Here is a 72089-nt window from a genome sequence, read left to right as displayed (position 1 = left end):
CATGCACTTGTTTTATCTGCAGATGAAGTACCTATTTCACCCTGTACCTTCTGGAGATTTATAAACTGAACCTCTGTTTAGACTTGGATGCCCTTATTTGGTTTTCACTTATGGATGGCCAAGATGCACACATACACATTGGAAAACTGTAAAAAACAACAACAACCCCCATTACAGCTCTCACAGATCCTGAAATTCATATCAAATTTCTATCATGTTTAATTATTTTATTGTTGTTTTGAAGGTTTAGCATTGCCTTTTGTAAGGATTGGACATCCCCATCTGCCAACTTGTCCCTAGCCTATTCACACGTCACATTTTATTTATTTATTTATCATTCATATTTCTAAATTGTCGTTCTCCTTCAAAGAAAGGTTCTGGGCAGTGTACAATATATCAAAAAGGGGGGGAATCCTAAGATGGCCATTTAACATCGTATTATTACAAGCAGGGGCAGCTCTCAACAGACTAGCCAACCCCATGGTTGTGTGGTCCTAGGTGCCCCCTCCACGCAAAACCGTAGAGCCACGTTTTGACCCATTTGTGGAAGCCAAAAGATTGGGGTTTTCCTTCACCTCTGAGGGTAAGGTGTTCCATAAAGTGGAGGCAGAGGGCTCTCTTCCTAGACCCCACCAGTTGAAATTGACTGACAGTGTCAGTAGCTTACCTTCCCTGCCTTATCAAGTGATGGGTTTATGAGATGGGATAAAGTCAGTTCTGCAGGTAATCTGGTCCTATACCATGTAGGACTTTAGAAGTGATAACCAATGCCTTGAATTGGACCCAGATGCAAAGTGGTACCTAGTGCAATCTGCAGAGCAAGAGTGTTATGTGTGCCCTTCTTCGGGCACCCAGTATAGCTCATGCAGCCGTACTCTGCACCAGCTGAAGCTTCCAGATATTTTCAGAATTATTAAATAGCTCCATGTAGAGCCTGCTGCAGTAGTATAGAGGGGGTTACCCACAGCCATATAACATACATAACATACTATCTAAACTGTGTATGTATATTAGAACATGAGCTTTTAGTTTCTAATAATCAGATATCTCATATTGGTTCTTATCTAGTGGAAAATATGTTTTAATAAATGGAAACCTTTCCAAATACCCTGAAATATTCCTAAGGTTATAAGAATCATATCGGGTTTTTGTGAATTACCCAGTCTGTTGCGTCATTATATTATTAATGCTGTAGTTATGTATTATACTTAATTTAGTGGGGGGAAAGGGTATTTCCTTTTTGTGAGGGAATAAATATTAGTAGGAAGAAATTGTAAGTATGAAAAAAGTCATGTTTACATTCCATAAATGAATTTTGTCTTATTATTCATACAACATAAAGCGTGGTGGTCACCTAGTAGCTAATCCCTGCCCAATACCAAAACCCACCATTGCAGATCCCTGATAGATGGCCACCCAGCATCTTTTAAACACCTCCAGCAAAAGTGTGTCCACTTCTAAGACATTCTAAGACCTTGGTTACCAGCAGACATATTTCACTTTGTCTGTGGCCTTCCTAAAGCTTTATGCCCAGGGCTGAATACACTGATTGATGAAGTGACTTTAGTGAGTACTGGCAACTAAGAATTTCATCCTTAAGAGCACACAGGTTAATATTCATTTCAAGCCTGTGCATTAAGAGGAAGGAAAACTCAATAGCTAAGGAAGATCTATTTACACAGTCTTCTTTAAGAAAATATATTTGTGCAGTGTATTCTTAATCTAGCAAATAAAAGGATAAGATCATCATAATTAGGCTAATATTTTGGGAGGATCAATCCTCCTTTCCACTAGAATCTATTTACAGATTACAAACCAATATCCATTGAAAAGTAGAATAGACCTATAAAAAGATAAATGTACACGATATCTGATGATCCATCAGGCTACCAGTAGACCCAACACATCCTGTAATGAAGTCCTAGGGGCTACTCCTCTATCCATGCACAAAAATAAAGGCTGTCACATGATTCACTTGAAGGGATTTTTAGTTGCACTTCCTTTCCAGCATCACTTCTCTGTGTGGAAGTACATTCAATCTGACCATGAATGAGCAGATTTCCTAATCAAATTTGGGGCAGTGAAATAATTTACAGTATAATTGAAATCCTTTAAGTGTTTTCCAGTAAGGACTGACTAGAAGTTAACAAGGATTTTTTTTTCTTTTTCAAGTAAGTTACTATGACCTAAAGTTTATGTCTGTGCTATATTAATTACAGAAGGTGTATGTGACTATTTCAGCCAACTGCTACTATTAACTTTAAAGATATGCTAGTATCTCTCTCTCTCTCTCTCTCTCTCTCTCTCTCTCTCTCTCTCTCTCTGTGTGTGTGTGTTTGTGTGTGTGTGTGTGTGTGTTTTACTTAACACATTCTGACTAAATAAGTTCCAAATAACACTCATATTCTCTCACATACACTTTCTCCTCTTTGATGTCTTGTACAACATCACAAGACGTTTCCCCTCTCAGCGAATTGCTTGTATGTCTCAAATTTACCATATTGGAAAACAAGACATTTGGAGGGCAGCCTCTTAAAGAAGAGTCCAAAGCTGGCCAACCCAAAAAGATGCTTATCCTTTTCTAGCCATTTTGAAAAATGCATTAATATGATTATGAAAACAGAGAAGAATAAGTTATACAAGAACAGAATATATTCTGTGACCATGGAAATGATGATCTAGCAGTCTAAGTTTTCAGTTTAAAGGTCTGAATATTGGATAGGACATTTGTAATAGTGTAGTATCATCGGTACTGAAATAGAATATTTAAATAGAAGAGAGGTTTAAATATTTAAAGGGATTCATGGTGACGCAGCTCTTACACTCTTACACTCATTATTTATTGTTTATTTAAACAATTTAGAAGCTGCCCAATTTCTGAAAATTCTGAGCATCCTGTAGTTAAAAAAAATAGGAACAATACAAATATAGTAATCGTGGAAAGGTAGAAAAAGGTAGAAAAAGGTAGAAAAATAGAAATGATTCTAATAGAAAGAAAGCTTGAAATGATAGTATACTGGAGCTGCTTCATAAAAATGGCTGATGTAGGTTATATTCATGGTGAAATAACTTAAAAATTATCTATTCAAAAGTTGCTGTTGTTTCAAAGTTGCCCCATGTTGTGTTTTTGGTAGATGAGGTAGAAATCTAAGTACTAGCAATGACACTAAGCACTAAGCAGCCTAAGATTCACTGAAACTTACTCTCAAATCAACATGCTGAAATGTCTATTAAACTAATAAGAACAAATTTGGAAAAGCCATTTCGCAAACTTTTTTTCCTCTCTTGTTACTAGTTCACTTTCAAGTACATTGGATTAAACTGCAAACATTTCCCAGGTCTGTTTCTGAAAAGAAGATGACTATGAGTAGCCTTTGGCAGCAGAACTATTGTTTTTTAAAATCAGTGTATAATTCCACCTGCAAAAATACTAGAGTTTTGTATCTTGAGAATTCACTGTGCTTAAGTGAGTGACATGTGACTGCCATCCAGTGCATGTCCAAACATGATTAAATTTGATTGATTTTAAACTACTTGAATACCACAGTCCTGTACAGATATATATACTCAGAGAATTCTGAAGTTCACATATCAGAAAGGAATTAAAGTTGGCAAAGAATAATTTATACCAGTGAAAATCACTGAGTAAACTTTGCATATCAGTCTAAAGCATCTTAAAAATGTTTACATACCTAAAATAGTAAAATAACCCCATGAATAATACTCACAGTTTCCTGGAAGAAAGTGGAAGTTTCTGTTTGTGTGTTGTGTGTGGTTGTTTAACAAGAATATAAAAGTGAGCTTAAATGAAAAAAATCATTTATTTTCAGATCTGTATTTAAGTGTGTTCCTCTAGCCAAAAAAGAGCTTTCATTTAGTACTGTCTTGCACTTTCTTCTACTACATTTTTAATTCAGAAAATTGCTTTTACATGGTAATTTAACTCAAAATCAAATTTATAATTTTTTACATTGTTTTCTATTAAAGCATTTATATATATGTAACAACCTTGGCTGGAAGCAGATTTCCATGTTTACTGTAAAGAATGGAGGAAAAAGGATGTATTTCAAAAGTAAAGAAGTGTTTTGGCTTTGGAGGAAGTACCTGTTAGAACTTGAATGGCCTGAATGACAAACGTCTGTCGTTGTATTATGTAAATTTTTGGCCAAGTTTTCCACTTTTTTCTTTAAGGGACTGTGAGCTTGCTTTAAAACCGGAAAACAAGATGCTGTCATCTGAATGGCATGCACTTAATTTGGGGGTATTTCAGTGTGGAGTTTTTTTAGTGCAAAGCAAATGCTCTGGCCTTGAGATAGGATCCTTTTTCCTGTCTCTAAACAGAGGTCTTCTCAGTACTAACTGCTGGTAATCAGTTAAACTAAAGACCTCCCAAGGCCTTCCAGAGCTCTTGTAGATTCAGAGTTTTTATACAAATTGGAAACAATTGCTTACAGTCCAAGCAATCCTATCACAGTTATGAGATAATGGTAATGTAAAATTGCTAGGAAGTGGGTCAAAAAGTACTAACAGAAAATAATATTTGGTTAAAAAAAATAATACAAAGTCCAGATTATATTTTGATAATGGGAAGTCTGTGAATCTAGATTTACACAATGTAGTAGAATTTTATGGCTGTTTATTAATGCAAGCCATGTTAATCGGTGATTTTACTTGATGGGAGTCTACAAAGCAATAATCAAATGAGTGGTGTTTCCTAAATAGTATTATATTTAGGAGGAAAAGTACTCCAAAAACTATTGTAAAATGCTACCATTTCATTTTTACCTGCCCTTTGAACTTCAGTAAACTTATGACTAAAAATACACACATCTCCTTTTCCTATGTAATTGAAGCATCAGGTGAGCTTTGTGTAATGCTATGCTCCCTCTGCTGATTTTACAGTACCATAAAAGAATAGCTGTGAAAGGGAATTGTCTCACCGAAATGAATGCCCAGAAGAAGATGCTATGTGTTGTGAGAAAGTATACAACCTAAGATGCTGGGACTACCTGCAGCACTTGGGTTTGATTCCCAAAGACCTCCAGAGTTTGTTATCAAATTTCTAATAAGACAAAAGATGAAAATGATGAGTGTAGGCATCCATACAGGAGGACAAGAGGCAAAATATTTGTCACAATACAACAATTATAACATATTTGCCTCAGATGTTTGGATGAAAATACCTGTGGACATGGTGTCAGGTGCTTTTGTCATCTTTGCTGAAGATACCTGTCTTGAAATGTTACTATATTAACTATCATAGCTGTGCAACAGTTTGGAATTGAAGAGGACAAGGTGCTTGGGGGCAATTATAAATGGAGCAAGTGTAAGAATACTGTTTTTCTCTTCAAATTGAAAGCACTGTACAGCAATCTTAACAATCTAACTTAAATTGCATTTTTAAAAGGTGATTAAAACTTGACTTTAGCCTGGCACCACTAACTATTGTGTGATGTGATGTCCATGCACATCATTCAAATTCACACATGGCCCTTGAAAAGGCCAAAGAATTGATCAATCAACCCTCTATCCCTTCTGACAGAATCTTCCGTATTCTACCATACTTTCTTTCAATGTCATAGATTTTGTACAACCAGTGTAAAATTAGGGATATGGCTGCCCATGTTCACAGGTCTAGTGATAATGTTCTGTTTGGTGAAAAGAAGTTATGTCTAGAATGCAGTGCAACAGGACAATCAGGTTAACCGAAGGAAGCTTCTTCATTGTATGGGGTAAACACTGAACAAAATGTTGTTAGCCTATTTATTATTTATTGCCGTAGCATAATACCCAGCAGATATATTGAATGACAGTTTCTTTGATTGATTCCTAGCTGGGTTTTTTTTAATTTAGCCACACAATTAAGGTGTGGTAGAACCACACATCTGGAGGAGACAAATTTCTAGAAGACAAAATATGGGAGTCTAAGGGATTGTGGGAAGTTTTCTTCCTATGTAAGCTTGTGGCACTTTGGCCGAAGCATTTTAAATTACTGTTGTTTAAAGATATTCCAGAGTTCTGTGATTCCATGAACTAATTTATTTCCCAATTGGCTGTGGAGCAGTTGAAACCATTGCAAAGTTAGGTGGTGGCTATTTCTTCTGATACACCACGGCTCCATTTCCCATTGGAAGGAGCTATTGTCTCCACCGCCTCTCTCTTCCTTAGTCTCTCTTCCTTGTAAAGGAAATGCTAGCCCAATGACTTTACTGTTTCCCTCAGAAACTCAACTAAAAGGAGCATTGGTGAAATTGACTAAAGTTCCTCGTTAACATGGAATGAAAATATTTTTTTGTTGTTGTGGCAATCCTGTGGCTCTGCATCATCTTTGGCAATAGAGAGAGTACCGTAATTTTTATTCTTTGCCCTCAGCATTTTGTGGAGCAGCTAATAATCTACTGATTTTTTCTGAGGGCTGCAGAAATGAAAACAAGACAATGTGGAAGTATGTGTGGCCAATAGGATAGGCTTACCTTACCCAGTCCCATGCGCACTTTCTCAGAAGGGCACTGGAGACCCATCTCCTATTTTTTGTCATATGTATTCCCCTTATGGAGTTAGTAATGCACAGTGCTGTCCTGTTCATTGCCCTTTTTCTATTCCTTGAAAGTAAAATAGAAAGAAATGAAACTTGTTGCCTCCCATGGCTACCAATTCATTTGCGCTAAGTATACTTTAATTAATGGTGAAAGAATAAATGGTACTGCAATTGAGTTAAAGACTCCTGGATGATCTTTGGAAACTACTTGCCCATTTCCTTTTCACTTGAGTTTGTGTGACTGGGAAAGAATAAGCTGTAAGCTTAGGAACCCAAAGGTGATGTGAATGTACTCACCAGGATGCTGTCATTTGCCTATTCCAGGGGTGTCAAACTCAATTTCATTGAGGGCCGCATCAGCATTGCAATTGCCTTCAGGGGGCCGGGTGGGTGTGGCCTGGGTGGGATTGGCCTACTGGGTGGGCATGGCTAAAGTGTGTATGGCCTACTGAGTGGGCATGGCCAGCTCTACATCATTTGCATCAAGGGTGCCTATGGGGGCCTGGGCAGGAGTGGGACAGATCTGAGGGTCTCTGGCAGGAGGAGGGTCTCTGGGCCAGGGCCAAGGCAGTGGGGGCCGTTCCCTCACTGTTTCCAGGATGGCTTCGCGGGCCGCATGAAACCACTTCGCGGGCCGGATCTGGCCCCCGGGCCTTGTGTTTGACATGTCTGGCCTATTCCATATATCACTGTAAATTCTGATCCTTCCTATGAATGGCGAGATGTATGTTTTGAATTAGAAATGCCTTATTTTCAGTTAGAAACAGTCGTTTTGTGCTACTTCGGTCCTTTTAAAGTGTTTTAAGTTCAAAAAATCTTCTTTCGAGATTGAGACACTTTGTAAGTGATTGAAACAGCTCAGTTTGAAACATCTGTTTCAAATTAGAGAAATGGTTTCAAATTCAAAAGGGAACAATTTTCATTTGAAATGATTTGCGCACCCATACATTCATTGGGTGGCTAAATTGGGGGAGTGTGGTTATTACTTGCATCAACATTTTTAAATAGTAGTGAAGTGATTGTTAATCGTAGTAAAGCTTTCTTTTTTGTTGCCAAAGGATACTGGATCATCTAATGCCAGTCTTTTACCCGTAATATGCTGCATCGTTTCTTTACAAAGGCTCAGATATTGTAGACATAAAAAGGCATCTCTTATTCTTGTGTTTGATTATTCTACATAGCACAACAGTTTCATAACAAAATCCAACAACATTTTCCTCTTCTGGCCACAGTTAGGAGATTTTATTTCTGAAAAAAATTGATAAATGTCTACAAAGCACCTTTCATACAGACTAGACAGTATTACAGACAAAATAAACCAGAGGAATGAAAAAGATAGGAATATTGTTTCTTCTTGTTGTTTTTTAAAAAGATTATTTCTTCAGTCTGAAATACTTAGGAATTGTAAACTGAAAGAGTTTATTCGGAAGATACCAAGGAAAATTCTCTTACCAATTTCCCCAAAATGTGTCAAAGAGGGCATGGTGTTCCAATAATGCCTACTGTATTGTCATCATAGATAATTCTTAGTTTTCACATTGTAATCTGAGAAAAAAAATTAAACCTAAAGTTCTAGGTTGCACTTACTTTAAACACTAGCTCTTTTTGTTCTGATCAAGGTTTTGAGGAGCTGCAAGGTTGGAGCCATACAGCTAGTTCTCTTACTGATGCAAAACCATAGACAAATAACTACTTAATCCTACCTTCCTCTGTGTGAAAAAGAACAGTAGAGGTTTTGATGTATCATTCTAAAAAGCATTTCCCTGCCTCTTGGGTTGTATCAAGATCTGTTCTAATGCAGTTTCAGTATATTGGAAAAGAGAGGGATTAAAGAGTTCTTGGGCTGGATTCAGACATTGCGCAAACTATGGTTTGTTTTTGAATAAGGCATGGTGGCCTGGGTCGCACAATCCTATGCTGTAAAACATGGTTAATAAATCAGAACAGATAACTTTATTGATCTTGTCCAGCTAAACCTAAGCAAGACAAGTTGTGCCTTAAGATCATGAATAATGCACCACTGAATTGTTGTATGCCGCCCAGAGTCACTATCCATGAGATAACTGGCCATATAAATCGGGTACACAACCTATGGGCTGCGGCCCACTAGTGGGCCATATGGGGTTTGCAACTGGGCCGTGGAAACTGTCGGTGAGCGTGCATGTGTGCACATGCCTCATTTCTGCGAGCAGCAAGTAAGCGCATGTGCATGCTCCATTTAAGTGAGTGGCAGGCACGCATGCACACCGCTCCTGCAAGTTTGCCAGCCACTTGCCCTGAACCATGCCCTCTTCCTCTCTCTCCCACTGGTCCAGAAAGCCAGAAACGTTGGGGAACTCTGATATAAATGCAATAAATGAATAAATATATTCACCCACTATAATTGGGAGACAGTGGCTGGGGGGGGGGATAGTTTGAAAAGTTTCTGGGCCAAATAATTGCCCTTGGGTTCAGTTGGGTAATTCTGAAGCACTGAATTTGACTCTAGTTGCCTGTCTTTAATATCAGCTAACTGAAATAAAATGTAAATAAACAAATACCAAATAAATATGGTTTTTTAATATATATCACAGTCCATTGTAGATTAAATAAATATGTATCATAAGAGCAAATCTCATTAATATTTGGCTTAGCTTTTTTAACACAACAGGAAGGTTTACAGTCTCAAACAATTGCAGCAGCTGGTAAATTCACACATAAATTTTACATATTAATTGTGTTCTTTTCTGGGATAAGCAATATGATATACAGCACAGATAAGGAGTAAGAAATCGTAAGCCAAAGGAATTAAGGTATGAGAAGAGAAAAGGAAACACACCTATAACTGGTTTATATCAGCACCATTCAGCATTTTTTTCCAAGCTTAGAGTTTTCTAACATTTTCACTGCATTTCTTTTCATCTATTTTTCTTGAACACTAATATTCCCAAACATTTTTCTTTTCAACACATCACTATAATTCTTGCAAAATCTCTTAATGCACTCTGTCTACCATCCATTCAATTTAGCTTCATCCCAGATCATTTCATCACTTTTATTATTTTTAGGTCTATCCATCCTGCTGGAACTCTTTCCAAACGCATTTTTTTTCTTTCAAAATCACTCTGCATTTTATTGATCACTTTTAAATTTAGCAGTTTCGTTCTCTTAGCTACATTGCATTCTACTTTTACTCTTGTTTCTTTCACTTCTTTCCTCTCTTCTTATAGGCATTTTTTTCACCATAATCCCTCAAATCAATCATGCTTTTAAATTTATATTCATTCCATTGTGTCCATGTAGATACTGTAGACTTATCATTAAACCTTGTATTTGAAAAAGCGCTTTTTCTAATCAGGTACCTAACAGGCAGTCACCATTCTTATTAATTCTTGGATCTCTGAAAGACCAGTCACGTTTTTTTAATGATCTTTCCTAATTCATACATATCAACCTAACAATTTTACCCCATAGAGTTGTCTTCAAAATAGTGCATCTGTTTCTCATAGCTCATTTCTGGTTCTTACATTATCATTGAGTGTCACACACAATTATCATGAAACTTTGAATTTCTAGCTTTTATTTGCTCCATAACAAGCTAGATGATATTAGATCATATTTTTGACATACATTTTAGCTGTTCCTCTCATAATTAAGCCTATTCTCCCAATTTCCTGTGTTTCCAGGAGCATTAGCTACAGACCACAAGTATTGAATACCTTCATTGAGATCATTCATTAATTCATGCACTTTGCCTTTTATAGAACGTTCAAAGTCACAATTTTCCATATACCATAATTGTCACCGGATGAACTTTGACATTGACATTTACTTTTGCCTGTCAGGTCTTTGGTCACCTGAGCTTTCATAAGATAAAGTATAGATTAGGCTGCCATTTTTGGCCATAGTTATGCCACATGCAGCATTTCCTCAAACCAAAAGGAGAGTATCGGTCACTTTTAACACTTCTGACCTTTATGTAAATTCAATCATTTGTAATTAATTTCTGCAAAACCTGGATAAAACCTGATATGGAAGGAACATCAGGCTCAAAACTATAATTATTGGTCTCACATGATGGCTTCCGATGGAGATGGCTATGTGGTGACTAGGAGTCTTTATCTTTGATCAATGGCTTCCCAGGAGCAATAAAACATTAATATAGATTTGGGTGTTGGAAAAATGACAGGATAGCCCTAACCCTCCTTCCCTATTTTCTTCTATTCACAAATTAAAGTTGATACTATACTGAGGGTTTTGCTTAAACTAGGAGTTGGCAATCCTTTGTCCATTGACCATGTGCAGCCTTAAAATTTCTCCTTCAGGAATTTTAGCCCCAGGAAAGTGCACTGCTGAATGTTGACAGCAGAAGGACCAAGTGGCGCAATTTGTCAGTCATAGAATTTCTAGGGCTCCTTGGTTAAATCACTGGATCTGATGTATCATTTTGTTGAAGTATAATGTATGTATTGTAGATGCATATTTATATCACCCCCATTCCTCAAGAGCTCCAGAAGCATAGTTAATGTTCCCTCTGTACATTTTTCCCCACAACCACCCCAGAATAGGACAACTGGTCCCAGCCAACTTATGGCCAACTCGCCACAAGACAGCTCACCATGGGACAATTCAATGCTGGATAACTCAAGAGAGGGACAAGTAGAATTGCAGCTCACCCCCAGCCTTGAGGACTTCAAATCTAAAGCAAGACAACACCCACTGCAATTAATCTGTCCCTCTCTTAAGTTATCCTGTGTTGAATTGTCCCATGGCAAGTTGCCCTGTGGCACGTTGGCCAGGGTGAATCAGCTGGGACAAGTTGGCCAGACAAGTTGGCCTCAAGAACCCTATGAGTAGAAGTAGGAAGGGCGAGAGAGACTTACTGCCCATGTATTCCTCTGCTTTTCAGATATTTTTTTTATTTTTATATCTGCATCAACAGAAGTTTTAATTTTTTTTAATTGAAAATATTGAAATCACTTTTTTAAAAGGAGTTTTCCACCCTGCTGAGAAAATGATTTGTTCAGCAGAAAATACTGGTGGAGGAGGAGGGGGGAGGAGAATTTTCAAAGAAGTGTGCAACCTTAAGACATGTCCAGACTCACCCAGGTCACAGGGTACATCTTTTACCAGAGTTGGGACACCCAGGGCCAGTGATATGTTTGCATATGTCACCGAGGAAGTTAAACGTTGACAAAAGCCTCTCCTCCCGAGTCTAATGTGATTACAGTCGATAGACCGTTGCTGCTGTTTTAAAAAACATTTTTGGGAAGGAAGGCAGGGTAGTGCTGGCTGGTTCAAAGTAAACAGAGCCAAACCAGTTTTTATTACATAAAGGTGTAAAGTCCATGCATGCTAGTATTCCAAGTTTCAAATGAAATATCAAGCCAAATACAGTCAGCTTTCTATGTTTATGTAGGCATGTATATATGGCTCTGGGATGTACAGTTCTAGTCTTGCACACACCTATGTGTGTGCGTGTGCATATCATATCATATATCTCTGGTACTAATTATGCAGTTGCCTACTTCAAAGCTGGTATCATATATGCCTAAAAGTAAACGTTCACTTGTGGTCTTGGAAAACACATAGCTTTCTTGCCTCTGTCTCTCCTCTTTTCAAACCGGTATACAGTGTGTGTTTTCTTATTTTTTTTAGGATTATTAATAAGATCTAATCTTATTCTAATTTAGATATGAGTACTTTACCATTCCAGGCTTGGGGACCAGTTACTGGATTTCCAGTACTAAGCAAATACAAAAATATAGTAGTTGTTGCTGCATTATGTAGAGTCTGTTCATTTGTCTTGAAGTTGACTTCTTTTTACAGTTGTAGGCAGCATTCTGTCTGAAAAAGTAACTCTTGTATCAAAGAATAGTTGTGCTATGTTCTATGGGCACTACTTAATTCTGCTGAGCAAAATGGATTAAATACTGCAATAAGAAGCCACTTCCTAATTAGAATCTGGGACTTCTATGTAGTTTTCTTGACAACTGTATGGAATTCGTGAGCCATGGCCACCTTCTGTGGTGATGTTTCTACTTTCTAATCTAGTCTACAGGCTTAGGATTCTTAACCATTGACCATGTCTTTAACCAGATCCAATTCTCCATAGCTGTCTTGGCATAACTATCACCATCTTATATCACTCCTTTTTCTACTTTATATTTTTTTAACTGCAAAAGCATCATATTGAGGATCTCAAGCAAAGGTCAAAGGGATCATGGTTTATAGAGTGACAATGGCAATAATGCATTTGTAGAAGAATTAATGTAAGTGATATTTGAAGGTTTTGAACATATGTAAAGTATACACCCACAATCAGTCATAACTGCACCTTGTTTTAGGGGCTGATTTTTCAGCTTATAAAGTATGACTTTCAAATAAGCAATTAAATAATATCCACGTTGAGTGTAATCTACAGGAAGCTCTCCCACACAATTCCCACCAAAATTAATTTTGTCATACTAATGATAATAAACTTCCTGGTAGATTATACATTTGTTGATTATTTATTCCCTCCCTAAATTTATTGGATTCCCTTCCCCCAGGGGGAAAAAGTCCAACATACCACTCCTGATATTAATTAAAAAAACCCACTAAAAAACAGAAGTTTTGCAAACATTCATAGTCTGTTGATAAGTGTTGCTTTTAAAAATCTTTACAGAACTGTGTCACACCAGGACTTCTGAGTATTTGTGGCTCTGTTCATTATTTTTCCAGGATGTAAATGTAATTGTAGTGACGTAACTTTTTATTTTATAAATACTGAGTCTCACTTTTTTCCCTCTTTCTTTTTAATTTCAGGCTTTACAATGGTTGATACCGAAATGCCGTTTTGGCCCATGAACTTCGGTATTAGCCCAGTTGATCTTTCTACAATGGATGAACACTCCCATGCATTTGACATAAAGCCCTTCAGCACCGTTGATTTTTCCAGCCTTTCTTCTCCACATTATGAGGACCTCCCTCTTGCAAGAACTGACCAGATAGCGCTTGACTATAAATACGATGTGAAATTTCAAGATTGTCAAAGTATGTAAGCTTTTTATGATTTGATCATTGTAATTATTGGAAGAGTGTTCAGCTTTAGTTGGTATCAAACACCACAGCTTATAAATTAGAGGTTTTCAGGTTGTGAAATCTGTTAGTTAAAAAAAAAGAATCCCCAAACTGCCCAGAGCTGCCCAGAGTAGCCCCTTGGCAAAATAGGCAGAAAATACATTTAACAAACAAACCAATAAGTAAATAGTAGTTCATAAGTTGGTAATTTTAACTAAGATTGATTTATAATATTCATATCCCACCCCAATCGAAATACTGTGGATGGGACACAAATATAAAAATCAAAGACAATCAAGAGTACAAATCTTTATACCTATGGTAGCCACCATCCTTTAATCAACTGGTGCTGTAGCCTCCTGAAACTTCACCCCATTTAGTTGTTTTGGGAAAGGCTAACAAGAGACGCGGTGGCTCAGTGGGTTAGGACGCTGAGGTTGTCGATCAGAAGATCGGCAGTTTGGCGGGTCGAATCCCGAGTGCCGCGTAGCAGAGTGAGTGCCTGTTACTCGTCCCAGCTTCTGCCAACCTAGCAGTTCAAAAGCATGTAAAAATGCAAGTAGAAAAATAGGGACCACTACGTGGGAAGGTAACAGCGTTCTGTGCGCCTTTGGCATCTATTCATGCCGGCCACATGACCACAGAGACGTCCTTGGACAAACGCTAGCTCTTTGGCTTTCAAATGGAGATGAGCACCGGCCCCTAGAGTCAGAAACGACTAGCACGCATGTGCGGGGGAACCTTTACCTTTAACAAGGTAATGGCCATGTTTATCTCTGATGGGGCAATTGTTCCAAACAGTGGGTGCTGCCACAAAGCTTGTCATCCACATATTTCAAATGCTTATCATCAGCAGGCCCTCTCTAAATCTCTGAAGTGGTTTCAATTCTGGCAAGAGAAAAGATGAAATATAAAAGATCTGACATAGATCTGACAGTATAGAATTCAGAGGAAACTAATGTAGTACTGGCCTGTTGAAAGGTACACTATGAAGCAGCAGTAGATTTATAATTCTTTTTAATTTATTTTTTAGGTCTCACTAATTTCAAAATTAGTAGTGCAATAAAAATATAAAGAATACAACCAATACTTTTTATTCTTGGAATTAGTGTGCACTAAAGCAAAGCTTGTGTAACAAATCTGTGTAATACATGAAGCAGGATTGCTTTCTACTTCATGGTTGAAGAACTGTAGGGTTTTTTTTCAATCAGCACAACTTTTAGAGAAGAATAATTTAGTAGAGCACGTTAACATCTAGTCTTCCTGTTCCAAAGTATTAGATGCTGCTTAATCTTTAATATGACTTTGGAGGGATAATGGCTTAGAATTTGCCATAGGATTTTTAAATAGTATCCCAAATCAACAGTTAATGGCATGCTCCTTTTGAAAGCCCACACTTGATTTTATGAACTGAGGCACATATAAGATGCTTAATTGACACCAATATGTTTATCATGCTAGACAATTATTTCATAGCACTTTATATAGAAGTCTTGTGCCAGTTATACAGATGTAATTATTCATTTTGAAAAGTCCTATTCTTACTTTCATAGTATATAGTATATACTATGAAATATACTATGTATATTCATAGTGTACAGAAATTCTAAAGGATATTATTCCCATGCTTTAGTTTAGTATAAGGAACTAGCCTGAGAAGTATCAGCAACATATGTGGGCAAATCTTAACTTGTAGCCCCTTCCCCTGGAGACTGGCCTTTTCAGTATTAATAGTTCTTTTAAAATGAAAATATTGTGTTTACTACAATTAAAACTATGTTTTGAATAGGATTTCAAATTATGCTGTAGAAAGGTAATATAATTGGCGGCCACCAATATTTTATTTCAGCTTCTTCCACTAGAATGGCATAAAAAATGGTTCTGCATATATACATGAAGAAATATAAAATGGACTCAGAATGCATTTGGGGAAAAGAAAAGGAAGGTTGGGAGTTGGGGTGGAGGTTAAATCTCATTTATAGGCCATAGTCTGGTCAGTGAATTGTTTAAAGTCTTTTGGGAGTTCATACCTGAGATATCTATCCAACAAGGTTAGTTAATAATTCAGATTCCCCGTTGCTGATGTCAGTAACTATGTAGATCTATCTTATATATATTTTTAAATATCTGAATCTTGAAAACATTCAGATTGGTAATGAATATTAGAGATAATAGGTAATAATCAGGGGTTTGGTTAATCCTTCTTTTGAAATCTTCCTCTTATGTAGATGCAATTAAAGTGGAACCTCCGTCTCCACCATATTTCTCAGAAAAACTTCAGATGTACAGTAAACCTCATGAAGAAGCCTCTAGTTCTCTCATGGCTATTGAATGCAGAGTGTGTGGGGACAAAGCTTCTGGGTTTCATTATGGAGTGCATGCATGCGAAGGTTGCAAGGTAGGTAGTTATAATAATGCATGATTCTTTTAAAAAATATTTTTATTACTTTAAAATACTGTCAGGGATTTCTGGAAGCGGCGTTCACACACTTTTGGTGGGCCGTTCTGGGCATTGCAAAAAAGGGCTAGGGCTTCAGTGGGCGCCCTCCAGTAGTGGGATTCAGCCAGTTCGCCAAACTCAACAAAAAATTAGCTACTGCTTCTACTGAACTGGTGCCAACCAGTTGAATCCTCCCTCTGCTATCAGCCCTCACCATTATATCAATAATCAAAGATAAGAATTCTAATTCAACAAATTCAGTTTATTTCTTTTCTAAGACATGTTAGAACATGCTGCTTCTGATTGTTTTGTATTAATAGAGCCTAAAACATCATCTGAGTTAGTTTCAACTAAAAATTCCTTGTCTGTTTTAACTAATGGGCACATGAAGTAAGGGGACATACTTTTCTAAAAGTATATTTTACAAGCTAACTTTCTGTTGTTAGAAAAAAGCTAAATTGGTAATTGTACTTGTTGCTTCAGGGTATACTAAAGGGCAGAAAAAAGCTGAAGTGTAATATTCTAATTAGACAAATATATTTCAAACAGGAAGTAAGAAAGTAAAATGTGTTTCTCATGTACTCCAAGCTGTGAGATAAATACAACCCTTTGATATATGTCATTGTAGAGCCTAAAGCATGTTCAGTCTTAACATTTTGTGATATTTATTAATTTATTTATTAAAATGTATTTATTAAATAAATAAATTTATTAAAAAGCCTTCTCTATTAAACATATCACTTTCCCAGAAACTATAATTTAATACAATTTATTACATGAGTATTTAAAATGTTTTGCAGAATTATAAATAAGAAGCTAGAAAATTATTCCATGCATGTGCACACACAAGTTCTCTATTTAGTATACTTAGCTCTTGTAGATTATCTTAACTAAACTACAATGAACTTACCATAAAGTAAATTACACTGGAATTAAAAAGAGTACCTTTAATGTTAATATTTAAAACACACATACACACCATATTGATCTGCTCTGAATGAGTACTGGGAAATCAAATTTCAAAAAACACTACAGATTCTGATCAAATCCACAATAAAATAAAAATATTTCTGGCCAAAAATACATGGTTGGCTTTCAAATTAAATATGATATAGTGGGAAATTCCTTTTGGCTAATATTTTCTGTATTCCTTTATTTTATTGAAGGGTTTCTTTCGCAGAACAATCCGTTTAAAATTAATATATGATCGATGTGACCTCAACTGCCGCATTCATAAAAAAAGTAGGAATAAATGTCAATATTGCCGATTCCAAAAGTGCCTTGCAGTCGGAATGTCGCATAATGGTAAGCATTTGAATTTCTGATTAGTTAATTGGTAATGGTGTATCAAGGGGATGATTTGCATCTGTTGTCTATGTAAACTTTCCCCTCTTCTGCAGTCATGAGGCTCTGTGCATTTTGAATGTACAGAGTTTATAACAGGGTTCAGCAGCTCTCTATATGGAATGTGACATCCTCTGCAACCTGCACACATAAATACTCTTTAACAGTTGCTTGAAAATTTGTGAAATTTCAAATGTTTCACTAATCTCACTTCCATTATATCACATAGGAACATAGACGTTTCATGAAATGCTAAAAGAGTGATTAAAAATATATTTTTAAATATAATGATCGATGGATCCTTTGCCTGTATATACTGTCTTGCCAACCCCAAATTCAACCAGATTAAAAAAAAAACCTAAAATGGAATACCAGCCTGAAAATACTGAGAATGTATTGGAAGATCTAAGCGTATAGTCCTTTGGCACTTAGATGCAGTACCAGTTCAGTACCGATACAAAGATGTTTAATAATGCCAGTGGCTACAAACTGTGGCAATCCTTCCTACTCACGCAAAATATTTTGTTAAGATCTCGGGGCTTCTCTATGTGCGCAAAGGCTCTTCCAGTCCTGACAAAGGAGCATATCGAGGGAGTGCTGGTTTATATGATAGCTCAAGCAAAATGATTTGGCAGGAATGAAGAAGCATATTCACCCAGCAGAACAGCTTGAAGAGATCTGCATTTATTAGCAAGATGTTAGTTGGCACTTTGGTTGTTGTGTCTGTTGCACACAATAGTTATCTATCTTTGTATTCCCATTAACTGTCACTTAGTTTTCCATAAATTATTTTCTGTTCTCCTTTACTACACTATGCCTTTTGGTATCCTAGCCATACTTTAGAAAGAAATCATACCCTTCTAGTGCGGTGTTTCTCAACCTTGCTATCTTTAAGATATGTGGATTTCAACTCCAATGGCTGGCTGGGGAATTCTGGAAGTCCACACGTCTTAAATTTGCCAAGATTGAGAAACATTGTTCAAGTGTCATTGTAATATGTAGAATATGATACTATCGGTAACATATGAAGTGATTGATAACATACGAACTTATTTTATATCCATCTGGATACAAAATAAAATTCCATGACAATATCGTCCAGTATGGTAATGTATTTCTTGATTGTTGGGAGCTTATATTCTAGCACTTCATTCTTCCTATACTTTTTGGAAAATAAGAAAGTTCACAATAAAATATAAATATTCTCTTGAGGCATAGGCCTTATGTAGGTTTTTTCAAACAGCGAATATTTGGCTTATGTAGGTTATTCAGTAAATATTTGGCTTGAAAAGCTTTGGATTGCTTATTTTACTTCCCTGCCCCTATTAGTTCCTCTTCCATTGCTACATCTTATTATGTTATTAGCCTTGTTTCATTTGGTTGTTTACAGTTGAGATTATATAACCATAGGTTTTTCTCCCTGTGTATCTGAAAGCCCTTTTTGTTTTTGACTCATCTGTTGTTTTGCATCGTATACTAATTACATCATTCAAGTGCAATAACATTAACACTTCCAAAATCAGGTGTGCTCTTTTTCTTTCTTTCTTTCTTTCTTTCTTTCTTTCTTTCTTTCTTTCTTTCTTTCTTTCTTTCTTTCTTTCTTTCTCTTTCTTTCTTTCTTTCTTTCTTTCTTTCTTTCTTTCTTTCTTTCTTTCTCTCCTTCCTTCCTTCCTTCCTTCCTTCCTTCCTTCCTTCCTTCCTTCTTGAAACTTATTTCACTTGTATGTTAAGGCTGGATAAATATTAATCCATTTTAACTATGGTGAGATGAAAAGATTTTTCCTTTTACCTTTTTTATGCATAATTATTTTTTTAATAATATTTTTATTAATTTTCTAGTTTTACATTTATGTATTTAAAAAGCAACGTGGTGACTGGGTTAATCAATAGTTCAGTAACATACAAAAATCTTTTGTACAAATCTCAAACTACCTCAAATATTTCCTCTCTTTTTCCCTTAATATCTACTATCTCATATTTAAGCTAATACAGTTCTTATTATATCAACTAAATAAAAACATCATTATTACATTTACCAATAAATTTTTAGCTTATATATACCTTAATTACTTTTACATTCAATCTTTACATTCAATCAATGTCCTGTTATTGGTTTTTCCCAATTTTTAGTATCCCATCAATATTCAAATTTAACATTTGATATTTATAATTTCCAGGTTTTAGATAACCAAAGTTTCCTTTATCTCAATTCATAACAGAATCTAATATTCAAAATACACATCTTATCTATTTGGATATAATCTTGTTCTATTTCCTAAAAGTTATCTATTTCCCCCCACCTTACATTATCTAATTAATAATACAGTGTCCCCTTTAATAAATCAAAGCCCATTATATATATTATCTGAGTTAATCAATAAATCAAACATATTCATAATATTTTTTTCTTTTGGGTCTAATTTTTAAGTATTAAACAAATAGCATCCTTATTTTCAACTAATTTCCAAATGTTTTAAATTTGATGACCAAAATTTCCCTTATCTCAACTTCTCCCTTTGACCCTCTTATTAGTAATATGAAATCCCCTCTAATAAATCAAAACCCCAATTTTCTTCAGCCTTATTCTGGCTTTCTTTCTTTGCCAACTAGCCTTCCATGTCAACGCTTTTAAATCATCAAATAGATCTCCCTCTATTATTATATACATATTTTGGGGATAAGAGAGACCATTTAGTTTCCATTTTTTTGGAAGGGCTAGCCCATTTGTATTCCTTAAATCATCTCCCTATTATTCCAAATCCCCATAATTGTCCTGGTATGTTTATTTTCCATTCAGTCTGTTCCTCTTCTTGCTCCTCAAATTTCTTCTGATTTATATAGAAAGTCTTTTCCATTTTCAGTGTTGTTAGTCCCTTTTCTGGATACTCCATTGACTGTATTTGTTGGTCAATTGAGTCCTCTGTCATAGTATTTGATTGTTCCACTTCTTCTGTTATCTTCTGCGTTGTTAGTTCTTTAGTTGTAGTCGGAATTTGGGTTTGTATATCTAAGCTGACATCTTGTTCTTTTCTGTAACATCTTATTTCGTCACAAGCTGAAAGGATGGTTTCATGTATTGCTTTCAACATGAAAAGAATCTTTTCCTGGTCTTCATTCATCTTCTCTTAATGGTGTGTTAAGTTGAGGACTTTGAAATCAGACGATGAAAATAATTTTATAGCTGGATATGGGACCTCTATTTCAATGTTTGTAGGTAGTCTTTATAGTAAAAGTTGTTTGTCAAGTAAAATTTTATAATCCAAGATATTTCATCATCTCAAATAATGACCAATATTCCTCAAATAAAAAAGTAGGAAGGCAATTCCCCACACACAGCTCTAAAAATCAATAAAGGTTTACATTCATAGTTCAAGGAGGCCAGCCATGCCACCCAGAAGTTCTCATTATAGCTGAACATCTCACAGGTGGTGTTTATCAAAGTTAAAAGAGTCTTATCTGTAATCTGGGCTTCAAGCCAAGTCTCCTTTAGACAATAACAAGTTGTAATACCAAGCTTCACCACAAGATGTCACAGTTGCTGCTTAAGGTTTTTTAAGTCCAAAATTTTTATAGTCCTTTTTTCCAATTGTATTTCTTTTTTATAGATAAAAATAAAAGTCTTCAGTGAAAATAAGAAAACTTTTGGTCCCCAAGTTTCAGAAACATATAAATCCAATTAGATTAAAGTTATTCTTTTAGTGCTTTAACTCCCCTGGGTAGTCAGTCGCTGCTATTCTTAGAGGGTGGGATAGAAATTCCCTTCCCTCTCTTCTCACAGGGAGAAAGATACTTTGGGCAGCTTTTACAGGAAGAAAAATACTTAGGATCTTATACAGAAGATCAGATCTCACCCAGTTTCATCCGCGTTGCTTTAGAAGTGCCTGGTGGTAAGTTTGACTTCGGCTGTCTACAGCCTAGTGATGAGCCATATTGCTATGGCCGGTCTTTGCTCCGCCGGTTTGGAGGGCTGCCCTGGATCAAGCGGAAGGGCTGCCACCCTCCCACAATCAAGTGCGGGTCCCTTCCTTGCTTGTCGCCCCTACAGGGTGACTTTCAACCCTTTCCAGGGTCCCCCAGCAGAGCGAAACCAAACACAGAAGACAGAGCTCACTTTCCAGCATCCGTGGCGGTCGCGATGGCAAACCGGAAGCCTTTTTTTATGCATAATTATTAATGAAGTGCCTAGCTTTTGGCCGAATAAGATTTTTTTTTCTTCCAAGGAATTGACTGATAAAGAGATGAATACACAACCATCAGCCCCATCTTCCATAGGCTTATTTGCATTTTTGTGTGACTTCATGAATAACCTGGATAGTTGGCCAATACCTCTATCTGGCCACTGAAAGAGTGCAGAATTTATTTATTTATTTTATTAGACTTATATACCGCCCTTCTCCCGTAGGACTCAGGGCGGTTCACAAGGTTTTTTAAAAACAATACAAAAAATTACAAAAATTAAAAACAATTAAAATGATTACACTAACCTTGAACTAAAAACCCAATTACAATTAAAATACAATTAAAACCCCAGTTAATACTCTCAGTCCAGGCCAGAAAGCTCGAAGAGCCAGGTCTTCAGGTCCCGGCGGAATGAGCGAAGGTCAGGGGCAGTCCTAAGCTCTATAGGCAGCTGGTTCCAAAGGGCCGGCGCACCCACAGAGAAGGCCCTCCCCCTGGGTATTGTCCGCCAGCAATCTTTTACCAGCGGTACCCTGAGAAGACCCTCCCTGTTGGAATGCACAGGATGAAGGGAGCTTGATGCCGGCAGCAGGTGTTCCCTCAGATATCCCGGACCCAAGCCATTTAGGGCTTTATAGGTCATCACCAGCACCTTGAATCTCACCTGGAGGGCAACCGGAAGCCAATGCAGCTCGCGGAGGAGAGGTGTTACATCACAACCCGCGCGGCTGCAGTACAGTACAAATGACTACTATTGTGCAGGGGAAAGGGCAGATGGGATCTTCATTGTGGGAAGGAATATTGAAATCCATAGTGTCAGAATGCAGGTCAAGACTGGAATCCTTGCCATTGGAAAACCACTCATCCTACAGCTCCAGAAGAAATGCAGTTAAATGATCTTCACAGCATTTCTGCTTCAATTGGAGCTGAGTCCTTCGGGAAAGGGCGGTATATAAATCTAATAAAATTAAATAAATAAATAAATACTTGGCTTAGCTTTCCACCCCCAATTTAAATCCTATAGTTTCATGGGCTTACAGTTAGTGCCATTCTCAGAGGAAGAAAGTTGCACACTAACGCCATTTCATCTAGTCTGAGGAAAGAAAGAACATCTAATGGCTTTATATTAATTGGTGGCATCAGAAAAGCCCTCTGGTGTCCCCTGATTATCCAGGAGAGGAGAAAAAGTCTTTGCAATATGATTACAATGGCTCTAAGCTAGAAGTACTTGATATAGCGTTCTTTGGCAAGTAGTCTCAACATTATGTGGTCCATGTTTGAACTATCTGAATTTGACCTTGTTATGAGAGTACTTTTCATGAAGTAGTTTATTTGCTGCTACTTATTTATATTTTTATTAAACTTATATGCCGCCTATCCTCCAGTAGGACAATTCTGGTGGCTAATAGAACATAAAAGGATAAACAGAAAAGGAATTAAAAGTTTTAAAACTATGCACATTAAAATTTTAAAACTATGCAGAAAACCAGAACCAAGGGGACAGACAGGATGGGAATGATTCCATCAATCAATTTGAGTGCCTCCCTTGTGATCCCAAGCCAACTGGCAAAATCAAGTTTTAATACCCTTCTGAGAGCCCTAAAGAGTGGGAGCAGTTCTCATTTTCAGTGGTAGAGTGTTCCACAGGTCAGAGCCACAGAGGAAAAAGCTCTTTTCCCTGACCCCGCCTGCCAGAATTGCATAGCAGACAGGGTCCATAACCAACCTCTTCTGCTGGAAGCGTTGACAGTGTAGAGAAGTATTTCTGCTAAGGGAGGTTAATGTTGTTTCATGTATCCTCATTGGCAGTCCAACAAAGCCAGGTCTCATTTACCCCAAAGCATTGTGATATTAGGACACTCATTAAATGATTCTACTCAGTAGAGAGAGAAGAGGATGCCAACAAAACAGAACAACAAAATAAAACAAAGCAAAAAATAGCGTGGTCGTAAATTGCCACAAAAGACTGAAGATGTATATTTCCTTTCTTTTCCAGATTACATTTTATACTTGCAATTTTTAATGAGCAAAAAAATCAGTAAAAAACAACAACACCCTATTTCTACTTCCTTCTTGCTCATGTTTTTGACATATTCAGTGGTCAATCTTCCTCAGTTATAAAATCTTGCCTAGTTCTTCTGGGCTGCACATTTATTCTTCTATTTCCTTAAAGGAGTCCCCACTGACTTTTAAAAGAATATATTTGAGTATAACATACGGTTTGGCCCTAACACAGTTTGAAAGAATGAGGTTGATAGATTTAGGAGATGAATGTATGATATGGGACAATTTAAAGACCATTTAAGTTCATGCTGTAAATTTATGAGAAAATATTTAATGTTATAATTCTTGAGAGAATGAATTCTAGTGAAGGTTCTGTTCTCTCCCTACTGGCAAAGCCAAACGAAAACAGGAATAGAATGTCATAACAGAGTCTTATGTAATTAAAAAAACTAAAGAATTGCAAACATTACTGGGAAAATATCTTTTCTGTGGTTTTTATTTTCTCAGTATAAAATTTAGTTTCCTGACGCCAGAAGAAACTCTTAACTTGTTTTTTATTACCAACAAATAAATTGTTATGAGAAGTATTTTCTCAAATCTGATGTTATTTTAAAGGAAAAAATATTGCTGTGAAAATATTTTTATAGAACCTCATATGGACACACATACTTTGTTAGTTAAGCCCATTCTGAACAGTATATATTATCTATTATGGAAGAATAGTGAAATGTATGGGATTCCTTAAGACAGAATAGAAAGACATAGGGCTCTAATATACAACTGAATCCAGTGACCTGAACTTTTTGAGATATCAGATTCCATACCATGAATGATAAAGGATCCATCCTTAATAATTCTATGAATTAAGTTAGCATAGCTTTGCATAATCTTGTTTTCTTCAGAAATATTGGATTTGATTTCCAATTTATTTTCAACCAAGATGGCTAAAGGCACTTGGAGTGAAATTGAGTGAAATCCAGCCTTGACTAGAAAGAATTAATTCAAGGAACAAAATTCCAAGAGCAATAATTAATAATATTTGTATTAGAATTTATTGGAAAGTTATAACACTTTTGATAAGATGCCTGTAGTATATATTAACAATTCAACAGCAAGAGTCTTGTCTGTTTCTCCTGTTTTGTTGATGTAGAAAAGAAATAAGTCTTGTGAAGATGGGACAGTAGGCATTTCCTGTGCTGATAACTCCCAGTGCTTTTATCAATGTGAGAAATAGTTCTCACAAACAGATTTATTTAGCAAAAGATATATATCAGAGCTTAAAGATCAGACTACCTCCCAGTAAAACAGTTCAAGGACCTTCTAAAATTGCATAAGACTGAGATTACAGTTTACTGACAAAAATAAAGATTTTTACATGCATTTTAGAGAAAGTGTAGACCATGTAAACTGCTTAGAGAGGGCTGTGAAACACTATGAAGCAGTATATAAGTGCTAATGCTATTGCTATGTTCAATATCAGATCCAATCTGCTGTTATTTATGCATTTAGGCAGACGCGTACAAATATCCACACAGCAGCATTTGCTTAAGGAATTGTATCTGTTTTGGATTTTGCAAAGTAAGGGGTCCCCAAAGCAAAGCAGCAGGCTGAAATAGACTGTAGTATGGGTGAGCAAGGGTGCAAAAGCAAATAACCCATAATTCAACTACTTCAGGACCTTCCTTTATTGTTCCATTCTTGTGTTCTCCTCAGATTGTTGGAATTTTGGATGAGGCAACAACACCCATAGGCCTACTTAGCCACTGAGTAGAAAGGATTGACTGGATGTTTGAGGAAAATGTTCTAACCATTAGTAAATGCAGCTTTTTATTGCCCAAAGGTTATATTGGCCAATTAAGTATTCTGTTGAACAGGATTTTACTCAGTAATGATCCAGTACAATTCTTCCAGATATATATTTAGTTCAGGTGCTGTGGATATTCTATTTTGGATGCATAATTTTTATCTGCTTTAGCAAGAAACCATCTGTAATATTAACTAGGGCTGTGAGTGAGCTTCATACTTTGTATTGCACTGGACCACCAAACTCCTTAAGCTTCTCCTACACAACAATCTTACTTTACCTGTTGAAAGTAAAAAATCTAGAGTTTGGATTGTTGCAAAGTTCCATCAGTTATTTTAGGCAATTCCTTTTCCGATGTATATACTTGCTGCCTATATATACAGAAGAAAAATCACGTTTTAGAGGTTTAGCTTTTGTTGAAGTGCAGAATTTATGGTTTACAGCGCTAATCTAGAAATTCTCAGATTGTTAAAGGTACTGTGTGCTTTGCTTGAGTTTATTGTAAGTAAATATGACAGTGATACATGTTAAGGGCTATAAAGCTTGGCATCCTTGGAAACATGCTGTACAAATGAGGATTATAAATAATCCATAGGAAGCAGAGAGTCTTTGATCTTGCAGAGAATAATCCATTTCACTCTATATTACCACCAACATCTTTCAATTGGATTATCTCCACTCTACTACATTCATTTTTAAACATGGGCAACTTGGGTCCTTTGCCCCACTTTCTAAATACATGAATGTTGTTAGAATTGTTTTCATTACAAAATGTACTTATAGTTCTCACCTTATGACCACAATTGGGCCCAAAATTTCTGTGATGTCATTTGGCTGTAAGTCAAGTCAGACACAGTTTTACAACAATTTTTATGATGGGCATTAGGCAAATGTCAGTGGGAAATCATGTGGTTGTTAAGCGAATCCAGCTTCCCCAATGGCCATATTTTTTTGCCAGAAATCAGCAAAAAAAGAAGACCACAAATCATGATTGTGTGACCACAGTACACTATAACCAGCTGTAAATGCAAATGTCACGTGCCAGAATTGCAGTCACATCATTGCGAGGGAATGGGGGGGGGGGAAATGGTCTAACAGTCATAAGCTCATATATAGGTCTTAAGTCACTTTTTCCAAAGCTGATGTAACTTTAGATCATCATTAAATGAACCATCCTAAGTAAAGGACTGTTTATCTGTGTGGATTGCCTACACAATGGATCACCATGGAAGCTTTGATTCATGCCTTCTTGGAAGAACTTGTTAGATTTTTATCCTGCCTTTTTATATCTTTATTTTTTTATTATATCTGTATTTTTATCCTGCCTTTTTATCAAGGCAGCAAACATACCTAATTTTCCTGCCTCGTGTGTTCCTCACAAGAATGTTGTGAATTGGGTTGAGTTGAGAGAGTGGCCTAAAATTGCCCAGCCACCTTTCATGGCCAAGAGATGCATAGCGCTCATCATCTGCTGGTTTCTAGGCCAGCACCATAATCACTACAACCACATAAAATCATTTATTCCTCAAACATACAATTTAGTACACTTATTTGGTGCATTGAAAATTTTGAACTTTCCTTCTTTCATGCTTTTAACATTCAGCTAGTACAGGGGTAGGCAACCTTGGCTCTTTTATGACTCGTGGACTTCAACTCCTAGAATTCCTGAGCCAGCTAGTAGAAGGAATGAAGTAAAATATTCTGCTGAAACCGAATCACTTTTATCTTTTCTATGGTAGAATAATTTGAGTTCTATACAGAAAAACTGATTGCAGCATATTACACAGGGATAGACAAAAGAGGCATGTGAACACAAAACAGACATACAGATAACTTTTAGGTCCTAATATTACGTGTCAATATGTTTATTTCTGGCTTTAATCTAGAAACGTTCTTTTGAAATCAGTGAAATTCTTCAAATTATTTATGCCTTCAGCATAGAAAAGAAAAATAGCCTAATAGGTAAATTTTAGGATTTTTTAGCCCACATTAAGCAGCATCCTTCTTTAGAAGGCCAGATCCTGAAGCTAAAACTCAAATACTTTGGCCACCTAATGAGAAGGAAGGACTCACTGGAGAAGAGCCTAATGCTGGGAAAGATGGAGGGCAAGAGAAGAAGGGGACGACAGAGAATGAGGTGGCTGGATGGAGTCACTGAAGCAGTAGGCGTGAGCTTAAATGGACTCCAGAAGATGGAAGAGGACAGGAAGGCCTGGAGGAACGTTGTCCATAGGGTCGCGATGGGTCGGACACGACTTCACAACTAACAACAAAAGCAGCATCCTGAGAATGTCTAAAGCTATTCCCCCAGTAGAAAAAGATCAGTTTAGGAGGTATTCTCCTTATTCCAATTTAGAGTCTTTATACAACATGGATTGTACTCAGATGCATGGAGAGCCATTTTTCTCAAAGACAAGAAAGGAGGTGATTTAACAACGATTGGTCACTAGTGATGGTAATATAGAGCACTGCTTTTCCACTGAGAGGAAACATTATATTGCAGTTAGAATCCAAAGCAAACACAAGCAATTTTTCATGATTTCCATTGCAAGGAATAGTAGAGAGGGAAAGGGAAAGTAATTAAATTCACGCTATACACTTCTACTCTCTATGGATATGCTAGTTTTCTTTTTTCTCTCTCTCTCTCTGATAATGGGTGAAGAAATTTGACATAAGATAGAATATTTTAACTCTGCTTTATAGCAGGTTACATTGGAAACTATACTGGAAGTGCGTTCTGTCTTATAGCATAGAGCTATATTGGACTGTCAGAAAATGATGCTTCTTATGTAACACTACATTCATTCATTATATTTATATTACAGTTCGGGTCACATGGGCCATGCTACTATGACCACTGAAAATCACTGGTCTGGTTTCCGACAAAATGCCACCAACTCCTCCTGAATTAGCCAAATGTCATAAATAAGCCAACCAAACAGACTGTCAGAGTCAAAGTTTAATGCCACCAAACTGGGATGCCCTCATTCCCTCTTCACTGTTGGTACATTTTGTGAGCTGATAATTTTTCCCCATTATTTTCAATGCCCTTTTTTCATAAAAGAAATCCATCCTGTAAAGTTGTAAAAGGTGGTGGAGGGAAAATACAATTACAACACAATAGAGATCAGCTAGGTGCAGTTTATGACTGTTGTCTTTTTTCCTTTCAGCTATTAGATTTGGGAGAATGCCACAAGCTGAGAAGGAGAAACTCTTGGCAGAGATTTCAAGTGACATCGACCAGCTGAACCCTGAGTCTGCTGATCTGCGAGCCCTGGCCAAGCTGCTCTACGATTCCTACATAAAGTCTTTCCCTCTGACCAAAGCCAAGGCAAGGGCAATCTTGACAGGAAAGACAACAGACCAATCAGTAAGTGCCATCCAGTTGCTCTTCTTTGGGCAAAAGATCTACCATTCTAATCGACTGTATTGTTTTGTTTTTCTTTTAAAATGTGTTTGGTACTTAACATACTTCAAACCAAAGCTGGGACACAGGAAATGGTTGAAATGGGATAAGTAAATGTTATTTGGAAAAAATCGAATAAAATATTTGAATCCCTTACAACTATGTGAAGGTCAACTCAACTTGCCTTCCTGTATTTGTTGTTAGCTGCGAAGTCGTGTCCGACCCATCGCGACCCTATGGACAATGTTCCTCCAGGCCTTTCTGTCCTCTACCATCTTCTGGAGTCCATTTAAGCTCACGCCTACTGCTTCAGTGACTCCATCCAGCCACCTCATTCTCTGTCGTCCCCTTCTTCTATTGCCCTCAATCTTTCCCAGCATTAGGCTCTTCTCCAGTGAGTCCTTCCTTCTCATTAGGTGGCCAAAGTATTTGAGTTTTAGCTTCAGGATCTGGCCTTCTAAAGAGCAGTCAGGGTTGATCTCCTCTAGGACTGACCGGTTTGATCGCCTTGCAGTCCAAGGGACTCGCAGGAGTCTTCTCCAGCACCATAGTTCAAAGGCCTCAATTCTTTGGCGCTCAGCCTTTCTTATGGTCCAACTTTCACTGCCATACATTGCAACTGGGAAGACCATAGCCTTGACTATACGCACTTTTGTTGACAGGGTGATGTCTCTGCTTTTTAGTGTGCTGTCTAGATTTGCCATGGCTTTCCTCCCGAGGAGCAAGCGTCTTTTAATTTCTTGGCTACAGTCCCCATCTGCAGTGATCTTGGAGCCCAGGAAAATAAAATCTGTCACTACCTCCATTTCTTCCCCATCTATTTGCCAGGAATTGAGAGGGCTGGATGCCATGATCTTAGTTTCTTTAATGTTAAGTTTCAACCCAAGTTTTGCACTCTCCTACTTCACCCACAACAAGACGCTCTTTAGTTCTTCTTCACTTTCTGCCATTAGAGTGGTATCATCTGCATATCTTAGGTTGTTGATATTTCTTCCGGCAATCTTAATTCCAACTTTTGATTCATCTAGCCCTGCCTTTCTCATGATGTGCTTTGCATATAAGTTAAATAGCCAGGGTGACAGTATACAGCCTTGCTGGACTCCTTTCCCAATTTTGAACCAATCAGTGTTTTGGTGTTCAGTTCTCACTGTTGCTTCTTGGCCCACATATAGGTTTCTCAAGAGACAAATAAGATGGTCTGGTACACCCATCTCTTTAAGAACTTGCCACATTTTGTTATGATCCACACAATCAAAGGCTTTAGCATAGTCAATGAAGCAGAAGTAGATGTTTTTCTGGAACTCTCTAGCTTTCTCCATGATCCAGCGTATATTGGCAATTTGATCTCTAGTTCCTCTGCCTCTTCAAAATCCTCCCTGTACTTCTGGTAGTTCTTGATCCACATACTGCTGGAGTCTAGCTTGTAGGATTTTAAGCATAACTTTACTAGCATGAGAAATGAGTGCAATGGTGCGATAGTTTGAACATTCTTTGGCACTGCCTTTCTTTGGAATTGGAATGTAAACTGATCTTTTCCAATCCTGTGGCCACTGTTGAGTTTTCCAAATTTGCTGGCAAATTGAGTGTAGCACTTTTACTGCATCATCTTTTTAAGATATTGAATAGCTCAGCTGGAATACTGTCACCTCCACTAGCTTTGTTGTTGCTCAGCTTTTCTAATGCCAACTTCACTTCACATTCTAGGATGTCTGGCTTGAGGTCAATGACCACCTCATCGTGATTATCAGGGACGTAAAGCTCATTCTTGTATAGTTCTTCTGTGTAATTTTGCCACCTCTTCTTAATCTCTTCTGCCTCTGTTAGGTCCCTGCCATTTTGGTCCTTTATCGTGCCCATTTTTGCATGAAACGTTCCCTTCATCTCTCCAATTTTCTTGAAAAGATCTCTGGTCCTCCCTATTCTATTGTTTTCTTCTATTTCTTTGCACTGTTCATTGGCATTCTTATCTCTTCTAGCTATTCTCTGGAATTCTGCATTCAATTGGGCGTATCTTTCTTTTTCTCCCTTGCCTTTCGCTTCCCTCCTTTCCTCAGCTATTTGCAAGGCTTCCTCAGACAACCATTTTGCTTTCTTGCATTTCTTTTTCTTTGGGATGGTTTTGGTTGCTACCTGTTATACAATGTTGCAAACCTCTGTCCATAGTTCTTCAGGCACTCTGTCTATCAGATCTAATTCCTTAAATCTATTTGTCACCTCTACTGTATATTCAACCGGGATATGATTTAATTCATACCTGACTGGCCTAGTGCTTTTCCCTACTTTCTTCAGTTTAAGCCTAAACTTTGCAATGAGAAGCTCACGGTCTGAGCCACAGTCAGCTCCTGGTCTTGTTTTTACTGACTGTAGAGAGTTCTGCATCTTTGGCTGCAGAGCATATAGTCAATCTGATTTCTGTGTTGACCGTCTGGTGATGTCCATGTGTAGAGCCGTCTCTTGGGTTGTTGGAAAAGAGTGTTTGCTATCACCATCGTATTCTCTTAACAAAATTCTATCAGCCTGTGCCCTGCTTCATTTTGTACTCCAAGGCCAAACTTGCCTGTTATTCCGGTTATCTTTTGGCTTCCTATTTTAACATTCCAATCCCCCATGATGATAAGGACATCATTTTTTGGTGTTAGTTCTATAAGGTGCTGTAGGGCTTCCTAGAACCCGTCAGTTTCATCCTCTTCAGCACTGGTGGTTGGGGCATAGACTTGGACTACTGTGATATTGAATGGTTTGCTTTGGATTCGAACTGAGATCATTCTGTCATTTTGAGGATTGTATCCCAGTATTGCTTTTCCTATTCTTTTATTGACTATGAAGGCTACTCCATTTCTTCTGAGGGATTCTTGCCCGCAGTAGTATACCTGATGGTCATCTGAATTAAATTCACCCATTCCTGTCCATTTTAGCTCGCTGATACCTAAGATGTCGATGTTCAGTCTTGTCATCTCTTGTTTGACCACGTCCAGCTTTCCTTGAGCATGCCTGGCTGAGGAATTCTGGGAGTTGAAGTCCACAAGTCATAAAAGGGCCAAGTTTGAATACCCCTGACGTACATTATCCAATGGAGCTACTGTATGTCTTAAAGCATCCATGTTGGGCTACGGTTCGATTCCTTTCTTGGCATTAGACTGGATGTTTTTAGGTCTCTGGTAGAAAGGATAATTCAAGGACTAGTCACATCCTTTTGCTAAGATTTCTCAGCCTTGACAATAGACATATGGATTCAATTCCCAGAATTCTCCAGCCAGCATGCTTGTTGGAGAATTGTAGTAGTTGAAATCTATACATCTTAAGATTGTCAAGATTATGAAACTCTGTGTTAGAAGAACAGCAAATTCACATTTTTGTTGTTTTAAAACTAATCTATCTAGTCCCACTTATCTTATTATTTTCAGTTGTCAACAAATGTCTAGTGTTCAGTACTTCCAATATTTACTTCCTTATACTCTACCTGTTTAACAATTCATCATAATTTTACTAGTTGTATGCTCATGAAAATCCTTGTTTACATCCTTTATTGCCGACTTGTAATTAGATCTGAGCAAATTTACTTTTTTTATTTTATTCTCATTTGAATAAGATTTCCTTGGTCAGAAAGAACTCTTGTACTTCCTTGATGCTATGTCATGGCCTTGCATATGTCCACTTGTTTCTAATGGTATGTTCAGCCTCAGTATCTCTAGAAGGCCACCAGCTCTGTCAATCATAAGTTGCATTTTCACAGCATCTCACAGATCCCCTCCCCTCTTCTTCTTGAGCTGGTTGATGGTAGAAGGTAGGGTTTAGCAGGAAGGACAAAGAGGCCTTAACACCTAAGTGAAGGGGAAAGTTTCAAAAAACAAAACAAGGCAGGAGTTTTTGACAGTAAGACTGTCTGTTCCGCAACTCCCAAGGAAATACTGCCAAATTGTCTTTGGAGCATTTCCTCTGGAACAGGAGTTAAGTTGATATTTAATCGGCTTGGCTTCTCCAGACACTCCATAAAATTTATGGAGTTGATGCTGCTCTCCCATTGAAAGAAATGCATTGAAAGCAATCTCAGTTTGTTTTTCTGAAGGAGAAGACACAATTCTATCCACGAAACACACAAAAGAGTGGCCACCCTGCAAAATGCCCCTCTCAAATAGAACATTGGGCAGTCTTCACAAGATGTTCAGGATTTGGCTGTATATAACCAAATATACTATTTTGCAAAACTGATATATTGAGAAAAGGTTGGACTTCTACTTCCAAATATTTTTACAGGATCTGTGTGATTTATAGATACGCTGTCTGTGTATTTGGTGGACTGTGTGTAGATGTGGCCCCTGTTATTTGCAGAGGTCCATTCCAGCCTAACAACTGTGGATAATAAAACAAGGATTATTTTATTGTTTGTTAACCCCATATGGCCACCCATCTTATAAAACACAACTGTGGGCAGCTCACAGCAATGATAAAACCACAAACAATAAAAAACAAGTATACCAGGTACCTGACCCACCATCTCCAGTCCATCATGCTATACAGTCCTTGAATTCCAATCTTGGTGTATCCAATTCCAATCTTGGTGTATCCCAGTACTCAGGGGGAAAGCCAGCCCTTTACAGCTTTTTGCATGGCTAAAAGTGTGGGGTCCTGGCAGTTCCCGGTGGGAAGGGTGTTCCACAGGGCATGGGCTGCTATGGAAAAGTCACGTGTCCTCTAATGGCAACATTTAAGGGATGGAAATCTGGAGACTTAAGAAAAACCAGACTTTACACATGGGTAAAAGCAATCTGTACACATATGTAAACATTCTCTCTCTCTCTCTCTCTCTCTCTCTCTCTCTCTCTCTCTCTCTCTCTCTCTCTCTCTCTCTCTCTCTCTCTCTCTCTCTCTCTCTGTCTCTCTGTCTCTCTCTCTCTCTCTCCCTCTCCCTTTCCATCTCCATCCCTTCCCCCCCGTCTCTCTCTCTCTCTCACACACACAAGCACACTCCTTCAAACACAACCACATATCAAAGTCTGCTGATATGCAATACTTCTTACTGAGTTCTGCTGTGCCAAACTTTGGGTTATGGAATGTATGAAGAAGGTATCAAGTGGGAGGAGTAAGGATGAAAGAAGGCCCTCCAAAAACAGAATGTTGTTTATCAATTTCCTTTCCATCTGCCTAAAACCAGATATTTTAATGGTTGCCTATAAAAGATCACATTTTGGTAAGCATTAAATAATATTTTAAAATGTGTGACTTCAGGGTAAACATTATAATAGACAGCAGTTTTCTGTTTATTCCCTGAATAAAGAAAATCTTGAGACTGGAAACTCTTTGAAACTGGGCTTTCACATTCCGAGTCTGATGTGCTAAGAATTGCATCTAAACTGGAACGTTTGTGTGCGTTCTTGTGATAATGTTCACCTATCCCTAATTAAATTCCAAATATGAGGACAGTGTTACTGGGGTAAAAACTAGAAATGAAAACTCCGTATAAAAGGCCAACTCTTTCTTAGTCTTTCCTTTAAAAAGAATGAGAATAAATGTGCTCATTCAGTAAATAATGTATAAAACAATTTTATTATGTGAAGGACTTTGGGTTCCCAAACATTAACATGTTTATTGTGGACACAATTCTCAACTATGTTCCTTCTCAGAATTGTGGGCAACACTTCATAATGTGTAAATGTGTAAATGACTGGTAATGCTTAAAGGGTTGTACAGTTTAAAATAATTATGTAGACAATTTTTTCTGAGACATATAGTGCTCACTAGCCTTTGCAAAATATACTTTGTTAAATCAATTTCAGGTTCTCTAGTTTTCAACAGTTAGTATTTTCTGCAATGTTCTAAGAAATACCACTTAGAAATAAGGAAGATCAAGGAAGCTCTGAAAATAATAAAGCGGCAAATAATAGTTATAGCCAAAAAGATCAGCAGACACAAAGTGTGAAATGCAAATTATAGGCAGAACTTTCAATTTCAATCCAATAAGAAACATTTCTACCAATCAACAGTGGAGAGGCTAGAGTGAATCAGACACTACTTGATAAGGAAGAAACAGTATAGTTCTGGGGCCAGACATGGGATAACCCAAAAAAATACAACAAGAATGCAGCTTGGTTAAAGAAGGTGGATAAGTATAAAAAAAGCAGTTGAAATGAAAGAATTAGTAATAACAGCAGAAATGGTAGAGAAAAGAGCAAGGAAGATCAAGAATTGGTCAGCACCAGGTGAAAATGAACTGGTTGAAACATCTGACTGGTCTACACACACTTGTTGCCAAGCAGTTTAACAACATACTGCAAGGAGGTGAAATTGAAAAGTGGCTAACATCTGGCAAAATATACCTGATAATGAAGGTTTCCTGCCTGAGCAGGGGGTTGGACTAGATGACCTCCAAATTCCCTTCCAACTACTACATCATCATCATCATCAACAACATCATCATCATCATTATTATTATTGTTATTATTATTGTTGTTGTTGTTGTTGTTATTATTATTATTATTATTATTATTATTATTATTATTATTATTATTATTATTATTATTATTATGGATCCAGCAAAAGGGCAGCACCAGGCAACTATAGGCCAATTACCTGCTTACCAACAACTTTCAAATTGCTGACTAGTGTGGTAGCTGATGAAGTCCAATACATCTAATTGAAAACAAGCTCTTTTCACCTGAGCAGAAAGGAATCCTTCCAAACAGCAGAGGAACAAAAGATCAACTCCTAATTTATCAGATGATTTGGGAAAACTAAAAGAGAAGGAAGACCAACCTGAATGTAGTATGGATTGACTACAAAAAGGGATTTGACATCCTGCCACATGTTTGGATAATCGAGTGTCTAGAAATAACATGAGTCAGTAGAAATATCTGCAGCTTTGTGCAAAGATCAGTGGCACAATGGAAAACAATATCGCTGGTCAATGGTGATAGATATCAAATTAATATCAAAAGAGGAATTTTACAATGTGACTCACTATCATCACTACTGTTTGCCATTGCACTGATTCTTCTGTCAATACTGAAAAAGTTGCCCTATGATTATCGAACATCAAAAACATATGCCAGGCAATCTCACATCTTTTACATGGATGATCTGAAGCTGTATGGAAAAACACTATCTGAAATTGAATCACTACTCAACACTGTCCAAGGTATTTGCAATGGAGTTTGCACTGGACAAATGTATCGCCCTCACCATCAGTAGGGGGAAAATAGTGAGAGCTGAAGGATGCCCTACAGAAATAACATCAAGAGTCTAGATGAAGAAGATCACTACGAATACCTGAGCATACTTCAGACACAAGCACACTGAAGTCAAGAAGAAAGTTAATAATAGATCATCAGAAGAATGAACAAGATCTTAGAGTTCAAACTCACTGGTAGAAATACCATTAAGGCAATTAATACCTAGGCAATTCCAGTCATTAAATACACAGCTGGAATAGTAGACTGGACTAAAACTGAACTAAAACCTCTGGATAGGAAGAAGAGAAAAATAGTGACATTGAATCATGCCCTTTATCAGCCTGGTAATGTTGACAGACTCTACTTACCAAGGAAAATAGGTGGGTGTGGAATGTTGCAAGTATACCAGATAGTTGAAGAAGAAGGAAGGACATTGGAAGAATATCTGAAGGACAGTGAAGAAGATACACTGAACCCAGTACACTAGGAAGGTTCACTGAGTACTGTGTAGACCAAACTGGCCTTCAAGAAAGACCAAATGAAAGATAGTTAAGAGACATGGCAAGGCAAAGTATTACATTAAAAATAGGAGGCAAAGCAGATAACAAGACTTGGCAATGCCTCAGAGCGGGAAAATTGAAGACAGAGGGGCAAATTCTGGCTGCATAAGATGAAGCCTTAAGAACAAATGCATACAAAGCCAAAATTGAGAGGACAGCAACAGATAGTAAATGCAGGCCTGTGCAAAGAAGTTGAAGAAAAACTTAGTTGATCGCAACAGAAGATTACACAAATTGACTCTAAACAACAGCATGACAAACTAGCAACAATGGTGCACTGCAATATCTGCAAAAAGTACCATTTCCATGCCAGCAAGTACTGGTGGCTCAACAAAACAATAGGAAATGAAAAAATTCAATGCCTAAAGTGCAGATAGGCATTGGCTAGTGCTAGATAATATCTCAGACTTAACAACTCTGGATAAGAAAGGAAAAATGTTTGGATAGTGCATGTTGCAGTGTCATGTGGTGCCTTTAATCTAATCCTTATATAGGCAACAGATCTGAATTTTGACAATCCTCTTATCCTCTGTGGCAACAGGTCCATACTCTTTTGGGGAGTTTTCCAACCCTCCCATTTTTAAGAGATTTCAATGAGTAAGGAAGAAAAGCAGAAATCAGATCCTCCACCTTTCATCCTATAAATCATTTTCCATGTCTGACATTCCTTTGATTTTAAAAACAGTTCTTCAAAGTCCAGTTGAAGCAAATAATGCTCCAGCACCTTCTACTTTTCATCCCCATAGCTACCTGGTTCATTGTGATGACTTTAGAATACATTCTTAGGAAACACATTCTTTAAGAAGTGATCACAATGAAACAGCCTTCTAGATATGTCTGTCTGTCTATATCTATCTATCTATCTATCTATCTATCTATCTATCTATCTATCTATCTATCTATCTATCTGCAGTTCATCAATCACAATTGTTTACCTGTTTTTGTTTCAAAGAATCAATGACTCATCATAAGTATTATTGATGTAGGGATAAATTCAATAAAATACCATAAAGGGATTTATGTCTACTGTCTTCTATTTCTATGGGAGTAATGGCTTATCTTCCATTTTGCTTGATGAGTTTTAGAACTAAGGTACAAGTAAACTTTCCTATTTCAGCTTCTCTTCTCTATCATTGACAATGACGGTGTTACATTCCAGTCCTGGGTTAAGAACATTCTGTAAATGTGTGTATGATCATGGGGAGTGGAGGGAATCAGCTGACAATATCCCAATCCCATTCAATAAATTTTCCATGGGTTTTATTGTCCATTACAAATCTATGGCAAGGAAATTCAGAAAACCATAAAAATACAGTTTAGGTTTAGTAATAAAATGTAGGAGCCTAATTGTAATGGCAGTATTATGCTGGTATAACAAGTTTCCAAAATGATAAAGCAGATATGCTATTGGTTTTAAATGATTGCTGTTTCTTAGCAGTTCACCTTGAGGGCTTTATTTACCAAAACAAAATGGTTTTCTTCAAAAATATGTCCTTGAAAACTGAGAGACCTATTGCAGCTGAGTTCTTCACATTCATGCACTTAAATCTGTCTTCTCCAACCTGTTTTTCAGACAGTCATGGTGTTTTGTGTTGCAAAAATCCTGATCATCAACTGTATCTTCTTCTTTTTTTTAGCCATTTGTCATTTATGACATGAATTCCTTAATGATGGGAGAAGACCAGATCAAGTGTAAACATTTGGGCCCCATGCAGGAGCAAAACAAAGAAGTGGCCATACGTATTTTCCAGCGCTGCCAGTTTCGCTCGGTGGAAGCTGTTCAGGAAATCACTGAATTTGCCAAAAGCATTCCAGGTTTTGTGAGTTTAGACCTCAATGACCAAGTAACTCTCCTGAAATATGGAGTGCATGAGATCATCTATACGCTCCTGGCCTCCATGATGAATAAAGATGGTGTTCTCATATCCAATGGACAAGGATTCATGACTCGGGAGTTCCTAAAGAGTCTGCGGAAACCTTTCTGTGACTTTATGGAGCCAAAATTTGAGTTTGCTGTCAAATTCAATGCACTGGAATTAGACGACAGTGACTTGGCAATATTTATAGCCGTCATTATTCTCAGTGGAGGTAAGTGTGAAAAAGTTTCATAGTTCTCCTTGATTTGCAAAGAATTTAGCCAGGGTGCATGACTTCTGAGCCCCCCAAGCACCCCATACTTAGTATCAGGAGTCCTAGGAGTTCTCACAGTCTAAATTTTTGGATCTGTGTGCAGCTGCTCCGTATCCAGTGACTGCATATTAGCCAGTTGATTCATTTTAGACTCTGGACTAACTCTACTCATGCTGGTCACTGGATTGGATCCCCTTGGGAAGAAAGATACAAGAATCCTTGGTTAATAATCTTTGCTTGACCAATCAGATCTTTTGGAGCCCTAGTTTCTTTCTATACCCATTGATCGCCCTTCAATCTGAAACTCTGCTTGTCCTTCAGTTCTTGTTCTTTGGTCCCAGTAAACTGATTTGTCCCTTGTCTCCTGACTGCCTTCAGACTGCTGTCTCTGGGCAGCCCTGGCAGTTCAATCACAAAACTAAGGTCAGGAAAACTATCTTATACCAGAACAAACCATGGAACCCAATATTATTGGTTCTGTTTAATAGTTGTTTGTCAGAGTCTGCAGCAGAAGTCTTGTGACTGAACATGGGGCCACCTATAAACAAATAAGTGTCAGATGGAACTGTGTGTTTCTTTGTTATTCTTTACATCCCCAGTGTGACCTTACTGAGTTGAGTTGCTGCTGTTTGTCACCATAGGCATTGCTATGTTTTCCTTATACAGAACCAGACACCACCACCACCACTTTTCCATAATTTCATTTCTCTGACTGCTTCTTTCTCTCAACCACGTTTGAGAATTGCATGATTCAACAAGTGTCGGGATTAAAGGAGCTTAATTACTATTCGCTTGGTACTGCAGCATTAAAACATGTTGTTAGTTAAACTAAAATCTCATTTAGCAAGAATATACACTGTAAGAATTTTTGAGAAAGATGTTGGGATAAGTGGATTCCTGAGTGGCTGTGTCTTCACCTTGATATGACAAATTCAAGAACCTACTCTAAATAATACAATTCAACAAAAGCTAAATTGAACGCTTTGAGAAGTACAGTGTCTTGGAATGCAAGATTGTTGGGGGGGGGGGAAATCACCTTCTCTCTCAAGAAAATCCTTTGAGTTGGATGGTACTTTTTGATAATAAAGATTAGAAAATGTCCTCCTGCTTGCTTTCCTCAAAACACTGAACACATAAGGAAAAAAGAAAGCTGTATACATCTCAAATATGGATGTTTCAAATATGAATACTTCTTAACCTTTTTTATTTTATTTTAACAGATATTTAGAAATGCAAGGTTATAAAGATTTCTAGGTTGTAAAAAATTGAATAAGAATTTTCAAAGTAATATTAGTAATACCTTTAAAGATAATTCTAACTAGTATTAAAAGCAAATCAGAAATATTAGTTTATGAATTAAGAATTAATTAATTAAGAATTAAGAAATGTTATCCTTATTGTAAAAAAAGACAATTGTCACTGTTATGTAACTGCAACCCATCCTTCTTTTAATAATGCTAATAAGTAGATAGATAGTTAAAACAGTTTTAAAGGTTGCCCTAGATAAGAGGAAATAGCTGCATTTTTGAACATGATGGCAAAACACTTCTGGTTGAACTTGATTGATATAGTACAATTTTGTATCCAAAAATTGACTCTGTGTGTGTGTGGGGGGGTGTTTACAATTAAAAAACAAGAGAAAATTCAAATCCATAAGCCAATACTATACACATTGAGTTCTGCTGAAAAGGAATCTGTGGAAATTAATTTCTTCATTAGGTGTGCTTAAATCCATATATTTTCAATGCAAGTAGGGCTAAGGTATAAATTCACATCCTTTCCCGTTCTTCTTTCCACCTGGAAACTCTAGAATAGGATCTACTAGGACTCTAACTTAGCCTGGATGTGCAAAGTAGTAGTAGTAGACTTTATTGTCATTTCAACAATATACAGTACAGTACACAGTGAAACGAAACGTTTCCCCAGGACCAAGGTGCTACATCAGACGACACGAATCAAAAAAAGAACAGAACACAAACTACACATAACTCTAAACTAAAAACTTTAAAAAAAACTACAAATACAAGTACTTATAGTTCCAGTTTCTTCGTGTTGAGAATTCTAATGGCTTGTAGGAAGAAACTGTTACACAATCTGGATGTCCGAGCCCAAATGCTCCTGCACCTCTTTCCAGATGGCAAAAGAGTGAAGAGTGTGTATGAAGGGTGTGTGTAATCAGCCACAATGTTTCTGGCTTTACGGATGCAACGTGTGATGTAAATATCCATGACAGAGGGAAGAGCAACCCCGATGATCTTCTCTGCCATCCTCACTATTCGCTGTAAGGTTTTGCGATCGGAAACGGTGCAGTTTCCAAACCAGGCAGTAATGCAACTGCTCAGGGTGCTCTCACGTCCAATCCTTGTTAGAGATATTCCAAGCTTTTATTGATCCCTGTGAAGTTTTGGTGCAGCTGTAACTTGTGGTAAAATTTACCGAGTGGTTTTTGCAAACTGGACTGAATTAACTAGTAGACATTTCTAGCAAGGCGTCATTTAGTGCCTGTGAGATTCTTGCATGAGAAAAATTTTCCCTAATTTTATTGATTATATGCCATCAAGTTGATGTCAACTCTTAGCTCTTCCAGCAGCAACCCCTATCATCTCTGTACCTAACTGAATCTATCCACTTTGCTACTCATCGTCCTCTTTTCTTTCCTTCTACCTTTCCCAATATTAAAGCCATCTCCAGAGTGCTAGGTCTTTGCATGTCTCCAAAGTAGAGTAATTTGAGTCTAGTAGTTTGTGTCTTAAGTGGGAACTCTGGGTTGATTTGTTCAATGGTTTGTTTTCTTGGATGTCCACAGTATTCTCAGGAGGAGTTTTTTTTTAGATCTTGGAATTTTTTTATCCCACACTTAATTAGATGAACACACCTAATTCTCTTCCTTACTCTTATTTTCTCACAATAACAAACCTGTAAAGTGGATTGGGCTGAGAGAGAGTGACTGGCCCAATGTCACCCAGCTGCCTTTCATGCCTAAAGTGGGACTAGAACTCACATCCTCCTGCTTTCTAGCTGGGTGCCTTAACCACTGGACCAAACTGGAGTCTTCTCCAACACCAAAAGCATCAATACTCTTCCTATTTTGTTTCTTTGGTGTTTTTGTATAAATATTTAATCCTTAAAATAGCAACCAATTTGGCAACAAATTTACAATCGGATCGATTGTAAATTAAATTTTCAGAAGGATTTAATATACCCAAAATAAAGCTCCCACAAAATGGACAGTACAAGCTGCTGTTTTTAACCAGTCTTTTAAATCTTCTTCAGGCATAATCCAACAGAAAGTACATTCAAGATATTACATATTCCCAATAATTGTGCCTGAAGTTGTACAGATTAAAGGCTATCAAGTAATAACTCCACTGCGGCTTGAATAATTGAAACTATTGACAAATGTACAGTCTAGGAATAAGTGATTTTGAAGATGAGCATTAAGTCGTAGTTTCCTTCGTAGTTTGATCCAGTTTTAATTCTGCTACCAGAATTCTGCCCAAAATGGCCTTTCCTGTGAGACAAGAGGAATGAGATAATCCTTGCCAGTTTCATTTCACTGAAGCTTCATCACCACCTTCCCGGTTGCTCTGGGAATTTCAAGGGAAAGTGGAATAGTTTACAGTAGGAGAGAGGGGATCAGAAGAGATTGCCTGCCCCCTTTCCACTGGAGGATTCCCATACTACATTAACAGTCTTCTGTAGAAAAAAAAGCCATCTGCTAAATACTTCTGTTGGATCCAATCTAGTTGAAAATGCATTTTTTCAGGGCTTGAGCTATTTTATCAGTATAGGAATTGCTGCCTTACAGACTGAGAAAGACAAACTCTCATTAAAAAGGACAAGCCAGTCAACAATTTTGAGGGCTTCTCCACCTATTAAGGATCTTTTTTTATATAACTTGTAAGATATGTGCAGCCAGTGCTAGTTTCTTTGGATTTAAAACCTGATTTATTCTGTACTCATTAAAATCAGGCACGCAACGGCTGAGTCACACTGACATTATGATAAGAGTTCCCAGCCAAATGCTTATTCTTGTTCTAAATGAGCTTCAGTAGCAATTGCTCTTAAGAGATAAGAATACACAGGAATTTTGCAAGTGTACATAGAACATAAAATAATTGTTATGAACATTTTGTAAGTGAATGATTAACAGAAAGTAAGGTTCTCTTTGAGAATGTTGAAGAATAAAATAGACTTCCACATTGGATAAAAGCCTATCTCTAAATATGGTCATCTACTTTGGGAACATTGTTTCAGCTTTATATTTTACATAATTATCAATCTTTCAAAAATAACTTTGATATTATTGATATTACAGTAGCAGTATTCTTAAAGTTTATCTGTAGTTAAGTAAACTGCAGTTTAATTTTAAAGTAAAAGAACTGTAGAAGTTGGTTTTTATCTTTTCTGTTTAACGTTTCCTAAAAGGAGAATCCATGACTATTTGGGAAGACAGGCATGTGTGCCACCCTATGTTAGGACTTCGTCCTAAAGTCTATCTGGAATTTATCTTTAAATGCGTTGAAGGGTCCAACTATTCAAATTCCAATTAGGCTTCAATTTTTTTAAAAAAATGCTTCAGCATCATAAGCTTGGCCTTGATTTGAGGGTACTTTAAGAGGGAAGATTCTTGGAGAAAGCATTATGTAGGTTTTCTGTTGTTGTTTTTTGCGGGGAGGGGGGGTCTTTATTTATTTATTTTTATTTTTAATCCCATTTATATCCCGCCCTTCTCCGAAGACTCAGGGCAGCTTACAATCTAAAGCACAAATCAATGTGCTTAGCAATAGCCTTCATTCTATGTATATGCCTGCTTATTAGGGCTTTTGCCCCCCCCCAAATGGCATTTTTACAAAGTCAGCTTATTGCCCCCACCAATCTGGGTCCCATTTTCCCTACCTCGGAAGGATGGAAGGCTGAGTCAACCTTGAGCCTGGTGGGACTCGAACCTGCACTAATTGCAGGCAGCTGGTGTTACTTAAGGAGGCATTAGCCCACCGCTCCACCAAGGCTCTTAATGCTCCACCAAGGCTCTTAAATCATGATAAACAAGCAAAACAGTTTATCATGATAAACAAGCAAAACAGTGAGAAAATAGATAAGAGCCTCAAATCAAAGAAGATATCTGGATCTCTTGATAAATTCCTGAAACAAAAATTATGTCTGACAAAAATATCCTTTTTTATTGTAGAAAGGATCTGTACAATTCAGTCTGTTTTTGTATTTGCTTGGGTTGCAAGGAAGTTACTTTTAGACAAGTTGAATATTACTATATTGTTAACAACATTAAAGACTATTAGTGAAGCAAGCAAGGGATTTTCTAGATCAGTGGTGGCAAACCTATGGCACACGTGCCAGAGGCGGCACTCAGAGCCCTCTCTGTGGGCACATGCGCTGTTGCCCCAGCCCCACCTCCCTCCGCAGCCCACTCCTCACCAGCAGTTCCCCCAGAGGAGAGTCACCCCTGAGCGGGGGTCCGTGCAGAGCAGCGCAGCCAAGGAAATGGCAGCTGGGCGGCAGGGACAAGACTGCCCTCGTGCTCCTTCGCATGCAGTTGATGCTGCGGGGTGTGGGTAGAGGGCGTGGCTGCTATGGTGCTGCTGGGCTGCCTGGGTGACCTGCAGGCCGTAGAAGCGGTGAATGGCCCTGAGGGGGGCGGGGTTAGGGGTAGAGTGGGCAGGATGGGGGGGGAGGGCAGGGGGCGGGGTGCAGCCAGGGCCGGTTTTGGGGCACTTGGTCTCTAAAAGTTTTGCCATCACTATTCTAGGTTTTCAAAAACAGTGGGAAAAGATGCTGCAGACTTTACATTTGCTTAAATTTTATGTTTATGCACAATGAGTCCTACCCAGATGTTTTAGGATTTGCAGATTATCAGAATACTATTAAAATCTACGTGATTTCCCCAAAACCAGACAAGTAACATTTTTAAAAAATATTAACTGCCACATCTCTAAAATGTTTACGCACACATATCCTCCATACATAGCAGACAGCTCTAAAAGTTTTGAATACGGTAAATGACCTTGAGTGAGTAGGCTTCTGTTTGTGCAATATTACATGAACAAAGTTTGTCTCTCATTTCTTTTTTCCTTTTTTTTTCCTGAAAAAAAATCTGTTTTGCTTTTCCAAGCTTCTTGAGCAAATTTGGAACTGGAAGGAAGGGGAAGTCTGTTCTAACTGCAGAACCTCTTTTGCTGGAAGAAAGGCATCATAGGATATAATTCTTAAAATAATGTAAGCCCAGTATGTCAACTCTTTTTGACACAGCTTTTCTGTGGGTCCTTTTTTACACTCTAGTGTTATTCCTTCCTCATTTTTTTAAAGTTGAATATTAGTATTGTTTATTTTTTTAACTAACTTATGGATTGGGTTTAGAATTTTGTAGTGGTAGCGATAACCTTATGATTTCTGAAAAAAAATAAAACATTTGAGAAGAATGGTTCTATGTTCTTGTTATGTAAATAGGGGGGTTATAAAATTTCCTATAACATTAGGTCTAGTTAGTCAGTGTGAATTATAATGTAAAAACCCAAGTTATGAAAGTACTATCGGGTAATTCAGTTCCAGTTTATATGGAATGCTGCCTTTTTTTGACACCTAGGGTAAATAAGTCATTTTGTGGTTTATATAATCAGGTTGTAAATCCTTACAAGAACTAGTTCAGCCTACATGAACTCCTTTAAACAGACACAGAGCTGATTTCTTGCTTTCTTGTCTGTTATTGTTTTAACTTCCTTCACTTAACACCATACAATTTCTATGACCTTGAATAAAATCAAATTCCAGTGACAAAACTGAGAACTTAAACCTGGCAATGTAATCAACAGCTTTATTTAAATAACTTAATAGCAGTCAATTTGGGCCTCTGGTGTTTCAGGTGCAGGCTTAATTGATCAAGGAAGTTACCCTTTTGGGTATAAGAATTGTTCTATAAAAACTGCAGGAATGGCCACCATGAAATATCTGGTATTTATAAGCCAAACCTGGGAAATGACATTGAGATTTTTGTTAGGTATCCAAAGACTTGCACAACTCCTAAAGTCATCCTTTGTTGATTTCGGTCTTCTTCCCTTTATTCTTTGACAATGCAGGAACTTTGTCATGTGAGGGTGTCATTTGCTCTGTTCCCTCCTGTGTCAGGCTGTAAATCCTAGACAACAACAGATCAAACTCCTTTTGTTGGCGTTGTGTGACTTGCATCATCATTATCATTGTCCCCATGAGCATTCTGAATGGGACAAATGGAAATTTCTTGCAGCAGAGCTGGAGGGCACTAGATTAGTGAAAGCTGTACAGTACACCTTATCCAAACGCATCTGAGCCTGTACCCGATGCCCTCATACCATGACAAGATGACACCCAGCTTGTCCACTTACTTGAATGACTTAGCAATTGTTTTACTTATTAACTTTTGCCTTGCAGCATGAAGCTGGTGGACTCTGGCTATTAAGATGTGGTTTCACATTGCCAAGTGAGTTTAGGAGATTATATATTATCAAGAGAGGCAGCAATGGTCACTTGCAGATGTTGTCAAAATAGGAACATTGTGCACAATTATTAGCAACATTTGGCTGCATTTTCATCCCTTTTGCTTGTAGAATTGTAGAGTTTCTCCATTTGTCCAAAGGTTCAAACAAAGACAGGATTACAATTAAGCTGTGGACCTGGTGTCTACCTGGTGGAGAGATAGCTGAATGTTGTCAACAACTACCTGTTAAATAAAAATCATAAACAAATGGCAAGAAAAATACAGTGGAAACAGAGGTACAGGTAAAAATGTGTGTGAAGGGAGAATCACTACTGAAGTGAGACTAGAAAATATCTCTGACCCTAAAAAGCAGATTTTTGTGGCAGTCAAAAACTTACAGTAATTCCAGTTCAGGTATTTCCTCAGTGCTAGAACTGCAGCAGAGCCCTTTATCGTTCAGCTATACCGATGGCCATGTAGCTACATACATTTTAAAACAAGTGGTTTTATTTACTTCTAGATCGCCCTGGATTACTGAATGTGAAGCCTATTGAAGATATTCAAGATAGTTTGCTGCAATCACTAGAACTCCAGTTAAAGCTGAATCACCCAGAATCATCACAGCTGTTTGCAAAACTGTTGCAGAAAATGACAGACCTCAGACAGATTGTAACAGAACATGTGCAGCTGTTGCAAATTATAAAGAAGACGGAGACAGATATGAGCCTTCATCCACTCCTACAAGAAATTTACAAGGATTTGTATTAAGGGTCATCAGATTTCTAATTCATTTACATAAGTACGTTCATCAAATTGCACTATTTCTTTAAGAGGGAAAATATTACATACCTAAGAAATTACTGTGAAAAAAAAAACATTTAAAAAGAGACAGAGCTTTACTATTATAGATCTATTTTATGCATATTGTTTATAAAGATACATTTACAATTTGCTTTTAATATTAAAATGTCTATATCATCAAAATGTTGACTGTATTTACCAGATTCTTTTTTTTTCCTGACTTGTTTGGTATAATAGCACTGCTTTTTCAACCTTAAAAACAACATTGGAGGAAAAGTATAGATCAGCTTCACTGCAAAGAAGAGTAATTTCCCCCTTGAGGGAAGTTTTCTGGATCTTGATGTGGTTGTGAATCAAAACAATTATACAGGTCACTGCGTTGTTTTAGAGTGCTCAAATTACATATATCTAACTTTTAAATAAGTTTTTTTCAGAAAGGGGCAAAAAGGCCCCAATTTTAAAACTATAATTAACTTGCGGGCGGGGGGGGGGGTTTGTTCTTAAAACATTCTTGACATTTAGCTGGGGTTTGAAAGAGACTGCCGGAAGAATGAATATTTATGATTTACATTTATATTAAATAATATATGTACATTTCAAGGTGCTTAGGATACATCATCCAAAATTAGTTTTATGGTGGTTTTTTTTAATGCTTCGTTTATACTGTATGCTGATTTCAAATGTGAGCTGCACAGCCTTTCTCTGCTGCCTCTAGCGGTAATTTGGCACAGGACCAGAAAATCGGATTTGCCCTGAGATGTAAAACACTCCCTCTGTGTGTGTGTGTGTGTGTGTGTGTGTGTTGGAGGTGGTGGCAACAGCAGGCTCTTTTGATCTTGGCAAAGCTGGCAGTGAGATCCCTCATGTGATTGCCCTCAAGCAAGCCAAACCGTTGCAAAGCAACAGGGCAGACTTTATGGGACTGCTGTTTGGATTAGTATTTATAGGGCAGCAAGTTGGAACAAGATAGCATTCATCACCTGAGAAAGGAAATTGTTCTTCACTGGAAATGCTTGGTGACTTTGGGAAGTCCACTGGTGTCCCTGTTCAGGCAGATTGTGCATCTGTCCTGCTTTTGGCATGCCGGGAGTTTGGGAGCTGAGCCAAAATGGAAATGTAGAAAGCATCCTTGTCCCCTCTTTCCCCCACCCCCCCTGCAAGTAAATATGCTGCTAATGCTGAAGATTAAGACTGGCATAAATGGCCTGAAAATTACACCATTGCAGGCAAAGTACCGATCACCATGATCTAAATACTATGGCTCAGGGAAATTCTCCATAGTGAGAGTGAATTAAATCGGAGGTAGATAAACAAGTGGCAGTTCAGATATTGCTGAATTAGAGCTTCCAGTCTCCCAAGGCCAGTTGGTGAGGGATGCTAGGAGTGATAGCGTAGCAACGTCTGAATGAAGTAAGTTACCCATCCTTGCTATAAACTCTGAATAAACCAATAGCCTTAATCAGGTTTTTTAACCCACTGTGGATCTTCAAATCTTCTCTCTAAAATTCTCTAAGGGGAATAGTTGGAAATAACAAGGAAGTACCATTACAGGTCACAGGGAGTTAGCCTATCAATAGCCATGCTTCTAAAGAGGGTTGAACTTGCTAATCTCTGCCTTGAACACAATTGTGCTTCCCTCCAGAAGGATATAGCTATCGATTGGTGCTCCTAGAATGATACTGCCAGGTATCAAACGTAAGAGTCTTATACATTGAAACCTCTGATTTGCTTCCCACACAATGAACAAAACCATACCGGGAGATATGGAGAAGTGTACACTGGTGAATCAAACCAATAGGACTGCATATCTAAAGCAATTCGAATGTGAACTGTATTTATTATCAAAACTGAAAAGGAGAGTCATTCACTACACCCTGATTCCCCATGGTTTATATATTGTATATTTAATCAAGGTGTAAAGCTTGAACATAAAGTGGGTTCTTAAATCTTGCAACTTGTGACATGCTGCTAGATAGAATTGGCTAACACTAATTCCATTCTAATGAGTTGGTTTGGCAGGATATTTATTCTATGTCGAAATGTGTATTCAATACTTGGCAAATAGTAGTAAATTAGGATTCTAGAATACCTGCAAAGGAGATTTGATGACATTGATTAACAGCTGTTTCTCACTTCTGCTTTCTATGAATGATTTACAAGTGGGAAGCACAATATTTAAGAATTTAATGAGAGCTTCTAGATTAAGTCAGAGTAGCAATCTAATCTGCCTCAAATAAAATGCCATTTTTAATTTCCTTACTGAAAATAATTGAAAATGTAAAGTGATAAATAAAATTAATATTATAGCTTAGATATATTACATTTTTCATATTAAAATTGCTTTTTCTTGCAAAAATGGTGTTCCAGAATCTAGGCATTTGTCTGTTTAAAAGTGATAAGCAGAATTATGAATGAGCTACAAGAATATATAACTTTTTTAGCATGTATCAGGGTTTGAAATAAGAAAAAAGATTTTCACCATGGGTTCTGTACTTAATTAGACCATTCAGCCACTTCAGGGAAAAACCGTTTTTCTAAAGTCCTAGTATTTTCTCATGTGAATTATAATTATAATTTTGGTTTGAGTTTAAATATATTCTGCTTCTATGGGATTTTATTTATTAAAAAAAAGCTTGCTCATGTCAATTTATGTAGGCTGCGTTATTTTCAGAACCTCGAGGGCTTTGGTGAAAATATTCCAAATCATAAATCACTGACTGCTTTTTGAAAATATAACTATAACCCAAAACATTTGTTAACTTGAAATTAACATGTGTGTTCTTTTCTGTTTTCTTTCCTATTTTTCTGAATGAAGGTATATATTGTAAAACAAGTAAGAAGAATTATTTTTCCAATTTGTATTATCATGTTCTTTTTTAGAATAGTTGTTATATAAATGGGAAAGATTTTGATTGGGCAATTCAGTTCAGTTCAATTCATATATATATAAATCTTAAAGTCTAAGACAAAGTTAAAATACATTTATAAAACAACCTAACTAACGTACATAAGTAAGGTCCAGGATGCAGTCTGTATCAAATTATAGTATGCACATCAAAATTAGTGTCATGGGCAATGTGTTCCCTCCCTCATTTGAATACACACATACGTGCATGCACAAACATACATAGCCATAAACTTCTGGCATATGCAGATTTTTAGGACTATCAGAGTCTGTTTTCGAGAGACCGCAATGTTTAGCTGTGACACTTCCTGCTTTATTTTGTGGGGCTGCTGGCGAGCGACTCCCCTCACCCAGAGAATTAGGACTATCATAAACCACTGAAGATACCAGTTGTGTTTGTTGAATACTAATGGATATACAGTAGTTTGTTTAAAATTAATTTATTGTCTTCAGATGCTAAAAATTCAGTAGCATGTTTCAGAAAGAAAGGCAGTCTTTAATTTCACCACTGTAATACATTGAAAACTTTGTAGAATTTTCACTCTTTATTATTTTTAGTAAATATAATTCATATTACTAGATCTATTAGTCACTGCTGATCACAGATTGAATCCATGAATGGTAATGAACTAAATTTGTAAACCTAAAACAGGGGTCCCCAACCCCCAGTCGGCAGCCCAGTACCAGGCCGCAGCCTCTTGGGAACCGGCCCACACAAGTGGCGGGTGAGCACAGGAAGCTCCATTTGTCTAAGTGGCGGGCACGTGCATGAAATTGTCCCCTCTCCACCCTGCCACCACTACCGCTGTAGATCCGCAGAGCCAGAAAGGTTGAGGACAGCTGACCTAAAACAGTTAAGGGAGTTTCAGATAAAACTGAAAAGGACTGAAGTATCTCCAGTTCACAACTTTGAAAATATTTTAACAATTGGTTAAAAAGTTGTCTCCTGTATAATAGGTAACCTTTTCAGAGAACAGTATTTGTTTTTATATAGCAGTGGCAGTCGTAGCACTACTCACTTCTAGGATACTAAAACAAAGTGATAAATTGTGATTGAAACTATTCTTGCAGAGAGCATGCCTGTAATCAGCGGAGCCACCTTTCACCACCCTTGCAGTCTGCCAATCTATTGAAGGCTAGACAAGCTACATGTTATGGGAGCTGAAGTTCAACACATCTGGAAAATGCTCATTGGATGGAAGGTTGAGAAATCTCTCCTTAACTGTTATGGAGGGATTTGGTAGTGAAACAGCAAAGATTGAATTACAATTTCTCACCTCTAGTCCGTGCTTTCTATTCCATAAGATTTGGTGTAAGGGCCCTGAAAACTAAAGGTAAAGGTAAAGGTTCCCCCGCACATGCGTGCTAGTCATTTCCAACTCTAGGGGCCGGTGCTCATCTCTGCTTCAAAGCCAAAGAGCCAGCACTTGTCCGAGGACGTCTCCATGGTCATGTGGCCGGCATGACTAGATGTCAAAGGCGCATGGAACGCCGTTACCTTCCCACCGCAGTGGTCCCTATTTTTCTACTTGTATTTTTATGTGTTTTCAAACTGCTAGGTTGGCAGAAGCTGGGACGAGTAACAGGCGCTCAGTCTGTTACACGGCAATCGGGATTCAACCCGCTGAACTGCCGACCTTCTGATCAACAAGCTCAGCGTCCTAACCCACTGAGCCACCGCGTCCCTGAAAACTAAAATGCTATAAAAGCACAAAATCAAAGTATGCAGATGTCATCACAAAGTAACTATATACTCCTTATAGTCACTGGGCTGTGGACCTATGTAAAGGGCATACATATAATATTCTGCATTGATAAAGTAGGCAAACACACAACAGCTAAAATAAAACTCTTGCTAAATCTTGCTCTCAGGCTACACAAGTATTTTAATAGCTACTGTCCAGATTTAACATATCCGAATATAATGTGCCTTGTGTGCAAAAGCATGGCAAAACCATTTCACTGAGAAATTGTTCTCTTCATAATCACAACACCCTACAGTAAAAACAGTGAAATATAGGGTTCAGCCAATGGTGGGATTCAAATATGTGAACAACCAGTTCTCTGTGTAGATGCCACTTCAGGAATCTATTCTGGGCCTGGACAAGAAAAAATTAGCTACTGGTTCTGCCAAACTGGTACAAACTGGCTGAACCCCACCACTGGGTTCAGCAATTGCTGAATTACAGCTGACAGCACTCAGGACCATAACCAATGATGACAGATGATGGGAGTTGTAATTCTGTAATATCTGGTAGGCTGCAAGTTCTCCAATCTTGATGTACATGATATAATCCTCAATCAATACTCAAAAGCAGTGTTCCTCAACCTTGGCAACTTTTACGCTGTATGGACTTCCTTATATCACACTGGCTGGGGAATTCTGGTAACTGAAGTCCACACATCTTAAACAATTAACCAGTGGAACAAACTGCCTCCAGAAGCTGTGAATGCTCCAATGCTGGAAGTTTTTAAGAAGAGCCTGGACAACCATTTGTCTGAAATAGTATAGGGTTTCCTGCCTGAGCAGGGGGTTGGACTAGAAGATCTCCAAGGTCCCTTTCAACATCATCATCATCATCATCATCATCATCATCATCATCATCATTATTATTATTATTATTATTATTATTATTATTATTATTATTATTATTATTATTAATTATTATTATTCATCGCACAGTCAGCCAGATGTTCAGACTGGATTTGGCATTTTTGTCTACCTATCGAGTCCTTACCAAGGACCTGGGATAGGCAGATGTGGATGTTTGATGGTATTATAGATATTGTTGCAGGATGGAAGCAGTTCCTAGTGAGGCCGCCTTTTGCAATTGACTAATGGGGAATTTGTCAATGCCAATGGTGTTCAAGTATTATTATTGTTGTTGTTGTTGTTGTCAAGGTTGTGAATCACTGCTCAAAGCAAATGAAGTGGGTTTGAGTACACAAGATAGAACAGAAACTACATGAAAACTAACTGAATGTGCTATATGAAAAGCCTTCCACGCAGGATGAGAAATTCCAAAATTTTGGACTTAACTGTCTTGTGAATCATATGACTCTTGTAGTATAACAATTAGGATCTTTGTGCCCATTCCAATACAATTACCATTAAACAAATAAAAATGGGAATAGAATATGGTGGGAGGGGGGGAAAGGGAAACGAAATATAAGCACATTGTGAACTGACTTACTTTTTAAAAATCCCACTTGCATACACTTTGGATAGCAGTAAAAACTGAACAATCATTTCACAGATAAGCCAACTGACAAGTTTATGAATTTATTTTGCTACCTGAAGTGGAATAGAAAATGGCGTTTCCTCCTAAGTGTTGAATAATTAAGATTTTACTACTTTTTTATGACATTCAGATAACTCATCTGATGCACGCCCTCCTTTTTATCTCACTTACTCTACAACTCCAAAATGAAGCTCTATCACTGTATTTTTTTTTCCAAAATTTGTTGCTTTTCATGGTTGCAGGACTATCAAAGCAGATAAATACATACAGGGCACACATCAGGGCACAGTTAAAAGGATTAAGATGGCAGCACTGCTTCAATCCCCATTTTGGCTGCTATCATGGCTTTTTGACTGTACTCTGCAGACACCCTTGAATTATTGCAAAACTAAGATAAAGACCTGGGAATTCTCTTACACCACAATGCCTCTTCATGCCTATTAAGATTTCCAGATTTTAGCAATAAATCTGGGATTGAGCCAAACTGGAAAATACTTCACGGAAAAGGTACAGATGTGGCATTTCTGCTTCAGAGAGAAAGGAAAGGGGCACCAGGTAATTCTTCAAACAAGATGCAGAGCAAGTCAAATGTAAATAAAAAAGGATATTTTTGATTCAGGTCAAATGGAAGTTAATCCTGCAGAATCTCAGTTAAGTCTCAATTAAAAAAGATTAAAACAGCTACCTACGATATCTGTTGTTCTTTACCAGCTAGACTTCCACAGATTAGAAGTATACAAATCACTAATCATTGATTGTTCCGCTGATTGCAAAGGCACTGTGATAAGCTATAATGAAGTTTGCATAATTTTGGCTTTACATCTCTGAATTTACAGAGTTTATTTGATACAGGTAGTCCTCAACTTACAACCATTCGTTTAATGGCTGTTCAAAGTTACCACAGCATTGAAAAAAGTGACTTATGACTGTTTTTCACATGACCATTGTAGCGTCCCCATGATCACATGATCAAAATTCAGATGCTTGGCAACTTGTTCATATTTGTGACGGTTGTGGTGTCCTGGAGTCCCGTGGTCCCCTTTTGCAACCTTCTGACAAACAAAGTCAGTTAACAACTGTGTTACTAACCTAAAAACTGCAGTGATTCACCTACGATCTGTGACAAGAAAGGTCATAAAATAAAGCAAAACTCACAACAAATGTCTTGCTATTTTGGGCTGAATTGTAGTCATAAGTTGAAGGCTATCTGTATTTCTAAAAGCCCCAATAAACAGTTCATCGGGTAAACACAGTACATATGAGTCAGTAAAAAAAAATCTCTAAGTGTAGCTAGTAAACAGTCTAATCTATTGAAATACAAACTTTTAATTTTGGCTATAGCTCTTCCCATCCTCTATATAAAATATGACATATGTTTGAATATGAACAAATCATCCAACTGGACAGACTCCAACACTGGGCGCTATCTAACAAAATGAAATTCAATGGTGAAAAAAGTAAGGTTCTACATTTAGGCAGGAAAAATCAAATGCACAGGTATAGTATAGGTGATAAAAGGTAAAGGTTCCCCTGCACATGCGTGCTAGTCATTTCCAACTCTAAGGGCCAGTGCTCATCTCCGTTTCAAAGCCGAAGAGCCAGCGCTTGTCCGAGGATGTCTCCGTGGTCATGTGGCTGGCATGACTAGAGGCTAAAACATATAGGGAACGGTTGCTGGAATTGGGTATGTGTAGTTTAACGAGGAGAAGGGTGAGGGGGTGACATGATAGCGTTCCAATATCTCAGGGGCTGCCACAAAGAAGAGGGAGTCAAGCTATTCTCCAAAGCACCTGAAAGGAGGACAAGAAGCAATGGATGGAAACTAGTCAAGGAGAGAAGCAACCTAGAACTAAGGAAAAACTTCCTGACAGTTAGAACAATTAACCAGTGGAATAACCTGCCTCCAGAAGTGGTGAATGCTCCAACACTGGAAGTTTTTAAGAGGAGACTGGACAGCCATTTGCCTGAAATGGTATAGGGTTCCTGCCTGAGCAGGGGGTTGGACTAGATGACCTCCAAGATCCCTTCCAACATTATTATTATTATTATTATTATTATTATTATTATTATTATTATTATTATTATTATTATTATTATTAATTACTTTTGGGTCAAAAAGGAGGGCTGATTTTTTTCAAAATCTAAAACAGGATCCCCCAAATTCATTATCTTGAGGTCTTCCAAAGGTTTCGTGCAGTGCTTTTTTTGTAAAAGAAAAAGGTGCCGGAACTCACACACGTCATACAACTTGCCTTGCCTACCCTACAAGGTTCTATCCAAAAAAGGTGCCGGAACTCCGTTCTGAGCATTCTATGAGAAAAAAGCCCTGGTTTCGTATAAACAGAGAATAGGACAACATAGGTTATCCTTTAACCTGGGTGTAGGTGCTCCAAAAGACATGTTCTGCCTTAATGTTTATCTGTGTGTTTCAAATGATGTTGTCCCAATTGGAATTCATCACAACTACAACATACCAGACCCATATACTAGATGCCAAAATTTTACAAATTTTATACACTTTCATTTTTATAGTAATTTTATTAAAAATTACAATTGACAACAATACCTGGACTGTAAACTTTCAAATGACCACTAGCTGGAAACAAAGAAATACAGAAAACTGTAGCCCATTGTTGCCATCTAGTGATTGCCTTGATTTTTTGCAGCCCAGATAGTGAATTTGTATTCTTGTGACCTGTGTGCTATGATAATACTCTCTAAGTAATCTATATCAGTAAAGTGTTTGAAAGGCTAAACTCCACCTCCATTCCAAATATGGAAGACTAGCCCAGAAAAATCTCACCTTCAAACCCTCCATTTATCACTAGTTACTGAGTGACCTGGATGAAGCATCCTATTTCATATCAGCCTCCTCCCAGCATAGGTACAAGGACAGGAAAAAGTCATGCATGCAGTCTTGCTTTCCTTAGAGGAAAGGTGAGCTAGTTAGATAAATGATGGTGCCCCGAAACTGAATATTATATTATTTATTTATCATACTGCACTTACATTCATCTGGCTTAATGTAAAGGTAGCTTCCTTTAGAGGAGAGTTAGATAGATTACAGACATTTAAAAGAAGGAGAAGGCATAAGAACATATGTGGAGTTTGAGGTTTTAAAGGCCTTGTTTTCATGTTAATGGGCCATTTTTCATACCCTTGTGTGGCAACGCTGAACATTTATGGCTCATTTCATAGAACATGGTTACCCAAGAGATCTCTTGAGCTCAGTGGAAATTTCAAGGAAAAAAAAGGGCATTCTCCAGAGACAGGGGAGGGAAGGTGAAGCAGGAGCCTCATTGGCTCTTGCAATGGGAAGAGCTGGCAATGTACTGGAGTATCTTGTCCTTCGTGCAGCAAAAATGATTAAACCCGTTCTGTTGTGTCAGCGTATCCTCAGTTTGTTAGTGTTAAATCTCAGCTGGCCATTGCTTGCCAGAAAGAGTGAAGGAAGCCTGCCAAACAGGCTTAACAAAAATGCAGCCTTAAATATAACAAATGAGGCTGCATTTTGCTGTGGAAATATTTCCTGAAAGATTAAAAAAAAGATGTGGACAAGCCAAATGACCATGTACTTAAGGGAAGGGAAACAGGAGCTGATGAGGAAAAATCAAGAGAGTCCATTCATCTGAAAGCCTGCTTAGATAATATGGAGCTCCAATTATTTTGATTAGCCTCCCAGCTAATTTAAGGCAGGGAACATAACCCATACTTTGGCCTCCTATTTTCCTCATAACACTTGAGAGCAAGTGATGGCCTAAAGTCGCCTGATCAGCTTCAGCTTTTATGCCTGAGAGAGGACTAGGACACACTCTCTCTCTCTCTCTCTCTCTCTCTCTCTCTCTCTCTCTCTCTCTCTCTCTCTCTCTCTCTCTCTCTCTCTCTCTCTCTCTCTCTCTCACACACACACACACACACACACACACACACACACTGGTTTCTTAGGCTAGCACCTTCATCACTAACCCAAATCCCAAGTGATGGATGGGGGTAAATTCCAAAATTGATGTGAGGCCTTTACTTACCATTGGTCTAGTGCCTAGGGCTGCCTATATTTCAGAATAATTTGGAAGGAGTGCCTCAGAGCTCACTCATGACCAGCACCTCTCCGCTTGTCTCTAGTGCCCTGCCAGAGCCTGGAGGAAAAGGGCTGGAGCTGCTTGGAGAGCTGTTTTAACTCTACCAAACTGAGTGCTTACACCAGCTGTCTTGCAGAAGCCTGGAGAAAGAAGGGCTCTGATGAGTAACAGAGGGATGCTGTACTTGTGAGATCCAAAGCATTCATTCCAATCAGTCAAAAGTCTTCTCCAACCTCCAGTCAACAATGTCCTCTTTCTGTCACATTCACTATCAACTTTTTGAGCTCTCAGCAGCCACTTGTAGCCCTGGACATCTTCTGCCTTAGAATATAGTCTTGCTCTTCCAGGATGCTTTCAGCCTGTTTTTTGCTTTGTTTTGTTTTTACAACACAGACTATTGCAGATGGTAATGACATATTTTGCCACCATCTTTTATTTCTTGCAGTAAAGGGAAATGATTTGATGGTATTGGTCTTTGGTCTTTCTAGTATAATAATAATAATAATAATAATAATAATAATAATAATAATAATAATAATAATACCACCACTTTGATGTGGTTGTGGGGCTTGTGTACTCTGAGGAAGATGAGAGCTATGCCAGAGGTTCAACCATACTGGACAGGTCTCATCAGAGGAGTCAGACAAAGAGTGTCTCTCCCATAAAAAATATGGTGAGACGTAAATTTCAGAATGCCATACTGGCTCGGATGTCGCCCGGGTTAACAAGGTCCGCGCTAGATTTTGGAGTTCCTGGATATCTGGTGAAAAATGGGTTACAGGACTCAGGAGTGTTGGCTGAGTAACCAGGGCCAGCAGTTGCAGAACTACTGGAAGAAAAGGTGTCTACCCGTCACAAATACACAGTGATTGAAAACAAAGAAATAATGATCTGTTATTACAGATCAAGTCCAACAAGAAGAGGATATCTAAAACGAATGCACCAGTTCTGGAAAGAACAACATCCAGAATCAGAAATAACAGAACAGAGACTAGCAGATCAATGCCGATTTATAATACGAAATAAAGTATTCACAGAAACAAAATTGGATGAACTGCATAGGTTTACCCAAGGCAAAGAAATCAAAGCCTTGCCAGAAGTAATTCAAAATGTAGAGGCAAGCCAGGGGGAGTTGGCAGTGAATGAATCCCGCAGAGATATACAACTGTTCTCATTTGGAAACCAGGCACCTCTTCCTCAGGAAGAACAAAGCCCTCTAACTAAAGAAATAAAAGAATTGAAACAAAGAATAACTGAGCATCTAGAACAGCACAAAGACAACAGAATAAGGCTGCCTGCATTGAAGCTTGTTCCAAAGAAACAGCTAGCACAAGCATTAAAAGATGCAAATATTGCAATATCAAGTATAAGCACCAATTCACTGCAAGAAACAAACCAATGTACAGCACAGCTGCAGTTATAACTGAATACCTGGGATGCAAAATCAACAAAGAAGAAAAATAAACAGTGCACCACAAAAATGGAAGGTTAGACTAGAAAGTAAGATCAGCAAGTTAAGATCACATGCAAGCAAGCTAGAACAGATGAAAGAAAAGAAGCTGAAGAACAAGACGACCAAAGAAGACCTAATCAAGAAATACCACTTAGAAACAAGGAAGATCAATGAAGCACTGGAAATAATAAAGCAGCAAATAACAGCTATAGCCAGGAAAATCAGTAGATATAAAGCTCGAATTGCAAATTATAGGCAGAACCTCCAATTTCAATCCAATCAGAAACGTTTCTACCAATCCATCAATGGAGAAGCTGCAGTGAATCAGTCAGTACCTGACAAGGAAGAAACAGTGCAGTTCTGGAAGCAGATATGGGATAACCCAAAGAAACACAACAAGGATGCGGCTTGGTTAAAAGAGGTGGATGCAAATAAAACAAAAGTTGAAATGAAAGAACTAGCAATAACAACAAAAATGGTAGAAAAAAGAGCAAGGAAGATCAAAAATTGATCAGCACCAGGTGAAGATGAACTGCATAGGGTTTGGTTGAAACATCTAACTGTTATATACCCACTCATTGCCAAGCAGTTCAACAATATACTACAAGGAGGAGAAAATGAAAAGTGGCTAACAACTGGGAAAACATACCTAATAATTAAAAATCCAGCAAAAGGGATAACACCAGGCAACTATAAGCCAATTACCTGCTTACCAACAACTTTCAAATTGCTAACTGGTGTGGTAGCTGATGCAGTACAACAGCAGCTAGTTGAAAATAATCTCTTTCTACCCTAGCAGAAAGGAAACTGCCCCAATAGCAGAGGAACAAAAGATCAACTCCTAATAGACAAAATGATCTTGGAAAACTGCAAGAAAAGGAAGACCAACCTGAATGTGGCATGGATTGACTACAAAAAGGCATTTGACTCTCTGCCACATGACTGGATAATCAAGTGCCTAGAAATAACAGGAGTCAGTAGAAACATCGGAAAATTTGTGCAAAGTTTGATGGCACAATGGAAGACACAGTTGCAGGTAAATAGTGAAAGACTGGGAGAGGTTAATATCAAGAGAGGAATATTTCAAGGAGATTCATTATCACCACTACTATTTGTTATTGCACTGTTTCCTCTGTCAACAATACCGAATAACTCAGGACATGGCTATCAAACATCAAAAACATCTGCCAGACTATCCCACCTCCTTTACATGGATGATCTGAAGCTGTATGGAAAAACATCATCTGAAATACTGTAGAACCGCTGCTGAACACTGTCCATATATATAGCCAAGATATTGCAGTTGAGTTTGGCTTGGACAAATGTGCCACACTTACTCTCAAACAAGGAAAAATAGTGAAAACTGAAGGAATAAAGATGCCCCACAAAAATAACATTAAGAGTCTGGATGAGGAAGATTACTACAAATACTTTGGTATCTTTCAAGCTGACAACATCAAGCACACTGAAGTCAAGAAAAAGATTAGAGGTGAATACATCAAGAGAGTGAAGAAGATTTTAAAGTCCAAACTCAATGGAGGAAATACCATGAAGGCAATCAACACTTGGGCAAAGTAGCAACAATGGTGCATTGGAAGATCTGCAAGAAATATCATTTGCCTGTAAGCAAAAACTGGTGGGATCATAAAATAAATAAAGTCACAGAAAATGACAAAACTAAACTGCTCTGGGACTTCAGAATTCAAACAGACAAGCCCCTGCAACATAACACCCCAGACTTAACAATTGTCGATAAGAAAGACAAAAAAGTCTGGATAGTGGATGTGGCAGTGCCTGAAGACAGCAGAATAGATGAGAAAGAACTGGAGAAGATAACAAAATACAAAGACCTACAAATAGAAATAGAAAGACTGTGGCAAAGGCAAGCAAGGGTAGTACCAATAATAATAGGCGCCTTGGGTACAATCCCAAAACAACTGGAGCACACTTGAACACCACTGGCATTGATAAATTCGCCATTAGTCAATTGCAAAAGGCGGCCTTACTAGGAACTGCTTCCATCCTGCAATGATATCTGTAATACCATCAATGTTGGAAGGGACCTTAGAGGTCTTCTAGTCCAACCCCGTGCTCAGGCAGGAAACCCTATACCATTTTAGACAAATGGTTGTCCAGTCTCTTCTTAAAAACTTCCAGGGTTGAAGCACCTACAACCTCTGGAGGCAGGTTGTTCCACTGATTAATTGTTCTAACTGTCAGGAAATTTCTCCTTAATTCCAGTTTGCATCTCTCTTTGGTTAGTCTCCATCCATTGCTTCTTGTCTTGCCTTCAGGTGCTTTGGAGAATAGCTTGACTCCCTCTTCTTTGTGGCAACCCATTAGACACTGGAACACTGCGATCATGTCACCCCTAATCCTTCTCTTCATTAAACTACACATTAAACTAGACATACTTTGGTCAAGAAACATGTCAGAAGGAACTTTCCTTTACTGTTATGGACTAGAGCACGGGTCGGCAACCCGCGGCTCTGGAGCCACATGTGGCTCCCAGTCGTCCTCTGCTACAGTATTTGCAGAGAGAGAGAGAGAGAGGCACTTGTGCTTCCCTTCTCTCTCTCTCTCTCTCTCTCTCTCTCTCTGTGTGTGTGTGTGTGTGTGTGTCTGTCTGTCTGTCTGTCTCTCTCTGTGTGTCTGTCTGTGTGTCTGTGTGTCTGTCTGTCTTCCTCTCTCTCTCCCTCCCTCTCTTTGTCTATCTCTCTCTCTCTCTCTCACACACACACACACACACACACATACACACACACTCAGTCACACTGAATGGGGGAAAAAGACTGGCAGACCAAGGGCAGGAGAGCCAGCCCAATAAGAAAGTGTGTCAGCTTGTCAGAGAAGAGCATGAAGCCAGCTGAAGATTGGAGAAAGGAAGAGACAGAGGGAGGGGGAGAGAGAAAAGGAGGGAAAGAAAGAGAGGGAGAGAGAGGGAAGGAGGGAGAGGGAGAGAGAGAGAGAGAGAGAGAGAGAGAGAGAGAACTCATGCACAGCAGCCTCTATTTCTTTTTAATTAAACTGTTCAATCAATTTCCCCCCTGGAGTGCACACGGACACTGGTTTTGCCACTCTCAGTGTTTTCTTTTCTCTGAGAAACGGGTCCAAGTGGCTCTTTGAGTGTTTAAGGTTGCCGACCCCTGGTCTAGAGTAATAGAATCTTAAAAGCCTAACTGAATTTTCCCTTCGTTTTACACCTTAAGGCCTAGGAAATTAGGAAGGAGTTTGTTGTGTTTCCGGTTCAAATGATCATGAAAGATGCCAGACAGATGAGTACAGAGAAACAGCAGCTTTATTGATAACCATAACTGTACTGAGGGGTTAGGGGGTACATGCATTCTTTATATACCTTCATACAACCAATCAGATTGAACCCATTATTCCTGCTATTATGGTTCCCGCTTAAATTGTTAGAGTTCAGTACATGTGCTGAAGAACTGTTAGTTCCCAATAAGTCAGTAAATAGGTGTTTCTCCAAATCCCAATACATAACAGAGTTAGTCTGAATTCATCTTCAGGCTTCATTTCCTCTGCTTAACAAATCTTTTCCAAACATTGGCTCCATCCAGTTTTTTCAAGATCATCTCTGTGACTCCGCACAAAAAGAGACCTTTTTTACTGGAAGCACTTTCTAAGTTGTGCAAAATGGCCTTTTCTGTTTGTGTCTTCAATGTATCTCAAATTTACATTATGTAATCTACAAATTTCTTGGTTTCACAGAAGATTTAGTTCAATACATGGCGGTCCAGCCTGGCTTTGCTCAAGAGTTTCTAATGTTTGGTGTGGAAAACATTCATGAACCGCAAAGATATTGCACGGGCTTCCAAATAAATAAATAATGGCTAAAATCTCATGAGATCACCAATAATGCAAGATGTTCATATTCTCATTCAAAATGTTGCAAGATTTCAGGAATGAATATTTTAAATCTCAGTAGGATTCATACTTTCACAAGTTTTCAACATTAAAAAATAACATGTTGGTATATCTATTTCATCAGGTTTTTTTCATGGTGGGTTGTTTTTTTTTTGCTTTTAAATTGGTTGTTCTTATTTAGTTTCTTATGGGAGAAACAAAACATCAATATAAAACTGAAAAGAATTTGGTGTAGTGCAGGGGTCTTCAAACTTGGCCCTTTTATGACTTGTGGACTTCAACTCCCAGAATTTCTCAACCAGACACACTGGCTGAGGAATTCTGGGAGTTGAAGTCCACAAGTCATAAAAGGGCCAAGTTTGAAGACCCCTGATGCAGTGGTTAAGTTGCTGGTTTAGAGATGGTTAGTTCTAGGTTTCCCTCAGGGACTAAAGCCAGCTGGGTGACTTTGGGCTAATAACTCTCTCTCTCAGCCCAACCAACCTCACAGAGCTTTTGTGAAGAAAATAGGAGGCTTGAGTATTAGGTAATTTGAAAATAGAAGATGCACACACACATACACATACCCATTCATAGGCATATAAGCTTAAGGAAAAATACAAGGGAGATTATTAAATCTTGAGGGTTATGATTTGTTATTTGTTTGGCATGCATATTTATTGTATGATAAGAAGGTGGATAATGTGTTTAAGATACATATATTAAGGTATGCTCTGTTGCGAGTATGGAAAAAATATAGACATAAGTTAAATTACAAAATACCAATTTGGGCAATACCTAAACATGCAATAGAAAATATAAATGTTGGATTTAAACATGATGAGATTACATATAAAGAAATTTTAAGGATAGAAAGGAATGTATGGCAATTAAAGCCGTATAATATTTTAAAAGAAGAAAAGATTGTGCAAACTTGGTTTCAGTATGGGCAGTTACAAGCAAGATGGAAAAAAGATCAGAAAGTTGGTATTTCTATAACTGATGGAAATTTGGTAAAACAAATTAGAGATCAAGGTCAAGCACATATAAAAGGATATATAATGCATTGATAGAAATTGACTCAGAAACGGAACTTGTCAAAGATTGTATGATAAAGTGGGCCCAGAACTTTCAAGAGGTTATAACAATGGATACTTGGGAAAAGAGTTGGGTTAGAAACGTAAAATTTACACAGGCCCAAAATTTAAGAGAGAATTTTTATAAAATGTTTTATAGGTGGCACTTAGACCCTAAAAAACTAGCAAGTATGTATCCGAACTGCCAGCCCAAATGTTGGAGGTGTGGTTGTGAGGATGCAACGTATTTTCACATATGGTGGACTTGTAAAAAAGTCAAAGCTTTTTGGATTAAAATTTGGTGGAAAATGCAAAAGATATTTAAGAAAAAGATAAGGTTTTCTCCGCAGTTGTTTTTGTTGGGTATTATTACAGATTTTAGTGTTATAGATACTAAATTGATGTTGAATTTAATTACGGCAGCAAGACTTTTAGTAGCACAATATTGGAAGAAGGAGGAACTGCCTACTATAGAAGAGTGGGCTTTGAAAGTTTCTAACTTGGCAGAAATGTCAAAGATTTCAGCATATTTGAAAGAACAATTGCAACAGAGATATATTGTGGAATGGAGAAGATGGATTGAATATATTCAGAATAAATATGGGACTAAAAAGTTTCATTTAGCATTTGAATAAGTAGTGGTATACGATGTATTATTAGTTATTTGTTATTTGTTAGTAATATAGTTATGTTTACGGAGAGTTAAAGTGCAATAGAATTTAATGTTTTATTTTTGTTGTTAGCATATTTTAGCTTAAGTTTGTAAGTTTATACCCTGTATTCAGCTCTGGGAAGTCAGGGAGGGGGGAGGGGAGGGGAGGGTTGGGGGAGGGGAGGGGGAAGGAGGGAGGTTTTTTTTCATTTAAAAATGTACTGTAAAAATTTTCAATAAAAAAAAGCTTAAGGAAAAATACAAACATATGTACTTATACATTAGTTTTTTTAACAGCCCTTTTTGCCATCTAAAATTTTAACCACAACAGTTTTCCAAACAATTGATTATCTCAATTAAAAATATATTTCATTTTGTGTGTCCTATATATTTGTCTTACAGATATGGACAGAAATCACAGCAGATTTCAAGGGAATGTTAACCCTGCTAACAAAGATAGTATTATATACCAATTTGCTTTCAACCTGCAAACACAATCTAGAAAGGTTACAATTAATAGAATAGAGCGTTGCCTTCAAGATCAGTTGCTGAAATAGATTTATTGGGAATTGTGTGCTACAAAGGAATCCAGGAAGATTCTTCCAATGCTTAGATTCTATTCAGTTGGGCATTTCGCCAATCCCAGTTGGGATTTTTCAGTATATGCACATACTGGTGCCCACAGGTACCATATTGCTAATCATTAGTTTATATAATTCTCAAAAGCCAGAATCTTATTGGTGTAGAAATATTATAGCACTGAATTTTGTGAGCTTTCCTGTATTTCAACAGAATTTATCAAGGCCACACAGCTTTTCAGAATTTGTCCATAATTCCCTGGAGCATAAAAACCACCAATTTGTGGGGGTAGTTTAGTTTTGTCCAAACAGTGCTTGATATCTGCTGACTTGATATTTAAAAAGAAAATAAAGGGTTAAACCAAAAGAATGCTTTATTTCCGTGCACAGTGGGAACAATTTAGGGAAATGATAGTCCATTTGGAATAGTGTCAAAGATTCCTAACTACAAATTTGTTCTCAAAGGCAGGTACTGTATCTTGAACTTTGACAACATCTCAATTGGAGGGGGGGTGGATTGTTTGTTTTGTTCTGCATAATGCCTAAATCATTTTTTCTCATTTCAGTAAAAAAAAACCAACAGTAAGGAGAGGAATGAATCCCAAAGGATGGATGGATTATAGATAGATTATAGATAGATAGATAGATAGATAGATAGATAGATAGATAGATAGATAGATAGATAGATAGATAGATATAGATACAGGGCGTTTTTTGTCATAGAACGCTCAGAACGGAGTTCCGGCACCTTTTTTGGATGGAACCTTGTAGGGTAGGCAAGGCGGGTTGTATGACATGTGTGAGTTCTGGCACCTTTTTCTTTTACAAAAAAAAGCACTGGATAGATAGATAGATAGATAGATAGATAGATAGATAGATAGATAGATAGATAGATAGATAGATAGATAGATAGAGATACAAGGCTTTTTTTGTCATAGAATGCTGAGAACGGAGTTCCGGGACCTTTTTTGGATGGAACCTTGTAGGGTAGGCAAGGCGGGTTGTATGACATGTGTGAGTTCCGGCACCTTTTTCATATACAAAAAAGCACTGGATAGATAGATAGATAGATAGATAGATAGATAGATAGATAGATAGAACACCCACTAGTTATTTATAACTAGATAACCATGTCCAGTTGGGTCATCGTTTCAGAGATACTTCCTACTTAAACAGAGAAATAGAGTGAAGAAGGGTGGGCAAAAAAGCAGGAGCAACTTTGGACTTCCTACCAGCTTCCCTATTGAGTTTCCTTATGGAAATCTGGCAGGGAGCATAGAAAATCCTTCCTTCCTGGCAGGTAAGTGGCTACTGCTGGGTGGAGGAGCGAGGGATTGTGAGACTGGCTGAGAAACTCTCACAGAACTTTGAAAATTAAGATCATGTGATTGCAGCAGCAGCCAGCAGCATTAAAGCAGCCACAAATTTCATTTCCTCAGGAGTCATGTGTCCTAGATTTTGGACACATTCTGTAAATTAGCCCATTTGAAGACCTTGGCTGAAAAACTGGAGCCCTATAATGCATCATTTTGCTCCAGTTAAAGGTCATAAAAACAAGAATTTTAGGAGCATGTAGATGAATGTTTGGCTATTAAAATGCTCAGCTATGAAAATCATGCCTTGATTATTAATATTGTTCCCATTACCACTCAAGTAATACCATCTCATCTTCAAATACTCTTTATACCCATCTAAAAAAAAGAGGAAAAAATTTTCTTATGGATTTTAATCTCCCTTTTTTCCCCCACACTTAACCAGATGGAATGCTATAATTTGAAGCACCAAACCTCAAAATGTATTAACATTCCATTACGTTTTAAAGGAAATGTAAAAATGGTTTCTGGTATGGCTTCTAAAATAGCAAAGAGGATAGGAGTGAAATTCAACTTTATCAAGAGTAACCTGTACTAGAACTGGCTGGCTGAATTTTTGTAATCCTATTTCCCATGTTATTATATTTTCATATTATTCTGCCTGCCTGTAAATTAGGTAGGGTCTATAAAAACAGTGAGTACCATGAAGGGGGAGACAAAATTACAAAGATTAATACAAATAAGAAACCACTTTGCATAAGCTCAAGCATGAACTTCACTTTCATGCTCACATTTACTTTTGGGGGGAAAAAAGCCATGGCTTTTTTTAATGAACTATTGCACTGTGGATAGTTTCAAAGTTAATATATGCCATACATGCTGCTGAAATGAGCTGTTGTCATTAAATAATCCATATTAATGAAGGGCAGAAGAATTACATGAACTAAAATAGGGACTGACTCTAATCTTGGTCTGTTTTTCATCCTCTATAGCTCTTTGAGATGCGTCCCTAATTGGATCCTATGATGCACCCACCTCTTTCCCCCTTAAAGCCTCCCACGTCTTGGAGAGGACAATTGAAAAGGGTAGAGCAGGTCAGTACTGGGCCATCTCTACCAAGTCCAGTGAATACCTCTGACAGATATCTGCAATGTTTCAAACACATTTTGAAACCAGACACTCGTCTAGTCCAGTCTAGTCAATCTCCTTGATAGGCTGAAACTCAACAATGTCTCTCCAGTGCTCAGAGCCCATCATTCCTAAGAAATCCTGGGGACATTATGACCTCCGGCTGTTGTAATAAAGGAGCAGAAAATTACAAAAGTGTGTAAAGAACAGTATGTTTTAATAACATTATTTGTCATACACGGTTTTTATATCTTTTTAATATATCCCTTGAGTATTTCAGGAATTAAGTTCAGAATGAAACCAAGAATATACAGAGAGCAGAAAGGAAAAGAAGCGTGCCTTTTGCTGGAGTCAGAGGCAGGGAAGGAATCTGAACCTAAACTAATTTGGGGATTAGTTAGAATGAATTATAACTGACATTATTATTGGGCTTAATTTCTGCTTTGATTGGATATTTTGACAGACTCTCCATTAAGCGATGCCAATGAGTAATGAACTGGAAAACAAAACAGAGTAGGCAATGGGGCTCCTTTTTATTGTTGCTTTGCCTAGGGACAATTACTAGGAACTCAAGGAGCACTCTTTTCTAGTTGCACCTCAGATTGGATAGTACAAAATGATGCCTCCAAGCATCACAGAGTCCACAGAAGGGTGTGGCCTTAAGCATTCTTTCTAAATTTGACTGACAAAGAATATTATGAAATTTGTAACGAATAACCATATTATTTACACTTCATCATAGTAATTCTATTTATTTTTTTATTTTTATTTAATTCCATTTATATCCCGCCCTTCTCCGAAGACTCAGGGCGGCTTACAAGCTTAGCAGTAGCCTTCATTCTATGTATATGCCTGCTTATTAGGGCTTTCACACACACCCCAAGCGGCATTATTACAAAGTCAGCTTAATTGCCCCCAACAATCTGGGTCCTCATTTTACCTACCTCGGAAGCATGGAAGGCTGAGTCAACCTTGAGCCTGGTGGGACTCGAACCTGCACTAATTGCAGGCAGCTGGTGTTACTTAAGGAGGCATTAGCCCACTGCTCCACCAAGGCTCTTGGCCTCAGGTATTTATGGTGGACATAAGCATGTGATCTAAACCATCATCTTGACTTCTGTTTTAGTCTCCTTGACATACCACCCCAGAGCCAAGCACTGTCCTTGGCCCAAAACTGGCATGTATCAATGTCTTCAGTGAATAGAACATCTCTGTACCAAATACCAATTGAAGAGGATCCCCAGATATGGATTATCCATTCCCAATATTCTGAGTAATCTTCAAAAATCCAAACCTAATCAAAAAGAGTTCTCGGGTTAGTAGAGACTTCTCCTTTTTGTGTGAAACAACAACATATTCTGTTAATTACTATACTACAAGCTAGGGATGATTAGAAACTTTCAGGAAAAAAATGGATCTTGTATGGAGAATGAAATTCAGCAGCTACTGATTTAATGAGCCAAACAGTGCACCAAATGTTTAAGTAATATCTCTTCTCTTTAATCTTTTTATCATTCTATGAGACAACTTACAGGAAAATAGTTTACAACAATGAATAAAATGTATTGATCATTTTGTTTTGCGGCCTTTTGTTTCCTAGGCCTACAATCCTATATTCATTTAACTATGAAAACAGTCCACTGAACCTTTTGAACTAAGTGAGACTTACTTTTGAACAAATATATATGAAACTGTATTATTACGAAACTTACATTCAAATGAGAAAATTTGTACTGGTGCAAAATGTAACACTCAGGATCAGTTGCACCTAAACAACAACTCTAACTATATTTATTCATTTATCAAACATATATGCCACCTGACTCAATGAAGGCACTGTGAACTTATTATTTGCATGGTAGTTTACTTTTTCTCCTTAAATATGTTTTTTTCTTCTTCTTCTTTGTAGTCACAGCAAGGCTAGAACAAAAAGGAAGAAATACAGAATGACTGAAATAGAAGACAAGATCAAGACACACCCAAAAGTCACCATGTTGGAGGCAAACATATAGTAATCTAAAATCTTTCTGCTATTTCTATGAAAAGAGGTATTTTGATTTTAAGATCTTCTTTCTCACTGTTCCTCTCACTGATTTCTGAGGTAGCTTATAACACTTTAGAACAATAATATAAATAGTCAGAAGGTCCTGTCTGTTGCTTTACAGTCACCAAGATCTCGATAGACTGACATGAGTGATAGAAATTGAGGTCCATCACATCTGGAGGCCAGAACTTTCAAGAAATTTATGTCAATGTGGAAGAAGCCAGAACATTCTTCTCCTCATGCCTCGAGCCTAAGGCAAAAGTCTCTCTGAAGTTGGTCCCTAAAGGTTGCTTGGATTTTGATGGGCAACAATGACAGTCAGAAAAGTCTACCCTTTATCATATATTGTTCTTTTTGAAAGAAAAGAGAATGCAAGATTCCAGTGATTATTAGCAGAAATCCTTCTGTATGCTTTGAGCAACAAAAGTATTAAAATACCGATACTTGTATTCTTTATGTATGCTTCCCTTCCCAATTTGATATTGTCTTGATGGCCACAACTGCAAAGGATTGACATTATAGAAAAACACAACCTAGGCCAGGGCTTTTCAACTAGTAGTACGGGTACCACCTATGGTACATTGGCACCTGGCAGGTGGTACGCGACCATCCTAGAAAAGTGGTAGCTGGGGAGGGGAATGAGCTGAACTGGTGGCAGCACCACACAAGTCTGAGCGAGAGATGGCTGGAGCTGCAGGGCTGTCAGGGCTCAGTGGAAGCTCCAGGATCAGTGCCAGGCACCAACTGGAGCTCGGCGCTGATCCTGGCACTTCTGAGCCCAGAAGAAGCACCGATCAGCTGGAATGTTGCAGCATCTCCAGGGTCTTGTGATTTACACTCAGATGCTTGACCATGGATTCATATTTATGATGGTCACAGTGTCCCAGGATCATGTGAAGTGACCAAAACCTGCTGCAACCACCCAGCAGACAGGGGGAATCAAAACCAAACCCCCCCCACCCCACCCGCACTGCCAATCCTCAACAGAAATGCTCAAAACAATGAAAACCTCAGACAGGAAGAAAAGCACCAGGGGTGGTGGGCAGGCAGGTGTCTTGCTTGGCTGTGGCTTGGGAGGGCACTTTTTTCAGTGCCATTGTAACTTCAAACAGTCACTAAGCGAACTGTTGTAAGTCGAGGACTACCTATACTTCATCACTTTTTTCTTTTCTTTTCTTTTTTTTTTTGGTCATCAAGTTTTTGACACCTTGCTAGGTGACTGGTGGTACTCGGATGTTGCCATATCCTAAAAGTGGTACAATGGGTGAAAAGCCCTGACTTAGGCCTCAACCAGACATTGTGAAGACGGAAAAAATGTGTTGCAACAGTATGCTGAAAATCCTCAGCCTTTCATATTGCTCCTAATATAAATAACCCTAGTACATAAATCACAGGAGTTGCTTTGTCATGATACAAAACATTTTGTGAGATTTTGTAGGTACCAACCCCCTGTGGACACCTACAAAAGCATATCAGGTAGATGCTAGATTGAGCGCTTGCCATATATTAGTCCTGTGGGGAGCCTCAAAAACAATAAGAGCTGGCAGGAGCATCCTCCTGTAATTCACTAAAGCAATTGTGTCTTCTTGTGGGTTCATACAGCTGTTTTCTGCAGCTGCTGTGAATACTTATGAAAAGATACATTTGATTTCACACACCATACATGCTCCATACTGTACATGCTTTGGTACTCATATTTACCAAAAAAATGCAACTCACCAAAGCTGAGAGAACCTGAATGGGACAACATGCCACAACCAACTCACCATGGCAGACTCACTGCTGGACAACTTGCCATGGACAACTTGCCATGGGACAACTTATTGCAGGACAATTTAATAATTCTATTTAATTTTATTCATTCACATTTCATGCTGTCCCTCCTTTTGCATCCTTTCTTTAATGATTCTATTCCACCATTTCTTTGATATTAGTGTAACTCTTGTCCCGCAGTGAGTTGTCCCACGGTGAGTTAGCTGCAGCGAATTGTCATAGACCCTGAGGGAACATACCAAATCATCAGAGAAGTTATTGGCTGGTGTGGTTTGACTTCCTTATGTGCCAAACTACTGGAGTAGCAAATGTAGAATCGGAACACAAATACCTATAACAGAGATAACACTGCATTAGTGAATCCATCCACAATGGCACTGAAGTCAACATAGCAATAATATACTGAAGGTACAAAGAGAAAACTGAAATTATTGTGGGGAGTGTGGCTTTCCTTTACACATTTTTGCTATATAGGGATAATCATAGAGGAAAGATACATAAGCACAGTAAATTCTGAAAAGGGAATCCAAAACTCGATTTTGCCATTAATACACAGAACAAATATGAAAATATGAGTCACAGCACTGAAAATCACACTGCCATACAGGCTGGCAGGAGTTGTATCTATTTTAAACCAACATTAGAAATGGCATACGGTAAGATTAATATGATGAAGTTTTTGGAATCTGGACTTATTTATAAGATTGCCAAGTTATTTTTTCCTGTGGCTATACAAAGGAGTTACACAGAAGCAATAGTTTACAGTCATGCTGTGCTTGATTTATTGTAACATTGCATTTTTGGCATCTTGAGGAACTTTCATAATAGGAGAAAATGAATAATCTGTTGTTTGAGCAAAGAGAACCCATTTGAATACAGCTAACTCATGTTTTAGCCAAGTACATCAGTGTAAATCCAATTCTAGCTATGTGGCAAGATGCAGAAAGCTATACAAAAGAAAATGAAAACACGATTGTACATATTTAGGAACTTCTAGTTAAGGGTCCTTGGTGCTCTCCGAGCTTGCTTGTTTTCTTGCAGACGTTTCATTACCCTAACTAGGTAACATCATCAGTGCTAGTAAGGAGTGTTGTTTGCCATCAG

General features: G+C 37.8%; 1 protein-coding gene across 1 annotated transcript; it reads left to right on the top strand.

The window, feature by feature from the left end:
- Positions 1 to 13332: 13332 nt before the first annotated feature.
- PPARG (peroxisome proliferator activated receptor gamma) lies at positions 13333 to 46848 on the top strand (the record flags this gene model as incomplete). The annotated part of the gene is made up of 6 exons (XM_083351412.1): positions 13333 to 13552; positions 15808 to 15977; positions 17186 to 17324; positions 28521 to 28720; positions 38120 to 38570; positions 46601 to 46848. The coding sequence occupies 6 exons, from the start codon at positions 13333 to 13335 to the stop codon at positions 46846 to 46848; spliced, it is 1428 nt and encodes a 475-aa protein (XP_083207538.1).
- Between the last annotated feature and the right edge of the window lie 25241 nt (positions 46849 to 72089).

This window comes from Vipera ursinii (assembly GCF_947247035.1).
Source record: "Vipera ursinii genome assembly, chromosome: 2".
In the NCBI taxonomy this organism is placed as follows: domain Eukaryota; kingdom Metazoa; phylum Chordata; class Lepidosauria; order Squamata; family Viperidae; genus Vipera; species Vipera ursinii.
This window is presented reverse-complemented; position numbering and strand designations above follow the sequence as displayed.